The sequence below is a fragment of the Melopsittacus undulatus genome, chromosome Z, assembly GCF_012275295.1.
Source record: "Melopsittacus undulatus isolate bMelUnd1 chromosome Z, bMelUnd1.mat.Z, whole genome shotgun sequence".
Taxonomy (NCBI): Eukaryota; Metazoa; Chordata; class Aves; order Psittaciformes; family Psittaculidae; genus Melopsittacus; species Melopsittacus undulatus.
The window spans coordinates 76,983,642-77,055,730 of NC_047557.1; positions in this window are offsets into that span (position 1 = coordinate 76,983,642).

Here is a 72,089-nt window from a genome sequence, read left to right on the forward strand (position 1 = left end):
TATATGGATCCATGGCACCAAATCCTTGAAGAAGGGGAAAAAATATCAAAGCATTTTGAAATGGATAGATTGGTTTGATACTAATTCTACCATCCTCAGAAATGACAATTTGCCCTGTAAGTACATTCCTTAAGAAGGCTTACTAATGAGTGCAGATACTATTTTACAGAAGAGGAACAGGATCTGAATTGCTTGTTAGAGACAGAAGAGTTGCCATATTGATCCTACTCCCATTAAAGCCAGTAGGAGTTTTGCCATTGATTTAAGTAGGAGCAAGATCTTCAAGTGCAGCAAGAGGAATCCCTTGGAATCAGAAAAGAAACGCATAAAAGTTTTTGAGTGCTAAGGCCAGATATTAAGCTGGAAGGTCTTTCTAACCAAGGGCTCTAAGAGTTTTCATTTTATAACACTTTTGAACTGCAGGCAGCAGTTCTGGTCAGCTGGGGCCAACAGGCTCACAGTCCTTGGGTTCATTCTGACTTAGCTCCAGGGCAGGTCTTTCTTGCTTGAGACTCCACAGTTGTAGAAATTCATCCCAGAGGAGATCCAGTGGATGTCTCAGCAACTGCCATCGGTGCTTGCTCATTTATTTCAGCTGCCCTATTATACTTTTTTTTGCTATTTCCTATTAAATCTTCTGCCTAGTCCATTTTTCTTACAGCTTGGTGGTAAGGCAGTCTGGGTAGCAGCTACTTATTTTGCCCTATTTTCACTACAGTTTGCTTAGCTTTTTTTGTAGGTTGGGTTGAGGGAGGCTTATTCTGATTCAACTGGATAAAGATACGATGCATTAAATGTCTTATGGTAGTTTCAATGCATGTATATATTCTTAATGTCTATAGGATAGATTAGCAAAAGTTAAATTAAGGGGTGATGTAAGCATTTCCATAAATTCAGTTTTGTCTTTCAAGTCCAAACTCTTTTTTTTTACATTTCTCTCTTCACCCTTGCTTTTATTTCTGTCTCAGGACTTCCAATTGTCATCATAATAATATGGCAGAGAACACTCTCAAAATGTTGATAATATTGCAAAAATATTATTCACATGAAGACTTTCAGCTTGTGTTTGGGAAAGCAACTAACTGAGATTGCTCAACGAAGTTACTGCTCTTTTTGATTTGAATAGAATAAATGAATAGAGTTTATATTCCAAAATCAATCCAGTATTGACAGATTTAAGTCAAACAAAATATATGCATTTCAGTCTCATACCCTTCTTTATATCATGTTGATACATTAATAAACTGAAAATTTGCAGGGTGCCTCATTCACTATGCTGGTGCTTTAGATTACGGTGCCATACTTTTACTGATACATGTTTACCTTTTCTAGTATAAACCAGCAGCCATGTCATAGTGTGATGGCAAAAGTTTCTACAGCTAAACTTGACTGTCACTATGCCAGTACCCCCACAACATATATTTTTTATGAATTGAACTGATATAATTTTGTGTATTCATTTGTTTTAAGCAGGAAACTAATTTGGAAACTAATTTCTTCTTTTAAGAAGGTACATTATGTACAGGTCAACAAAAAAGCTGCTGTCAAACTTTGTGAAAGACTAATTCTTAGCCAGTTAGGCTGCATTCATACTAAGAATAGAACGCTAATCATTTCTTCCTGCAGAGACACTTGAGGATTTGGTTCTTAATGAAAATGAACTGAAAAAAAATCTGAGTATCTTACATTTTCTTCTATTAAGTTCACTCAAGGCTGTTTTTCTATGTTTAAATTTTGGCTTGGCTTTCAACAAAGCAAAACAAAGTAAAAAATATTATTATTTATGCCATAATAAAAATTATAAAAGTGATATAAAAATATCTTAATGTTAAAATTACAATAAAATATTTGCAAGTCTGATATAATACACATGAAACAATTCTAAAAGGCACAAACATGACGTTTGACAAGCAGGCCCAGTTTCACCAGTTATTCCCCTTATTTGTCAGTTTCTGATCTGCAACACTGCATTATTTCTTATCATGTCCGTCTACAGCATAAAAGGGAAAGCTGAAAAAGTCAGGAACTTCTCTTAAGAGTAGCTGAGTTAAGTGCTCTCAAAAGCACTTCTTCAGGAGTTGTAGGCAAACAGCATTAGCGTCCTGCTTAGAGGAGGCTTTGTCTTTTCATGATTGGCTACTTTTTTTAAAAGGGAAAAAAAAAAATGAAGGACACAAAGAGTATACAAACCATCAAAACAGTAGTTGATGGAAGGCTTAAAATTTAATATTAGTCCTTTTGAGTTCCTAGATATTTTTTTTGTCCCTTTGTGGAAATGATCACATCAAGAGAAAGAAGAAAATTTCTTCCTTCTTTTGAGACATTAGTGAAGACTCCCAGCATATGAAACCAGGAAAGTTCTTTCATCTTCCCCAGCACTCAACATCCTTTGCCATGAATGAGTATGAAATGTAACTCAAATTCTTGAGGCAGGGCATTTCCATGTCTTGTGTGAAAGTGACCTTTATGACCTGGAATCAGTGTCTCATTCTTCTTCTGGATTTGGACTTGAAAATTTTTACAATGAGGGTGTGTCCCGGATTCAGCAGTAGCAGTCATTTTTTCTCCTTGGTAGCTGGTGCAGTGCTGTGTTTTCGACTTTTGGCCTGGGAACTGTGCTGATAGCATCGATGTTTTTAGTTACTGCTCAAATGTTTGGTCTGTCCAAGGACTTTCTGAGTCTCATGCTCTGTCAGGAAGCTAAGAGGAAGCAGAGACAGGACACCTGATCCAAACTAATCAAAAAGGTATTCCATACCACAGCATGTCATGCCCAGGATGTAACTGAGAGTTACCTGGAAGGGCTAAGGGATTGTGGGGTTGGACGAGGTATTGATTGGTGCTCGGTCAGGGGGGGTGGGGTGAGTTATCGGTCAGTGGGTGGTGAGGTGTTGTATTCTCTTCACTTGTTATTTCCTTTATCATTATTATTATTACTGGTAGTAGCAGTAGTGATCTGTGTTATACCTTAGTCACTAAACTGTTCTTATCCCAACCTGTGGGAGCTACATTCTTTTGATTCTCCTCCCCAACTCTCCGGGAGTTGGGGGAGGAAGGGGAGGAAAGAGAGAACGAGCTGCGTGGCTGGCTTTAAACCACGACAGAGTGGTGAAATACTGTAGCACAGGTTGCCCAGAGAGGCGATTGATGCCCTCTACCTAGTGATATTCAAGACCAGGCTGGATGTAGTTCTGGGCAATCTGATCTAAATGAAGATATCCCTGCAGATTGTAAGGGGTTGGACTAGATGACCTTTGAAGGTTCCTTCCAACACAAACTATTCTATGATTCTATGACTTGTGTGGTCCAAGTAATTTGATCCCTCTCTGCCTCATTTTTCCTATTGAGAAACACATAGGATGAGCCTTCCTTTCTTCTCCCTGACCCACTGTCATTTGTCATAAGACCCTTTTTAGGAACAAGGACTAAGTCCTCCATTTGCCTAGCACAAAAGGGTCCAGGTTTCAAACCTATTATCATGCTATTGATGACATTCATTTCAGGGCAGATTTTTTTTTTATTTATACATAATTACACGACTTTTTCACATAAATACTGCTATTTATGTGTAATAATACTAAGGCTGACTTTGCTAATCATCTTCTGTTCTGCTAATCTAAAGTTTAGGGAAAACAGAGCACATATTGCCTTTATGTCTTAGCTTACAAATGAGCCAATCCAAACTTCTGAAATAATAATAAGCCTTGCTAATAAGCCTGAATGTATAAAATGCTTTCCTATTGAGACACGGTGGGTTGCCGTACAATAAAAATATTATATAAAAAAAGTCAACAAAAATATTTAATGGAAACCACCATCTTAAAACAACAACAACAAAAATAATTCGTATGTCACCCACATTTAAGTCCTAAAACCATTAAAGGGATAAATATACGGAAGCTGGGAGTTGAAGAATGATTATAAGTGTCTCTGAAGTAATTGGACATACTTTCACAAAACAAAACAGTGGCTGGTACCCTCCCAGCCAATGGTCCTGTGTCTGCTGTGGAAAGATCCAATCAGGTGTATCACATTCAACTCTCACTAGTTCTTGGGGATAAGAAGACTGCTGAGCAGCTATAGGCTCTCATAGCCACTAATGCTAAGCTCTGAGCATCCCCACAGGGCACAAAAATATTCAGTTTTCCAGACTTTTGATGAGTGAGCTGTCTCCTCTGCAAAATTAGGCTGGGATCATAATGAGAAGGAACTTTTACTACATGTTAGGGAAGAGTCATGAGACATCTGTGCAGCCAAAGAATATGATGAGGGAGCAGTGAGACAACTCAATTCTTACTGCTTAAAGCTGGGCAAAGCAAAATGAGGAATAAATGCAGTAGAGAACAAAAGAGAAGTAAAGACAAACATAGACGTTGAGGGTAAAATTTTGTCCGATGGTTTAGAATTCTCAGTTTGAAGGACTTGACACGGTTACTGCGCTGCCCCTCACAGATGCTGTCACCAGCCTGAAGGACAAAACATGCCGTTTACATGGCTGGTTTCAGTACTCCTTTTTTAACCAAGAGCCACAAGCTGAAATTACTGAACCATGTCTTATGCTGCAGAGGAAAAAAAACTTCTGTGTGTGAGGAAAGCAGCCTAACACTTACAGAAAGCTCCCAAAGTTGTGATGTCATTGGGCACATAGATTCTAATGATGGGGTAGAATGCAAAGAGAAGCTGTTAAAATTATACACAGTGAGGAGGTATGGCTTGAAAATGGTTAGCTGGTAGAGGATTAATCACAACCATTATAAGGAGATTTAATAATTCGTGGTGGAGCTTAAATGTAATATTTGTGCAAAGGAAGGCACTGGAACTGTAACATGATTAAGTTTCCTGGTATGCTTCAAAAGCTTTCTGATGGGTTCAGTTGTTTCTGCTAGTCTCTGGAAAGCTCCCAGAAACAGGAATGACTTCTTACTCTGAAGTTTGCCTTTTTTACTAAATATTCACCTCATAAATATGATACATCAGCAAATAGAACTGTCTTTCAGGATGTCTGGATGACTAGATATGATTGGGTTATTTTTCTTTTTGCTCAATCACAAAAGCAGAAAAGGGTGATATCAACTGTTGATTTAAATATCTTCTTCCTCCTCTCAGTTTTTCCTCAAAAAGAAGTTTTCTAAGAGCCAGCAGAAGTGGCACAGAATGGCCTAGGGGTGGTTGTAGACACCGTTGGTGAGAAGCATCCTGAGCTGATTGGAAAGAGTTTACCTTACACAGCCCTGTGCTCCTAGGAAAGCTATTAAGAGCTATTTCTGGGGCACAGCATCCTGCAAACCTGAACGTGCACATATACAACACATGGAGATGAGCGAATCTGATAACTGGCCTGGCTTTTGTGCATTTCTTACCCAATATTCTGTAAGCAACAAATTAATTCATAGTCTGCTGAAGAGAATAACATTCAAAACCACAAATAGATGACATCTAACCCTCTCATTAGCATACAGCAGATCTTGTTGGAGGGGTTGTTGTTTGTTATTGTTTTTCTTTAAGTGGAGACTGATGCCATTTGACGTTGAGGTTGTAAAAATACGTAGTTATTGGGAAAAAGAAGGGAGGAATCTTACAAGCCTTAAAACCCAAGGTTCTAATTAAAGTGCATCTAAAATAATCATCAGAGAAGATCTGGATGGTGTTATTTCCTACACCCTTTTGTTAAAACTAGATAAAAGTAAAATAGCATATACTCTAAGTTAATTTGGGATGCTGGGATGGTGAGGAGCTATAATAAGACGTAAGGGAGATCGCATTATTGGTTCTGCTATGGTTTTGAAATATTAAGCAAAAGGTGCCATTTAGAGGGTAGGTACTCTAAGATAAGTGCAGCTTTTTGTCCAAAAGGTACCAATGCAATTTTTTAACATTAGTGTCACTTTTCAGCACCTGTGCTTAGGAACAGCTAATCCAGTTCTGCAAGGTGCGGAGCCTTTCTGCATACTTTGGCTTTCTCCCAGTGTTCCTACAGTTTCTCCTGCACCAAATTGAGTCAACATGGTGCACAATATGACCTTAGGAGACCATGTTTGGACAGCTTCCCTTTCTAGCCAGGGAATGCAGCTGATGGCAGCCAAACCAGGGTGAGGAGGAGGTGAGGAAGGTCTGCTTGCAAGATCCTGCTGCAGAATCTGGTGCTGCCCTCTGGCCATGGCTTGAGGAGGGGCCCTTTTGTTCATCCTTCCATGTCAAGGGAGAAGAGTATCTCCCTTGGAAATCTGCCTTTTTTTTCTTTTTCAGATGTTCCTAGTTAGGGACCTGTACAAGCTGTTGGGTGCCTCATTCTGCATTTGATAACAAGAACACATATTTCTAAGTTTAAGGCAAATTGTTTAAGAAGAGAAAGAGGTCAAAGCTGTTATTACAGTAAGGTCTCTCCCCAGAGAGGCAGCTGATCAAAAACAATAAGCTGAGAAGCGATGGGTTCACTGGGTTTCTAGTTTTGCTTTCCCTGCGCATTCAGGGACTATTTCAGTTTCTTCAGTTTCCTCTCTTTGTTTTTTTTTTTTTTTTAATTCCCATTTCTGTCCTACAGATTTATCTCATGTTTCCCTATCACAAAAAGTAAAAAAAGATAAAATGCTTTCTCAGACTGGGTATGGGATGAAAGAGTGACGAGCTAAGTTTTAATTCTGAAAAAAAAAAAAAAAGAGAATAATTTAGGGAAACAAACCCAAACCAGTAAAGCATGTCCTGAGCTGGCTGAGTTTTTGGGAAATCAAAGAAGAAAAATGCCAGAATTTCTAGTGCTTTAGAGAGGAGCTCGAGTGGCTGCACCACAAATTTTCTTCTGAGGCTGGATTTACTCTTGACAGGAGAAGTGGTGAGGTATTGAGAAGCCTTACCCAAAATGGAGAAGTAAAGTTGGAGGTAGGTGGGAGGAAGAAGATCTCAGGACAGGCTTTATTTATTTGTGCTTTGAAACAGTCTTAAATCATCCATTCTCTCAATTATTTTATTTCAGTGATTATTTTACAGCTTCCTAAAATCTTGGAGGTCTGGTCATATTTAAGGAACAATGCTAAGAGGGGGACTGTGGTTTGAGGTGAGCAAGAAAAAGCACCAGCAGGTGTCTTGTTGCTAGTTTTTCTTTTTCTCGGGAAAGGTTCGGCTGTATGGTCTCAGCTTCTGTTACAAATCTGACAGAAGGAAGCAAAAATATTTTTTGTCTTGTTAAAATGCAGCCAGCCAGTTATTTCCCTTTCCAAAATATTGCTAGATATTATTACTGAATGTTCCAACTTTACACTCCTGACAAACAGGAAATATATGCTGCAATAATAGGATGTCAATCAGAAAGATAACACCAATTTTATGGTTTCTAAATCATCCCCACCACCTGCTGAGCCTTTGATCATCCCAAACAATTAATCTGAGAGATACATGATTAAGAAATAAATATTTCCCAGTGAACTTGTGAGCTACAGTTCATATTAGCAAGCTCTGATGTTGCTTTCAGTGATCACAAATCAACTGTATACAGAAAGGAATAAAAGAAAGGTGCATATAGTCCGCTGATCAACAGAGTTATGTCAATAACTGTGCATTAAAATATATCACTGCATTTTAACTAATATGATGGATTTGCAGGCTTTTTTTCTTTTTTGTCAGAAACTGGTAGTAGAATGGTATTTTTCAGCTGTATTAATTAAAGTACATTTCTGCTGTGTGGAATACTTTGGAATCATTAACTTTAAAATTCTTAATAAAAATGAAAATCCAGAGTTTGTCATTCCCATAAAACAGGAAATCATAACTGTTCTGTCAGAAAAACTGAAAATGTTACTTCAGCATGGTCCAAACTCCTTGTTATCACCTACACATCTTTGTAAAGGTACTTTATGCAACATGAAGTTCAAATTTCTTTCTAACTAGTCAGTCTGAATTCATGCCTGTGTCCTCTGAGGACCATTCCACTCAAGGGAAGAAACATGGTTTTACTCATAATTAAGAAACAAAAGGAAAAGAAAAGAGATAACCCTCACACCCCAAAACCCATAAACACCCAAATCTTTGCATTTATACAAAAGGTCTTGGCCCTTGTACACTGTGGGGCTTGGATGATTCCTGGGGCAGGGAAGTGGCAAGGGCCCCAGTGGAAACCAAGGAGTTGGGGAAATCAAGCAATGTGGGGAGGAATGGGGGGACCACTTGCTTGCCAAAGCCCATCCAGACCTCTGGAGTTTGAATGAATAGAAGCTTCCAGCCCTTTAGAAAGGTCTCTATTACCTTCTCTTTTGATCTGATTTGGAGGTACTGTGAGCAAAGAAGGTACTAAGCTGTCGTGAATGCCTTAAACTGGATCAGTTCAGGCTGCAAGGGCACAGAGAAGAAGCACACCAGGAAAGGAGGTCTGGGACAGTTATTATTTTACAGGTCTTCATCTTCAAGCATCAGCTCTCAGAACATCCCACCACAAAATATAACAATGTTGTAGCAATTAGTGCACTAGAGACCAGAGTCTTTTTGTCCAAATCAATTAAGCAGGAGATATCTTCTGAAGTGTACTCAAGGATCTGAAACATCTCTGCCTCCGAATAACATTTTAGCAGAGATCCTGTATCAATGCCAAAGTCAGTCCTTAAGCCTAATGCTGAGAGCTAATGAGGAGTCTTTTAGCTTTTATTGAAATGAGTGTGTCCTTCAATGCTCAGCAGCTTGCAGAATTCTGTTCTGGAAAGGAAGGAACATATAGCTCACTGGATGGCTGTTTCTGCAATGCCAGATCACAGGAAATATTTCATGCAGGCTCTTTACAATTCATACTTAATCATAATAGCATCCTTTTTCCTGGTTTTTACACTGTGTCGGTCCAGTCTTCTTGTTAAAATATATGTAAGATTTACAGAGAATCTGAAGTTAGGGGTATGAGGCCATTTACAGCACATGTTAGAAGACAGAAGAGTGTGGCTACAAGAATGCAGTATTTTGCAAGCTGCTCCTTCAGTACCTACTCACAAATTAATGTGATCATGCAGCTGGAATGCTGGAAATATATGAAGGCAGATGCACATTTCAGATTCAAGGTCCTAAGTAGGGTCACTCTACGAGTCACCAATGGCTTTGGACTCATTTTAAGCCAAATCTCAAGAAGCAACATGATTTCCAATTCTTTCCCATGTGCTGTATGCTTTGTCCTTCCTCACTTTGCTGGGTACTAAAAGTGCATTAAACTCAGAGAAAAGTTAGTTAACATTTTTTCTAACAAAATAAGAGGAAAGATTTTCCTGTCTTTGAATAATACTGATGATATCTTTCCCTGTATCTTTCAAAGAGCATTAAAACAATGCATGCCCAGGTTTCTAAATACAGTCCCAGATGTCAGGGCTTAGAAGCACAAAATTATTTTTTCCTTTGTACCTGCAATCTTCTCAGGTCTCATTGATTTTGGAATTTTTTTTTTACTATCTTGTTCATTTTTCTTTTGCTATCTAAAGAAAATATTTCTCTCATATCTAAACACTTTTCTGCTTGCTGCTTGCATAGATACTTAATTTAGTGAAAGTGTTGCACATATTTAGGAGATAAAAATTGGTTGTCACATAAATTTCAGAAAACTGCAGAGAGGCTCAAGTATTCTCTTATTAGAGCCTGTTGTCAGGAAAGGTACAGATTCCTGTGCATAATGCAAAGGTCTTGGTACATAAAATTTACTACTATACAGCTAGTGCTACGATATGCTTTCATCAAGGATTAAACACATTGACTTTCTGTTAAGAAGCTTTTAACATAAATTGCAAGTGACTAATGTAATACATGGCAAACAAGCTATTGCTGAAAATGTAGAGGTGGCTTTTAAAATTTTTTTTCTTTGATGCAAACTTTAGCTAGACATTTTCAACCACCACTCATCATGCTTTTATTTGATAACTGGGAGCCAGTTGAGCAGCATATGGACATGCAGGAACTGAAATAGCTTGTCTTCATTATCTGGTAGACCTGTGCAAGTCTGGAGCCCTCAAGAAAAACCACAAGACTATACAAACTGGCAACTGTGGGTTTGTCTGTTCTCTATTGATTCTATTTCTGGAAAAAAAACCATGAACCAATGTGTGAGTCATGTGACTACTGAACTGAGCAAGTACTCACCATCAGATAAAGCTGCTCTGAGACCTTTTGTAGCCTGGTTTTGGTTACTACCTCAAAATTTTTTCTGTTTCTTTCTTAACCATTTGCTTTAATCTTTTTGCTTTGAGGTTAGAAGGTGGAAAACAACCAAATAAGGTTCCTAAAAGAGGTCTTAGAATATGTAAATATTTATAAATTTGGTAACAAAATTTATCATTCTGTAATTTTATTTAAATCTATGTATGAATTTAATCTGTTGTGTCTGGATGGTACAGAGCATTCACATTTCTCTTTAAGCAAAGGTGTGTTTGAGTGACTAGCAAAGGAGAGTGCTTTATAGTTCCAGACACACTGACAAAGGGCAGAATTATGAGGTTAATTTTCAAAGGACCTTTGATTCATTTTAAGTTAATTTCTGCACAAATTATTCCAGTTACTGTTTTTGAATGTCACTGTGCTGCACTCCAATTTGGAAATATTTGTTAGCAAGTAGTTATTTGCACTAAAAAGTGAAATTCTGCTCACATCATGTGCTCTGCTACTAAATCACAGTAGATCCACAATGCCAATTTTCAGTTCAACAAAGTTATTCCAATAAACAGGAATCAAAGATTATTGCCAACAACAATTGCATAACAATAGATCTCTTAATCTAATATACAGCTTCTGTTGAAGGCTTTTATGTGTGTGCCACAACTCCCTGCCTGCGTATTCAAAAGCCTTTCTGAAATTCACCACCTTCTATCTTCTGCCCTCATTATTCTTAGTAAAGCCCTGTTATCCTTCTGGAAACCTCCTGTTTGCATTCATAAAACAGGCACCTGTCTTCAGAACTCCATCCATTCTTTTCTTCTTATTCTTTTCTTTCCTATAGCTTTAACCTGCATTATACTTTTCCCAGTGAAAATGTTTTTGCTCTGATATTTTTCAAGAGCTTTAGACACAAATTCCATGCTTAATATCCCTTTCCTCCTTTCGTCCAACTGTGTCAGGGACACAAATATTTAAATAAATAAGAATGTTAATTTTCAACTCGACTTCCTTCCAGAATTCCTACAAACTCTAACATTTATCTTTCAAAAGAGCTCTCATGAAGGTTCCTGACAACCCCATCAGGTTAAGCTCTGCTCTCCTTCAAACCACCAATAGCTTTTTACATCTGTTGGCATCCTTTAGGTTTCATGACTGCTTCTTCTCACTCAGTCAGAATCACTTTTGGTAGATGTTTTTCTCCACCTTTTTCCTCTCAGTATTATCATTGTGCCAGTTCTCCCCTCCTTCCACAATAAGAGCACTCACTGGAATCTTTGGTGTGAGAGGAAACCACCTCCACTATCTCCACTGAATTCTCCTAATATGCCATATTCTCCCTTTCCATTTAAACCATGTACAAGCAAATTGTTGTATATTCCAGTGTTCTCTTAAAGGAATTATTAATTACCTTTGAAAAATGCATCAACTGCTGTGACAGTCCAGATCAGCAAGTATAAAATTATTCCTTTGCAACACTGCTAGTGGAAGTGATTGATACTAAAGTGTGTTTTCGAGGCACCTGTAGAACGGAAAATTAACAGATATAATATATCCTTAGATCTCTAGTAGATTCTTTCACACAGGTTTTAGTCTTTATGATGATTCCTCAAAATCCTGTGTCTTATACCTGTAGTTCTGCTCTGAGGGTGGTTCAGGACTCTGAACAGACAAAGGTCAAAATCCACTCATGCACAGGAGGTAGAAAGGAGAAAATAAAATATAGAAAGACAAAGACTGTACTGCAAATTTACATGCACTTCAAACACCCCTGATTCTCTGCTACTCAGTTAAAAGAAAAAATATTTTTACCTCTAAAACTTCTCTCTCACATGTACTGTCCTTAAGGCTGTCACTCAGCAGAAGGAAACACATATGTCTCAAGAATACTTTTGTGCTTTTCACAATTTTATCAAGGGAAAATATGTTGCACGTTCTCCTGACTTTCCCAGATTTTTAAATGAAGTTTATTCTAGTTTCTTACAAACTTTCAAAGCTCCCTGTTTTTCCAGCTACAATATAATCAGTTTCTTAAATGAAGGGACTGGGGGGGGGGGGGGGGGGGGGGGGGGGGGGGGGGGGGAGGGGAGTGGTGGGGTGGGGTAAGGAAACAGCTATGGTTGATTGATAGAATAACAGAATTATAGACGGGTGGGAGAAATGTGTGACTTGTCAGGGTATATATCGGTGTGTGTTTCTGTACTCTAGAAATGTATAAAGATAGTAAAGCCACCTACAATTCCACTGCTTTGCAATTTCTTTGGCAATAGCAAAAGGAGTAGAGCACTTCTGTTCATTTAAATAAATTCCTAGGTGCTTCTAGCAATATAATCGTGTCTATTATCACAGAAGTTAGAACAAGTTCAAAATCAAATAGAAAAGCTGACAATCTTTATTCTGTTACCCAGCTCATCTCCAAAATGGTTACTCTTGCAGAAATAAACATTCTTCCACAAAACTAAGTTTGCACATGCAAATATGCAGTTGAATATTTAATTGCCACAGAACCCATATAGGGTTTCTCAGAAATTACATTGCCCAGTTAATGTCTCAGTAGACCCTAAGCATTTCTCTTCCTAACACCAGTCCTGCTAATTGCTGGTTTTGTTTCTGAGTACTCCTTCTGGGTGTAAAGAGATTATAAGGGAAAATACGAACTAAATAAAAGGTTCTTTCTATTAATGAGTGTTATTGTGTTTCCCAGTGTTTCTCTAGCTCTCATTAACATCATGGTTGGTGATGTGCAGTCATGGATTTAAAGTTTATCACAAACTTTTTTTTTTCTCAATACTTTTTCTAAGCCTTGGAGGAGCTAATAAGAACTAAAGAGAGAAACAGCCATAGCCCATGCAGCAGCTGAACAGTAAGACCAAGGTAGTACAGTGGAACTTAAGACTGAAACTGCAAACAGTAAAATGCTTTTGATATTGGGATACACTGAAAATGCTAACAATGATAAGACAGAATGTGGGAAGAGCTGGGTCTCAGTCAAGGCAGGCGTGTGCTCTCTGGAAAGAAGAAAACCAAGATACTGCTTCAACAAAGGAGGGTGCCAAGGGGTCTCTTCCTTCCTTTACTGCAGAAAACTAGATAATTCTGATTATCATTTGGACTTGTCAGGAAATGAGTCGGAGGATGTTTGCTGGTCTTTCCCCTTTTTCCATTGTAAGAGTCATTGTGGACTAAGACCAACCTCTCTACTTTACAGGGTTACAATGTCTAGAACAATGCAAATCCACAGCTCATAACTTCAGTATATTTTAAATGAGTTTCTAAACATGAAAGTATCGTGTGAAAATGAAATTAAAAAATAAAGATGGTAAACAGCTGTATACCTTGAAGATGGACAGAATTAGGAACAAGATTTATTTCTGTGACTAAGCTGGAAACAACCTCAGGATGAAGAATGTTTTAAAAAACTAGCATGAGCTATCTGAAATCAAGCCTGCCTTACAAAAGGCATTTTACACTTAAAGCATACTTCATAATTCATTTACCTTGAAAATGTTGAGTTCAGTTAACACAGTGGTGATTTAGTTTTTTACTTGAATTAAAAGAGCCAGTCCAATTCTGCAAAGAGGTATCAATTAATAGACTTGTGTAACTGCCAGAACAATGCATGTGAAAGGCATGCACTTGTGTGTATGAAGCGTGGCTGGAATTCAAACTTTTATACACCAGGATTGTGCACAAAGATTTCAGTACATTTGTGAATCTCTTAGGCAGTACTTGGCTGCATTTTTTAGATCTTGTTATTCATTTAGGAAGTTTTGCTAGTCAGGGAAGCACCACATCACCTATTTGTGCTAGCCAAGGAGCTGATCCAAGTGCTTTCCTTGTAGAGTGGTTATGTCTGTCATGTAAATCAGAGAAAGAGCCCAGCGTCCCAGCATGGTGCATTGGGCGATCATTGTTTAGGCTATAAACATATTTTGGAATGAAGAAGAAAGCATAAAACAATTAGAGATGGAAGTAGTTTTCAATCTGCTCTAGAAAAAAAAAAGGGGGATCTGGAGCCCACTTTGGCTCCTGTGCTACAGCAGAGCTATGTAGCAAGCCTCAGGCTTTTCTCTTGCTTCAGCTATCTGGCTGATGTGATTTGTAAACTTAGGCATGATCAGTAGGATGATGACTGCCTGAGTCTTATTTTAGATGGACAGTTTTCATGTTCAACATGTTTTTAAATGAAAGCAATTTTTAATCAGCCCTTTAAAAATAGTACTGCAGAGTATTGGCATCTGTCGTGTATTATAAGAGCATATCTGTCAAGCATGAAAAATAACAAATGCTGTCAAATATGTGGCTGTCCACAGGCAATTGCAAAGAAACCTAGACCTTTGTAAGCAGGTATCAGAGAGTTTGATAGCAGGAGGTTTGCATCACCACGTTGTAGTGGCGTTAAACCATTTGCATCAGATCAATACCCTGACAAACCACTGCAAGGTGGAAGAAACTGGGTTATTTCAGTGCATCATGGGAGAGTTTGAACTGAATTGACACCTTGAATTGCTTCACTGTATTCTCTGAGCACCTGGAGTAACCTGGTACTGAACTTGGGGCTTTGGCCACTACTCTGTGAAGTGTTAAAAAAGCTTAGATCGTTTTAATAACAGTACCTAAGAGCCTGATCATCATAATGCTCTATCGAAGTGGTTGGATTATCTCAGCACAGTATCAAAGAGTTTATCAAAAACTTGGGCTCAGACACACCAGCAGTGACAGCAGCTGCTGTGTTTTAAACAAATTCTGACTACAAGTTCATTTCCAGCTTTCTTTTGCCTCAATATTTGTAAGATTTTTTTAACGATATACAAAAATAAATAAATAAATCAATCCATAGTGAGGTGAGTATGGCAGCAATACAATGCTCTAGCAGTCACAGGAGTTAAGCAAAATGCTTTTCAGATGTGACACATTTCAGAAAGTATAAAGTGAGGGATAAGAAACAGAAAGAGTATGTGATCCTCTTTTTATTCTCCTTCCCTCACCCACCTCCACCTCTCTGCCTTTCTATTGCCAGCCTTTTATGTCTATGAAGCACCAAGAACAGGGGAGTGAAGGAGAAATATTTATGTCATAGATGCAATACTTGGAGGAATGCAGGGCCTAATAAGAGCATGGTTGTTTTTTTGTATGAGCTCATGAAAGGTGAGAAATAACGAGGGCAGGAGCACAACAGTGGCAGTCTGAGGTTAGCAAAGTCCAGACAGGAGGATATTCAACCAGCAGAGAGGGAAAACAACAGCTGGCATAAGCCATCATCATATGTCTTGATCTTTGCCCGGGACAGGTGGTGAAAGCAACTCCATGCCCTTCTCTCGGTCCAATGCTTTGGAGCCGGACACTAAAGTATCTGAGCTTGGAATGCTGCTCTAATACACAGTTTCTTAGATCTTTCTGGTTTATTTTTGGAAGTGCACAATTCCCACACTGCCGGAGCCTCTCTGGCTTGCAGCAAGATGTTAAGATGTTAGGGATGGGATGCACTCCACCTCCGGTGGGAGGGTGTCTCCCAGCAGCTGGCTTAGAGCATCGTGGATGTCTTTATGCAGCCTGCTCACTCTGTCAACCTCAGAGGAGAGCAGGGACTGCAGCTGGTGCCAGAGGGGAGGGAGCTCAGAGCTGTGCTGGGAGACAAATGTGGTCTGGGTGGATGAGGTGGGTGGGAGCCTTAGGATTCCTCCTCAGGACAGCTTTATTTATGTCTGTCACCATCCAGCCTTCCTGTGGGTCACACTGACACCCACCTCCACCAGTCAGCGATCAGTGCACACACATCTGTGCATGTCATAAGAAAAGTCACCAGCCTCGCCTAACGAGTCCCCTGAGGCACACATCCAGCCTCTGCTGTTGAGCACTGCATGCCTGGACTTTGTCTTCCTGCTCTGCTGGTTGCAGTTTTGAAGTTGAAGTGCCCGCACTGGGCAAGAGCAGCAGGAGTGAGGTGGGAAATGCACACTTGTATTTGCAAGAACCCATCCCTGAACCCCTCTATAAAAATGTGTGTCAAGTGGGTGGTGATTCATTCTCCCAGTGAATTAGGATCAACTGTTCTCCAAAGGTCACAAAGAGGCAGACTGTCTTGGACACATTGCACACAGGCACCGGCTTGTGCAGGCATGCATGATATCACTTAACAGGAATCACTGTGCTTACAAATGAGGAACAACAGATTTTGGAAACTATAATTATGACTATTGGGCAATGTAGTCTAGCCCATAGCTCAAAAGTTGACACTTACTGACTTTAATAAGGTTGTGCAACCCACCAAGACAAGAAGAAAAAACCCCACTGCAGACCCGTGTGTGGTGGTGCTTCACACGTGAGCAGCAAATGGCAGCCGGGTGCTCAGAGGATTTTTGGACTCCATGTCAGCAGAGAGCATTTTTCATCCCAGTGCAGAGAAAACACTAGGGTGAAAACCCTGTCTGTGCTGCAGCAAGTAGACATTTTAATGCTGCTAACAGTGGGACTGTGCTGTGCGCACAAATTGTTTGCTAGAAGTCGAAGAAACAGGATATGAGTGCAGAGAATGTTACAGTTGGAGGGGGCAGAAAGCCTCACTGCTTTCCCTGCTTGGCTTTGGTAGATTTGTCTTCCCTGGTTTTGACAGAGAAAGAAGCATAATAATGTGAGAAGGATAATACGTTCAAACCCATAAAGTTTAAGTCATAGGTTTAAAAGCCATGTTTTGGATGAAAGCCTCAGCTGCTTTAACATGAATCTAGTAAACGGGAATTTGTTCTTGCTTCCGATGGTTCCAACCAAATATAAGTCCTATTAAAAAGTATGTGTCTGCTTATGATTGTGTTAAAGCATTTCATTTTTTAAGATGAAAATCCAGTGCCTTGAGCCAAACTGTGCTAATATATGTCTAAATATTAAGAGATACATAGATGGATAGATTATATAGAAAAATCTGTTTAGACAGACACAGTAAATCTTTCAGAGATGTCAAGAGCTCATTACTGGTTTTCCATTTTCAGAGATGAAAGAAGAGAGGCACAATGCTTACAATTAAGATAAACAGCAAACTCACAAACAAAATTTAGGTATGCTAAATGACAGTACCTAGATCACTTGCCAGACCACATAAGCTATTAGCAGGAATCACCACTATCTATTTTCACATATTTCTGTTATGATGGATTACTAATCGTTATACTTTATTTTTTAGAAAAAATAATAGAGTTGCCATATAGGAATAAGGTTCTGGCATCAGAAACACAGTGTCTATTCACAGCTTATGAGACCCAGATCTAAAAAGTCTATCAGTTAGTTTCAGTACTTCTGAAATGACCTTCTCTGTGCCTCACAGAAAAGGTATCTGTGCAGCTGAGACCATGAAGGTAAATGCAATTTTTGTCAGCAAAAATACTAGACACAGGTTCTTTGAAGAGAACTTGTTAGCCAAATTACATATAGAGTACATATAGAGTACAGCTGGGTTCATGTTGTGCTTTGTTGGAGGTGGTTGATCACAGCGATGACTAAACTTCCACACTAGATCTGGATCTTGCATGGAGTAGCCTGTGACTCTTTCTATAGCCATGCAGGTAGACATATCAACTATCTGATCATGTGCAGGTCAGAACCAGGTTTTTTTTTCTGAGATTTCCAAATGGTGCTCAGTGTTCAACTGCGTATGGAAGGTATAAATCTTCAAATATGAAAAACAAAACACAAGACGAGGTCAAAGCTATACACTGTTTATATAAAATCAAACCTTATTCACTTTCTGGTATACTTGTTAATCCTAGTTCTACACACTTAAATATGTGTGGATGGAAAAAATGTAGTATCAAACAGCAAATACTTTGAAGAAAATGTGTAAATTACTATAGGAATACTAAATGTTCAAAGTAAAAAATGCAAGTAATGCATTTCACTCCACTTGTGACCTGTCACAAAGAAAGTGGGGAAGGTGACTACCTGCCATTTCTTCTTCCACCCTTCTTGAAGACCCCAGCCATCCTCTGTCTGCACCTCCAATGAAACCACGAAGTCTTCTGCTCCAGTGGACCTCTGTGTGTCTGTTCCTTGCAGCAGACAAAATATTTAATAAGGAGTAAGCCAAGACCCTCAAACTAATTGTACTTGAACCTAAACCTCAAGGTGCACAATGTTAATTCATGGTTACTTCCACTAGACGTTTTCCAATCCCACAACACTGTTCCTGTAGCCAAGACTAACTTCACTCTATTGGTAATGCCTACTGGAGACATCTATGGAGATTAATTTCTCAAGACAGCTGGAGCAAACTGAAGATAGAGTTCTTGTTTCAAAGTGGTTTTGATTGAGGACAGAAATGATAGGTTTGGGTTGCTGTTAACAGAATAGGAACGAGGGCTGTGCTGAGGTGATTTTAGTCACAGTCAAGGGCATGGTTTACGTTGTATAAGAGACTTTCTTAAGTACATTAAGATGGATTTCAGATGATGCAGTACAAGAGTGGTGAGGCAAAAGTTCTCAGTAGATAGAGTCTTGTGCTATTCAGTCTTCTGGAAGATACAGAAAAAAGAAGGAGACAGACCCATTTATTGTTCAGCTGTTGTTTTAGCTTTAGCACTCTTAAGAAACCTGGAGAGGGGCTTTGGACAGGGCTTGTAGGAACAGAACAAAGTGCAATGGCTTTAACCTGATAGTGGGGAAATTGAGATTAGATTTTTGGCAGAAGTTCTTCCCTGTGAGGGTGCTGAGGCCCTGGCACAGGGTGCCCATAGAAGCTGTGGCTGCCCCATCCCTGGCAGTGCTCAAGGCCAGGTTGGATGGGGCTTGGATTGACCTGATGTAGTTGAAGGTGTCCCTGTTCGTGGCAGGGGGTTGGAACTGGGTGAGCTTTAAGACCTCTTCCAATTCAAACCAGTTTGCCATTCCATTATTCTTGCTCTGTATTGAGTTCTGTTTTCCTTTACACTGGGAAAATCTGAATTGACTCCATCAAAGCAAAATAAATCACAGCCATATGAAATAGAGGTGATTTTATAAACAGGAACCAAGATAAGAAACAGTAGTTCTTGAAATAAAAGCAACAAGGTAGCAATCCATATTCCCAGCCACTTCACAAGGAACTAAACCAATTGTTTCACAATGCTTTGCACAAGTGTCAAAATAAAGTTTTCAGAGAAAGATTTTTAAAATCTTTTGAAAGTTCTTTCAAAGTCGAAGCTTCTAAAACTTCTCCTTCCACTTCCCCAAAGGCTTTTTGATGGATTCTGTTGTCACAATGGGGTGTTGTTTTTCCTCTTATTGCAGCAGCAAATCTGGGAGTATTACCTTATAAGAGCTTACTAGGCTAACTACAAGATGACCAGATTGAACTGCATGTCTTTGACTTGCTGTTTTTTCTGCTTTAACTTTAGGAAAACCTTTACCATCCAAATTAAGAGGCAAATGCTCTCGCACAAAGTCATTCCTTCTTTAAGAAGTTTACAAAAATCACAGGTACATATTATCAGATGAGCTGTTAAAAAAAGTATTACTTGACTTACTTGAGAGTGGTATCCTTGCTTACCATTTAGGAACTAAGGTGCTGAAAGGTCTTAGAGGCAAAAAATTAAAGAGGAAATGTGAAACCAGGGAAAAGACAGGTCAAATAGCAGGCAGAGAGCCAAATGTTACCCAGATAACTGTGTTACTTAAAATGAGATAACATTTTACATGTCATGCTTCCTTTCAGTTCATGTTTTGTACCAAGGACTCAGACTAAATGCATTATTAAGCCACTAATATAAAGAAAACAAATTAACCCTTATAGTGTTCTTTCATTGCTGAATAACAGTGACGTTCATGAGAGAGCATCAACAAGAATTCACAGGACTATGTGTACTATTGCCAACATGGAAGAGAATGTTTATCTGCTACTTTTGGTGGTGTACAAATTCAAGCCATATTGTTGATTCAGGCCTTTCTCCAAAGTAAAACACTAGATTCCTTAAATAGTTGGAAGTATTATTTGCTGAAGAAAATAAAGCAATAAAATTAAGGACGGCTACCACATTTAATTGTCTCTGTTGTTTTCAATAGAATGCTAATAAGTAAATGACCTTTAAAAAAGGGGGAATTAAGTGCAACACTTCCATAATTTAAAAAAGAAAAGGACTTTAAAAAGAAAAGGAAGATGTTTTTCAAGACTATAAAAAATATATAGCCATTATATAGCCATGGAAGATCTTTAGATATACAAGGGAAGGGGAGACAATATTATTGTGATTAATGAAACAGTAACTGGGAAAATTAATATTCTTCCCCTCCCACTCTCCACATTGAATTTGCAGCCTGTGCCATTTTCCACACATTTACTTTCTTCCTAATGCAGTTGTTACCTGACTTACTTTTGAAATAAGTTGGTGAAAGATTGAGAAAACTTAGGAGAGTCAGATATATCACACCGAGTCCTTTAAATATGACTTTAATATTGTTTGTATTTTTCTAAATTCTAAGTTAACAGCTAATATTTTAAACAATCTATAGATATTTCTATGGTGTTCATTTAAGAATTAAAGTGAGGCTACCCTCGGAATACCAGTTAATATTTATAATGTTTCTTCTTTTTGACTATGAACTGATATGCTAATGTATAAATAACATTTTTAATATTTTTTTTCCTTCTAGAATAGCTCACAGTGCCCCACAGATTGGCCTTCCTACAACTTGATCAACCCTGCTTATTGTTTCTTATACACTCAGTTACCTGGATAAAGTGGTGGAAAAGTAACAAAAGATTTGGTACAGAATGAGAATAATCACACTTTGAGCTCAATTTATACAAGTCTGAATAAGCTCTCCCAAAATGAACCACACTGTAGAAAACCTATTCTTAGCAATCCAATCTTAAAATTGTTGCGATATTATAATTTTTTAGTCTAATCTACTCACTCTATACTCTTGTATATAGTTTAACAACATCCATACAACACCTACACTTCTGCTGATTCTTTGCATATGTATATGCACTAAAGTCTTTGAACTTAAATTAATGAAAGAGGTGGAGCAAATATGACTTTGGCCTCTTCAGGAACCTGCTTAGTAAGGTTCCATGGGATATAGCCCTAGAGGGCACGGGGGCCCAAGACTTTTGGCTGATATTCAAGGATCACCTGCTACAAGCTCAGGAGTGTTGTGTCCTAACTAGAAGGAAGTGCAGCAGGAGGGGCAGGAGACCTCCTTGGATGGATAAGGAGCTGCTGAGGAAACTTGGCTCTACTAAGGGGAAATTGTGCCTGACCAATTTGGTGGCCTTCTATGATGGGGCTACGGAACTGAAAGATAGGGGCAGAACACTTGATGTCATCTACCTGGATTTGTGTAAAATGTTCAACACTGTCTCCAACCACACCCTTGTCTCTAAATTGGAGAGACATCAATTTGATAGATGGACCACTCAGTGGATAAAGAACTGTCTGGATGGCCACACACAGAGTCAATGGCTCAGTGTCCAGCTGGAGACTGGTAACGAGTGGTGTCCCTCAAGGATCGGTGTTGGGATCGGTCTTGTTCAACATCTTTGTCAGTGACATGGACAGTGTGATTGTGTGCACCCTCAGCAAGTTTGCCAATGACACCAAGTTGTGTGGTTCGGTTGATACACAGGAGGGAAGGAATGCCATCCAGAGGGACCTTGACACGCTTGTAAGGTGGGCTGATGCCAACTTTATGAAGTTTAACCATACCAAATGCAAGGTCTTACGCCTGGGTCGGAGCAATCCCAGGCACAGCTACAGGTTGGGTGGAGAAGAGATTGAGAGCAGCCCTGTGGAGGACTTGGGAGTGTCAGTCAGTGAGAAACTTAACATGAGCCAGCTTCAGTGTGAGCTCGCAGCCCAGAAAGCCAACTGTATTCTGGGCTGTATCAGAAGGAGAGTGACCAGCAGGTCAGAGGAGGTGATCCTGCCCCTCTACTCTGCTCTTGTGAGATCTCACTTGGAGTATTGTGTCCAGATGTGGTGACCTCCACATTAAAAAGGACATGGAGCTGTTGGAACAAGTCCAGAGGAGGGGCATGAGGATGATCAGGGGACTGGAGCACCTCCTGTATGAAGACAGGCTGAGAAAGTTGGGACTGTTCAGCCTGGAGAAGAGTGGGCTGCATGGAGACCTCAGCAGCCTTCCAGTATCTGAAGGGGGCCTATAAAGCTACTGGGAAGGGACTATTCATTAGGGACTGTAGTGATAGGACAATGGGTAATGGGTTAAAGCTTAAACAGGGGAACTTTAGATTGGATGTAAGGAAGAGGTTTTTTACTGTTAGGGTGGTGAGGCACTGAAATGGGTAGCCCAAGGAAGCTGTGAATGCTCCATCCCTGGCAGTGTCGGTGTTCAAGGCCAGGTTGGACAGAGCCTTGGGTGACATGGTTTAGCATGAGGTGTCCCTGTCCATGGCAGAGGCGTTGGAACTAGGTGATCTCAGGGTCCTTTCCAACCCTAACTATTCTATGATTCTATATAAGATCTAAATAATTTATCACAAATGTCAGACCTCTTCCAATGATGCTACTTTTGGTTGTGTTTCTTACAGTTAGGTAAGGAACAGCTTTTGAATAGACTCCTGCAGAGCTCTGATGTAGCAGCCTGCATGCAGGTGAAGCTTAGCCAGATGGGGCTTGATCAGGACTTTTTTGAAACCTCCGGTACTGCAGGCACAACAAAATGAGGTTTGGCTTAATACATGGTGAATATTAACCCACAGAAATTGATGATGAGCTGAAAGCCACATCATCACCCCTTGTTGAACAGATGTGCAGGAGGAAATCAAACACCCATTGGAAAAGTCCTTTAAATAATCCCAAACCAAGGCAAGACTGGCATGTGCTCTGGGACAGAAACCCCAGCCAATGTGCTGGATAATCCTGCCCCTTTTTGTTCCTCCATGGCCCACTGAATCACCATTCAATGGCCAGTGGAGCAGCCCCAGCCCAGCATGATGAACACATTGCTCCCTGCTTCTGCAAATTGCCTATAATATGACAGTCTACCTCTCATGAGAGGTACAGGTTGGAAACCTTGGAGGCTGAGAAATTAATTGATTCTGAGCCTCCCATATGTTGAGTGAGGGCTCTAATCACTGATCTATTGTGTAATGGAGAGCCTTGCATCTCCTGTTCAATTTGTATTTCTCAAACAATTAGTGAATCACTCTTATGTTGTGGTTTTTGCTTGTTTTGTTTGTGTGGGGTTTTTATTGTTTGGTTGTTTTTTAAAAGAAAAGGTGCCATTATATCCCTTTAGGAAAAGATTTTGGACTGCAATAAAGGGAAAATATGAGTGGTAACTTTGATAAAATCTCCTTAATCCCAGGATTGAGCCACTTTGAGGATGCCTCTCTGTCGTCCCCTTTTGCTCTATGCTTAAACATGTATTTTCATTTTTTCTCTGTCTGATGTACTGACTAAGGAGCTATGGCTTCACTCAGAGTGAAGGATTCTGCTAGAGGCACTTAAAAATTGGTTTTACCAAAGAGCTTTTGTTTACCTCTGATTGGTAGAGGTCAGACAGCTGCTTTTGTCTGTGGTTTTGATCCACTGGCAGCACTGAAGGGGGAAAGCGGCCTGTATGTTCGTAGTGAACACAACTGGGTTTATAGCAAATAACTACACCATGCAAACTTTGCAGAAACCCTGGAAATGGGTATTTCACATATAGATCTGAATAACTGTGCTGCTTTAGCTGCAGGTGACAGATTCCTGCTTGCTGCTGCTGAGGACATGCCAGCTATTCACATACGGATGGGAATGCTGTGAACTGTGAGGGTCCAAGTCTGTTCACTTGCCAATGGATTTTGGGGTGTTTGGAGAGATGCCACTTTACTGTGAGTGCTAAGACACCCAAGGGAAAGTCTGTATGCTGTGACTGCACTAGGGTAAATAAGATGCTTTTTCTGCAAGAGGATGTGTGGGAGTTCTAAAATGCAGATGTTTGGGTATCACACCGAAATCTTAAATTCATATATGTATATATGTATATCTGTATATATATGTGTGTGTGTGTATATGTATATATCAGCCACCAACAAAACAGGAAACTAATCCTTCCCCCCCACATTCCTGATTTTGTTTAAATGATATTTTTAGTATTTGAAACATGATTTAAGGTGTTTTCTATCCCATTATCCACCAACATTAAGGGCTTGTTTTACTACAAGCTTCATGATATTCTGTTTGAAAACTGCTGACATCTACTTGTTTTGCTTTCAGACATGTAAACTCTCAAGTTAAATACTGAACCACATGTTCTGAAAAATACCAGAGGAACTCTTCAGCCAGTTTCTGTCTATTTTCTTTTGACATTGATAGCTGAGCTGACAGTGCCTAAAAAACTCTGAACTATGCGACATGGGTAAATTCAAGCAGTTATACTTGTCTGGAGTGATTGTAATAATGAGCTAAATAAGTACTGTACTTGCTTATTATTTTTATTGGGTTTAATTGCTATTCACTTCACTGGAAAACACAGAAGTATTTTCTAATTCTATTTTATATTGTGACTCCCAAACTAAGATTTTATTTGCCAGATTATATGCTTGAGGAAGTTTTCATGGCTGAGCTAGAACTGAATTGCATTTATAATGAAAGTAACAATACACTTGAACCAAAAAAGTTCAGACTGTTTTCCTGAACATGTAGTATTTTATGTATATAACAGGTTTCCAAATGAAGCATCCAAGGCTCTCAGAAATTGAGAAAGAACCATCAGACACTAAACCTTGAGTCTGCTTTTCTGTCTGAATCTACTCTTTCTGAAATTCATGTTTTAAGCACCTAAATCATCTGAGCTCTCACTTGTTTTTCTTAGAATGTTTGTTGCTGGGGGACTTAATGATTTACATAGTGCTTTTAATCCTAATGTCTTTGAGATGGCAATCTTGGTGTTCCATGTAGTGACCAACATTCCTCTCTCTCACAGGGACCACAAGTATTTCAAGATACTCAATTTAGAAAATCTTGAGTAAACCTGGAGGGAACTTTGGGGCCAGCCTGATCTATACTGGAAATCAGTAGATCTGAATTCTATTCTCAGACTCCCTACCAATTTGCTGAGCTGCTTGAGCAAATTATTAGCCATCTATTTATTTATAATATCCTTTCATGGTTTTTGGGTTTTTTTCAGTGCTATTCCAGACAATATAAATTTTATGTTGTAATGAGTCCTAAAAATAGGATCATTTTTTACTTGACCTTCCATGTGATGGCTTAATACAAATAATAACTATCGGTAATGATTAATTAGGCTTTTAAATACAAGTATATTTGCTATAAATTTGCAAACTGGAATGGTAAGATTTTCCCATCCCTACATGCTTCTGAATAGAAGATGACAGTTTTTTACAGTCCCAATGGTATTCTTTCTGAAAAGGTGGCTGAATGGTTGAAATGGTTGAATGGTTGAAAGGTTGATGGTCCATGGTTGAAAATCTGGCTTTGAGTACTCTTCCCAGCATCCTAAATATGTGATATGTTTATATGCAGTGTTGTTTTGTGTGTTATAAGATCTTGGTCAGGAAATCTGAATATGAGGCACATCTTTGAAGATTTGTGAGAAGTCTGAGTAGCAATTACATATAATATTTCCATTTTCTGCAGGTCTCTAAAAATAAAGTTTAAATCATGGAAGAAAGGTAAAAAACATAAGACTACTACTCTTCTAAGGATTCTTGCATTTTTGTGTCTTATCCAAAAGACAGATTCACAACAAAGAATTAGGAGGAGTGAATACTAAATTTTCAGAATTCTTTCAGAATTAATTTATCCCAATCTGAAATATGATTTATGAATCGGATAATATTTCTTGCATTAGTAACAGGGTTAAAAGGTCTGAAGCAGGACTAATTTAAGTGGCAATTTATGATGTCCTGACACAAACCAGAATGAAGTCCCTCAAGAAAAAATGTGGAAAATATGAGGTACAAAAGCAGTATAAAACACATCAAGAACTCCACAAACATAAAAGGACTTTTTGCAATAAAACACTGTTGTCTTCTCAACCAGATAAACTAAAAGCACATTCAGAGTTTTTGTCTGGATAAACTTCTTTCACTCCTGATACTGTTTCTTTACGATCTAGGAAGTGTCAGCACGGCAACTACAGATAAACATCTTGGTATACTAGGTACTTTCGTGAGAAAAAGTTTGCTGGCATCTTGAAATCAGTAATCCTAGCCTTGATTATATAGAAATATGCATAACAGAAAGCAGAATGTGGTACCTGATGTGTTTTGGTGTTGAGATCATTGGTTTCATAGTTCTACCTATAGATCAGTCTTTAACATGGACACATGAGCACATCATATTTTCCCTCTGGTGGTTTGAAAGTTTCACTCTTCTCTAAGCCAAATGCTGACAAAAAAAGTATATAAAAAAGGAAGGAAAAAAGAAAAAGAGAACTTGAGATCTACCATTATAAAACTCTCACATTACACACAGTAATTGCATGTTGTGATATGGTTTCGTGCTAATTGTGATGATACTGGGTAAAGAAAATCAATCTCAAAGTTTTCTCAAGTCACAGCCAGAACCAGTTATTGGATGACAACTGCATATTGTAGTTGATTTAGGCTGTCAAAGACAGATTTAAAAGATGATGAACATAATATTTAACTTATTCCTGTGTCTATGCAGCTGACATAGTTCATCCATGAAGTACATGGACTACAAGCTCAAGCATTGGGTGCACTCTGTACCCTCTCATGATAGAGTTCTACTACCCTCCTTTTAAAAATACCACAGGGAGTTGGAGTAAAGAAAAATTCCTTTCCTTCCCATCCTTTGCCATGTTGAGAAAATAATTTTCTTTGCCTCAATGATTTATTATAGATTTCATTACACATTAAAATATGACTTTAATGCAAACTTTAAGCAAGCCCTTTACACTTACAAAGCTCAGCTGTTAACAGCAGGTGTGGGAAGCTAAGGTCTCAGCAGCTTTCTGCATTGCCCTTTACATGAGACGAACTATAATAACAAACGAAGAACTGATCCCAGCGGCCGGAGTGCAGACATGCATAATGTGTGCATGAAAGGAGAATATAGTTAAAAACTTTGGCGGCAGTGAGTTACCGGAATAACTGGTGCTTCCAGGAATGAGAGCATTCCTAATAAATCTGCGAACATAGGGTTTACCACAACAACAGCAGATTTTCTTACATTCATGTTACAGACAGCAAGAAGATGCTTTTTATAGAACTTCCATAAATCCCATTGTTGGAACAGGACCTCTAAACAGCAAGAGAGTACTCTGAAACATCGCCTTGGAAAGGCTGCTGAAGGAATATTTGTGTGTTTAGGGGACATTGGGCTTTCACTTGCTAAATGTAATTTTGTTAAAGGATTCAAGAAGAGAAAAAATATAGTCTTTAATGACATGGCCATGTGCTTGATACCTTCCAAAGGCAACAGTACCTGCAAAGAATCTTAATTTCCTCCTAGCTATGCTTTTTTTCCTGATTGTAGTAAAAACATGCAATCCAAACAGGAGAGGTTTGTTTTGTTTTGTTTTGTTTCTTTTTCACTGCTCATTTACCAGTTTTTATAATTTGTGGATTAATGCTAAGTCTAGCATGCAAAAGTATCTTTCCACAGGATGTAATCTGCTTAAAGACTGAATGGTTTTGGCTTATGGCAAGGGTTGAAAAGATAGAGCTGCCTTCCTCAGGCTCTCACATCTGGCTTGTACTCGTGGAAAAAAAAAAAACAAACGAAGAAAAAAAATCCCAGAAGACTAGCTGCCTTATTTCGTTACTAAATATTGCACACTTAGAAGCCACCTCACCTTAGGACTTTACAAATATGCAAGATTGCCTTTGAGAGCTACACATGTGAGCCATTTATGCTGAGAATCAAAACACAAGTTTCACAGTGACTACTTAAAATGCCACCTCTTTCTATAAACCATGGCTATATCCTGGTTCTGTAATGGATAAACGCTCACGATGCGGCTGGATTCAGTTGAATTTGGAGACAAACCAAGTGATCATCTGACTCCATGTTTCTGGAAAAGATATGCCATCACCTATGATATAAGAATATTCAGTGCTATCGAAAGCCTTCACTGAAGCATTGGTGGCTTCATCGGAGTTTCAGCTCAGGCTGTGGATATGTTTACCTTCTTCATTTTATGCAGAGAGGCAAACACATGATAACCTTGGAGTAGCTTGTCCATGCAAACCATAAATAGTGGTGGAAACGTCAGCTCCTGAAGCTAGGGCAGATCCATCAGAGCTGTCACCAGGTCCCTCTCCACCTCTCGTGTGCAGAGAGACACAAAGGTGCCAGGATAGACCTGCAGTCAGGCGTCTGCCCCCAAACAGCCATGCTGAGTGCGTTCTTCTTTCTATAACCAAATTATACAGCAGTGATGAATAAGCATTTATCACCGCACTGCTCCAATGGTGCCACTGAGTCAGCCTGAGACCACAAACAGTACACCCCTGTTTTAATGGCCAACACCAGACATAAAATTTATGCTCCTCTGGCTGCCTGTGGTTGCTGTTCTAGCTGCTGAATAAACAGCTCTATCTTCAAAAGATCTGGTTGACCTGCTGATTTGAAACTGCTTCCCAGCAGCAGTTAACCGTGGACCCCCAGCTGAGATCAAAGATGGCCCTGTTTGCATGCAAAAGAGACCTTTTGAAGAAGCAGAAGCACAAGCATCTCTGCTGGGGATGTGCAGCCTGAAAGCATCCAGGCTTCCCATCTCTGGTGACAAATAATTAGGGACTGATCCAGCACCCTGCAAGATCGTGGCTGGGGGGGTAACTGCAGAAAGTGCTGCCCTTCCACTTTGGTATTGCTTGCAATCTTTTTTTAGGAAGAGGCAGAACTCACCGATCTTTCAGTCATAATCATTTACTGTGCTCTCTTCAACAGAGCTATCTGATGATCTCATTTTATTTTGTTTTCCATGAATGCCACAGATGCCAGGTCTACTCCATCATCTCACTAATCATCCTATCTTCTGTAGACCCCAAACCCTTTTTGAACTTGGCTCTTGGGAAAACTGTAGACTGCAGTTTTGGGAAAACTCCAGAAATAAATCCAGAGCTGCAGTACCATGGATGTGTTAAACTCAGCTCTTTTTAAGAATTTTTTTCATTTTAACACACATGTAGTTTTCCCTTGCGCAGAGCCTGCATTAATACAGCTCTCCTCTAATGGGGTGAATCTTTATTGAGTTGGGTTAATTCAGATTTTTATTTATCTGGACATGTTTCTGTGACGCACAGGAGGAACAGGAATTAAATGTCTTGGTTTTGTTGAACATTTTTGTGAAAGACATTAATTGAAATTTTGCAGTTTTAAGAACTAGCTGGCAAACATAGAAAAATACCTCAAAATAGTAGGAAATGTAAAAGAAGTATAGCCCTTGAGCAAGGCAAAAGTAACTTGTAGAAACAGACAAGCAAACAAAACACTGTTCTGCCTCTGCTTTGGCTGGAGATTGCAGACAACCAGGATGATATCTGGGATGTGAACACAAGTTTTCCATTTGGTTGAAAATATCCAGGGCAAAATGGTATGTTTGTGTGTGTGTGTGTTTATACAGGAAAATCTTTTATATTTTGTGACAATTAACTCTGTCCACTTTATGATATCCTTGGATACTGGAATTAATTAATAACGGAAACACTTAAAATTATGTAGATTTTAATCTCAGTGTTTATCATGACTGACTTTGGGACAGTTACCTCAGTAAACCTCATGTCTGAATATTTGATGAAAATGACCTCTGAAGAAATTATATATTTTATAGTCTACCTCCAGACTGAGATTGTCAAATATAAATAAACATCACTGCATACAATATGCCCACTACCCACTTCTAAGCTTGCCACCAAACCACTGGCCTGATTTACTTTCAAGTGCTGTGTTTACTTTTATTTCATGGTCTTTTTATTTATGGAATGCTATAAATATACTCATTTAGACATGAATTAAAAAAAAACACTCAATGAATGACTTTTTTGAAATTTCTGCATTATTTCATGAATCTATAGAAATAGAAGTACAGAAGCCCTAAAATGCACCATGAATGAAAGTATTCTCTTATGAATGTTCATGCAGGTCAGAAGGCCACTAATGGTCTTCTGTGATTGCCTCCTCTGATTGTGGGAAGTGTTGGACTAATGCTAGCAGAAGAATTCTGAAAAAGAGACATTGACATTTCCTCTAAGACCTAGGGGCAGATGGACTACACCTTGCGAAATGTATAGTTGTTTTTTTTTATGGGACTGAGGGAGTTCCTTTATTAAAGTAAAGAGGACAGATTCTGGAAATATAGATTAAGTGGCTTTAAAAATTTATTCTCATCATCTTTCTGTAGCCCTCCTTTCTAAGCATTGGAAAGTTTTTCTGGTAGAGCTTTTTTCTGGAGCCCAAACCTCCTTGGAACATGGGTCAATTTTTCACAAGTAGAAAAACCTTCAGTGAAGACTGCTGGATAGAAGAAAATGATCTACCTACATAGGGTGGAAATGCAAACAGATAGAAATATAACATGCATTCTGAAAATTGTGAGCAACTAAGATTGCTATGCTACTCAGTTTCTTTTCCAGATAAGAGATTGCTTGGTTCTCATATAGTAAAGATGTCCACAGGCTGAGTTTTTAATTAATATGCATCTAGACCATAAGGACCGCATGCATGGCTCACAACCTGTCTGGCTTTTACTGACATCTTTTGGTATCCTGTTTGCAAAAGTGCCTGGTGCACATCTCAAGAGCTACCACATTTGCCTGCTTTCTGTTCTTGAGGTATGTCACCTTTAGCAACAAAGGCCTTAAAATGCAAAAAAAAAAAAAATTAATAACACTAACTGAAAAACATAACATGACCCAGCACAATGAATTGGTGTTTTGTCATTGAATGAGTAGGAAAGAAAAGTAAATACATATAAGAACATAATCATGGGTCAAGCAGTAAACTGAAAGCTTCTCAGAACAGGTGCTCATAGTGAAAAGTATTAGGCAATTTATAATGGAAAGTATTAGTCAACCTTTATCATATGAGCCACTGCTAGTTCCTCTTAGAATAAGAGCTTATTCTATCATACTTACCCTCTTCACTTAGAAAGGCTTCAGCTGGCAATGTGCCCTGAAACTCAGGTCACTTGAGCTCTGTTGGACCAACAAAGGAATTAATTTCACAGCTGAGGACACTCCACTGAAAGTGCTCTTTCTTTGCTTCCCTCAGACAACTTGCTACACTTTCCTTACTGAAAACACTACAGTTGGATGGGATCAGTGGAAAGTTGAAAAGGGATGTCTTTATAGAAGGGCAGCCAAAATCTTCACTCATCTAAAGGATAGACAACTGAGGTGCCTCTCTCTGAGGAAATTTTGCTGGCAGTTCTGCCATCAGTCTCATTTTTATAAAATCCAACTATTTAGGTGCTGCATTTTCACTGTTGGTAAGGCAGGCACTGCTTAGTGTTCATCTCACTCCACAGGAACAAATAAATAAACAAGCAACAGCGAGTGTTGCATTTCTGCTTGACATTATTCTGTCAGGAAACTGAGGCCCTGAAGCAATGAGTTGAAGAGTAGGTTAGAGAATTTTCCTTGGTGAGTGTTCACAGAGTAAGCAGAAGCTGGCAGCATCCAGGAATACTGGGAAGACAGCACAATTCTGTGCTCAGGTTTGTACAGCTTAAGACCATTTTGAGCCTGGGCAGCTAAAATTCAACTTGTCTAGTGTGAAGTTAGTTTCAATGGCATTTTTAGATATTTATTTGTATTTTCTCTACAATCTTATTAATGCACTGACAGTCCAGGTGCCTAAATACTGTAAAACTTGGGCAGTACTTTAAGAGGACTCCAGTAGTCTGACAGACAATGAAGCTGATCACTGCAGAGCCATCTTGTTTAATCTACCATCTCAAATGAATGGAACTACTTAATCAGACTTCTTCAGTTTAACTTTCTGTGGGTCAAAGGCTGTGGGAGTGACACACAATTTGCTGAATGTAAGGTAAAATCTTACTCCTTCAGTGCAGTGGAGAAATCACAGGGGAGTATGAGAAGCTGTATTTAGATGTTACTTCTGCAGGTCACCTTCTTAAGATGATTATTATGAGATGGTTCAGCTTCTTACAATTATTTTCTCCTCATCCTTATTTTTCATAATAAATGTAAGTTATGAAGATGACAGCTTTTGTTAAGCTACTGAGACTATGGCACAACACGTGAAGAGATAGGAGCCCAAAAATGCTATTCCCAAGGCTCAGATTTATGTAATAGGAATGTGATGTATTTTATTTATTTATTTATTTAATAATAATGAATGAATTTGGGAACGTTATGGATGGATGCTGCAAGGTCTTGTGTGGTTGACTTATTGGAACTGTCTGCATTAGGAGTATAAATAATGGGTAAATATATGTAAAATTCTGTTTGAAGTTTGAAACTGTATAACACAAACAAGCCGAGTGCAACTAAACAGTTAGGCAATAGGTCATCTTTCCACAGTTACAGTGTGGTTCCTGGCGAAAAACCAACAATATCAAAAACCTCAGCTATCTGAGGCAGGGTGATCTATTCAGTGATGACTGACTATTGGTATCCTCCACTCTATACGTACTTTACAACAGTAGCTAAACATTTCCCACTGTTCAATATATTTTTTTTCATGGTTGCTGAGGAATGGAGGGATTATAGTTTTATAGATGGCAGTTTATATAGAGGAGCCCTCTGTATAGCCCTCTAGCTATAGGATAAAGTAAAATAGTCTATTCCAATGCTACCTAAATTTGGAGTCACCTAAACATTTTAAGTGGTTTAGCTTTATTTGTGGCTCACTCTTTTGTTGTCAGTAGGAGCTGGCCTCAGACAAAGCTGAATTTATGAGTTCCAGCTGTTTGTTCCTAGTGTTCAAACGTGTCTTTTCCTATGGAGAGCTTTCATAATGAAGCACTGACCCACCATCATTGCAGTCTGTCATTTATAACATCATTTCCAATGTTCAATAAGCTGTAGATAAAATATTTTGTGTGATAAATTTAATCACAGTCAGACTGTAACCAAACATTATAGATAGCATGCAGAAGTTTATTCAAGTAACTGGAAGCAAGAATGCCCCTTGCCAAGACAGTTTCATTCATCCGTCTAAACAATCTGAATCATTTCATCATGACAAACAATCCCAAGTTGCTCTTATCTGCATACTTAAAGTCTAGTTAGACTTGGTAACTTGTGGATATCTGTCAGCATATACTGCACAACTGCAGTCTCAAACATTATAAAGTATGATGATGATGATGTGTTCTATTGAAAAAAAAATCAAATTGCAGGTTTTGCTTGAGCTACCATGTTTTTCTGTGAATAACAGTAACAATTACAAGAAAGATATAATAAATGCAATGGTCATGTTAATTTTGACAAGTGCTATAGATAATTAAACAATGCTACCTCTGTCTTCACACATGCTAATAAGTGCAAATATTTCTTTAACGTTTTTCTGGGAAATACTACAAATACTGAGGAAATGTGGACTTGAACATGTCAGTGTCACAGTAGTATGTGGAGGCCACCTGGTGCTAGGCAGACCTGCCTGGAAATCTGTGTTTCCAATAGGCAAAAAGAGCTGTTTCTTTTTGAAATATCACACAAAAACAACTTTTATTAATTTGACCAATGAAACAATGTCACTGAAATAAAATAGCTTCCCAGACACTGCAGCTGCTCAATAAAGTTTGCTGTTCTTTTTCACTTGTGCTAAAAGTGGATACCCACCACACAGGATCTGGGGTTACCAGTCAGACTGACAAGAGAACCAGGGACAAGCTGATGAACAAATGCTCCTTAGGTTCCCTGCAGCTGCATATAAAAATCAAAGCTGCATGAGGACTTCCCAAAGTCAAAAAGAATATATGATTTAAGACCAAGAATAGCATGATGGTTCTGTTTCCATCATCTTGAAATGCAAGAATCTCCTCTTTGCTCTATAGCTTTAGGCATCCAAAGACAGACAAAAGGCTGGGCTGAAGGTGTTTTCCCACAGCTTCATACAGTTGTTGTATCAGACAATCTCAGTATACCTAAAAGCAGGCATTACCAGTTGTGTTCTTTTCTTCAGGTAACCTTAGAGATTCACCTCTTCCAAGGTAAAAATAATGGGTACTCAGAATTCTTTTTTTTTTTCCTTTTCATATATCTGTAAGATCCACCAGCAAATTTCCATGTTCATTTCTAAAAAGTTTTTACCTGCATCTGATACTGGCTACAAATGCAATCAACTAAGCAGTAGCTGTCTTACTACTATTTTAACCTGATTTTGCCTATTAAAAGTTCTGACAAAGGAAAAAAGCAGAAAACCAAACAAATAAAACACCCAAACAAATCCTGACAATGTTTAAAATTACTTTCTGTGAATTTTTTTTTCCAAATGAAGAAAAATTTCATCCTGATATACTCAAGCATTCAGGATACCCACAGCATCAAAACAAACAAACCAACAAAAACCAACAAAAAAAACCCAAACAACAACAAAAAGATAAAGAAAACAACAAAAAAAGGGTCCAACAAAAATAATGACGTGTTCAATATACGTGGCCAGAACTGTTGTAATTTGTGAAGGGTAAGCCGTGCTGGTCAACATTGCTCTTCTCATGGCTGGCCACGACAGGAGAAATTGCCTATCCAGTGCTGAGCAAGCTCACTCATTTTACTGTTCTCTCCCAAATTATGCTACAGGAGGACAGATGCAATTTTGATTTCTTCAAAGCTCAGAAGTTAGGGTAGCCTCTTGGTTCCTCAAAAATCCATTTGTGAAGCTGAGCAACAGCACAACTACACTGAACATTTTACTAATAGCATGCAAATATGGCATTTCAGGTGCTTTCAAAAGTATGCTATGCTTTTTTCTGGCCAAGTTCCCGCACTCAATTGCTGAGCATGATAAACTGCTTTATAAAAAAAGATCTTCAGTTAAATAACATAGAGTGAGATGAAGCTTATGAAAGCATTTGGAGGAGGATTAGAATGACATGAAAAAATTTGAGGCAGATCAGTTCTGACATTTTCTAGCCAGCGCTTGTTGTGTAATGAAGCACTCTTGGAACTGACACAATGCAATAAGCATTTCTAATCAATAAATAAAATAAATACAGGGATTACAAATATATATTGGAGCAGTGCGTTTCCTCCTAAATCCTTCACACTTTTGACATTATATCTTCATTTCAAGTGTAACTCAAGTGTATTTAAAGCAATGAGCAGGATGAAAACTTTTTATAGCTGCACATTGTGCAGTGTGTTAGAAACAATGCTTCACAATGTTCTTCTAAATTTGCTTCTCTTTTCTGAAATTCATTATGTCCTATACTTCACATATTCTGTATACATATGGGCAATAGTGTTAAACTGCTTTCTCCTCTAGTATTCTGCCAGATACCACAGAGAAGCTCAAATTCAATCACATTTAATCAAGAAGTCCATACTGGCCAAAAGTCCATCAGAAGAAAGGTTTAGTTTTGTCAAAGCAAAATGTACCCCGTCTTGTCTTACACAACTCTTAAAAGCATGAAGACCATTAAAGCATTGTAGCTGTGGTAACGATGAGATCTTCGCTGGCTGAGCACATACTCCCAGGAGGCTCTGTTAAAAATGCCTCCTGAACCTGACCTCCATGATGGAAGTGGAACTTTCAAGGAGCTATGATGGAAGTGAAAAACTTTTTGAAAGAGAAGTTCAGATTGGAAGAAACTGTACAATACCTCAAGTTAGTTTGTACATCCGGAGAAAATTTTAAAAAAGCCAATGATCACAACAGAAGGAATATGACTCCAAGATAACAAAGCAAATGATAAAACAGAAGGATTGACTTATGATTAATCTCTGTCACAGGACAAATAATTACACTGAAATCCCAAAGCTAAGAGCAGAGCAAAGGTGGAGTTAAGAGACCAAAGACTGCTATTTTATCCCTGCATTGGATGTTTTCAGCTTCCTGAAAATGCCTGTCACCACTGAGCAGGGTCCCAGAAAACACACACAGTTTTAGACAGTCATTTTCTCATCTCAAATGATTTTCTGATTTCATTACTCAAGAAAGATTAAAACGCTTCCCCTTTTTTCTCTCTATTCAATGAATATTCATTGTGGGAAATTATTTATTTAGAAATTTATTCAGAAATCACAGACTTAATGGCCTATCTCCTTTAGGGTTGCTCTAATGAACCTAAACAAGATCCTTTGGAAATCACCATAGGCCAGCTGCAAAAGGGTAAGTTCATGTAAGATTAAGGGCTGTGAGCAGCTGGAAGTGTCTTACTCTCCCCATCTATTGCGGTAGTGGCTTTTGTAATACCATGCAGAATGGCTTAAAAGAATGTAACAAAAATGTAGGAGTGAAAAACTGCAGCATTTTTAAGCACATGCATATTAAGTGGTTGTGTTACTCCCATGGAAATGGGTTGAAGGTGGCTCAACAACCTGCTTTCTGGCACTTCCTGACTCTGACTCTCTGGCCTTTATGCACAACTCCACAGATATTTTAATGTCATGCTTATGTGCTACACAAACATAAGTTTGTAGAAGTCCACTCACTGAAGAGATGTGAAGTAACATGATGACATTTGTGGTCCATATAGGCATGGACAGACTACTGCCATGAGAAAATAAGTGATAGTTTGATGCTAGACTCAGGGTTCCTCAGTCAACTCAGACGTGATGCACAGTGAATAGGTGAGCAAGTTCATGCACCTTCTGAGCCACCTCACACTGAACAATATAATTGCCAGAGAAATGTTTAGAGTACTTAAATAATGTTTCTAGGAGCATATTTCCTAACCTTTCTTCGTAAAATTAATGCACTTTCCTAAAAATACAGCTTTATAGGCCTGAAGCTCAAACAAGGAGGAGTATAAGTAATAAATGTCAAAACCATTTACAAATGACCTAAGTCAGCCTTTCTTTACAACTAATGGTGCTACTTCGAGTTCCTCTGCTTCCTAGCAAGCTTCAGGAAAAGACAGCTAAACACACACCCTTTTCCAGAGCACATTATGGATATGGCAGTTTTCCACAGGGGTTGCCTGCACACAGGCTGCATGGTAACATATTTGTATATTTTCATAAACCACTTCATTACCAGTGACCACTCTCCACACTACAAGAAATAGCTGTGTTCCATGTTTTAAGTACTCTCAAACCTGAAGTGACATGGTTTAAAGTTGTACATTCATTATTTAATGACGTTGAAAGGCCATCTAAAACCTAGTCAGCTTTACAGAAGCATATCAATTACCACTGCTTACTACAATTTGCAGTAATTATAGTTCCTTTAGTGAGAATGTTCTTAATTGCAGACTGAAAGAACTGAAAGAACAATCCAACAAAAAGTACAGTTTCTGCAATTGTTCTTGTTAAGCCAGAGGAAAGAAACTGGTGGGGAGGAAATTAGTTTAGATAACTTATCCTGCAGCGTATTCAAAGCAGCTGGCATAAGGGAATCCTTATGCTCTTCTTGGTGTAAATCAGGAGCACCCCCTCCTATAAATAGAGTTACACTGGTATAAAACCAATATATATGAGAATAAGAGTGAGATTCATTGTTTTTTGAATCAGGAAACCATTAATCAGCTTTGCTGTACGACGTGTTGTCCAGCTTTGCAGTAAATGGGACTATCCCCCTCATCATTCAAAGCAAGGTTGATCACAGGTATGCAGAGACTTTTTTTCCTCAAAGTAATCCTCTGTGGCCAAATTCAATGGGAGACCAGTACTCAGGTAGAACTGAAGTCTTAGAAATAGAATTATAAAATAGTTTGGGTTGGAAGGAACCTTCAAAAGGTCACCTAGTTCCAAACCACTGCAATAAGCAGGGAATCTGAAGGAAATCCTTGATCAATGTCAAATTTCATCCATCTCAGACACATGCTGGGTGACTTCTGGGGCATATGCAGGATGGAAATTAATGCTGCTTCCCTCTTGGTGAAACTTACAGGAAGAACCCCAGACATCTGTTCAGGATAGGACAGAAAATGCCTTTCTGAGCTTAATTTGAAAAGTGCAGGTGCAGGTTTTAAAGAAATATCTTCGACCATTTGATTGGTGGAGCAGATGAGAGCAGTGGGACCTTGGGCAGATGGAGACTGCAAGAAAGAATCCAAAAGGAAGAGCACAAGCAAAGAAGTGAGTCAAATTGGTGCCTTGTATGAACTGAGTGGACACCATGTACTGAAAGTAAAGGTATTCCCTGCTAAACTTTAGAGCTGGAAAAGATGTGTACCCCATCCCATTGGTTAGACAAGGCAGGACAGCAAGCCTCCTTTAAACTTTTATCACTTAAAGAGCTGTATTACATGCTGTACAATACCAGTACAATATACTTTTCCAAGACTTCAAAGATTCCTGTGGGAATTTTAGAAACAATTTGTTGCTGATTATGTTACTCCATGCAGAAAAAGATGATTAAACCTGATATGACACTAACAGTGGAAAGAAGGTTTCTAATCCAGCTGTGAAATAACCATGTGACAGCACAAGAACACCTTAGAATTGGATAAATGTTCAGGTCTCTGTCAGAAGTGAAGCTGGAGCACAGAAACACAAATGCAGGAGATACTGGCCTTGTTACTCTAAATTATTTTATCCCTACCTTTTGAATTGCTTGTGTGCAATTTTCAGCAATCCTAAAAGGAAAAACTAAGGCTGAGGTGAAAAAAAAAAGGAAAAATAAATCTTGGTATTGTTGAATGGGTGGTTTTGATAAGAGTTGGCAGCAATTTAAAACAAGATGCATCTTCCAGAAGAAAAGACAATTTTACTCAGGGAAAATATACGTGATACATGAATAAGACCTTTGACTAGTAACGGGCAAATCTACTGAATGTAAATGCTTATTACATGCATTTTCAAACCTTTGGAGATCTCCCTCAATTTCCATCCTCCTTCTCAGAGGCAGTAAGGGGATTTTCAGGTGGAATTTCTTTTTTTTGCTGCTGTTTCTACACCCACAGCATCCCTGATTACAGGTGATTATGCCAGAGTGCATAGAACATTGAAAAGGCTGTTGAGATGATTCAGGAGGCACAAAAGATATATATCCATACCCGTGTATACGCCATAGCCATATATACAAAATGGGTAGAGAATGTTTCCGGATTTCTCCCTGACCTCCTGCTATGAGGGGTTTCTGGGACATGGACAAAGCTCTTCCTGCTACATTAAAAAGGGAAAATGAAAATTGAAAGGATTTCTGTCTTAAAAAACAATGTGTCAGGGACCCACTGGATTCTTAGACAAAGGAGACAGTTCATTCTGGTGAATTCTACACCTTTCAGATGGTTCATCTTTTCCCCACAGAGGCATCATCCTTCATTGATATAAGTTAAAAGTTATTTGAAGGCACCCATTAAGTTGCTTCAGACTATATGTATATAAGAAGCAAAGGATCAGGCTGTCTCCACTGCAGGTAGTGTCAATCCTGTTCTTCAGCAAGGGAGACCTCGTTTTGCATGCAGCCCAAGGTTGCCTGAGCCCGAAGCTAAGCAGCGACTGTGTAGCTGCAGTAGCACAGTCCTAGCCTGAGCAAATACATCCTGCCTCCTCAGCAAGGCTTATTAGCCTGGGCTGCCTGCCTGCTAACTGCAGCTACAAAACTCCTGGTTTGAGGCCAGTTTGCATCTGGCTGACTCGGAGAACAGGAAGAGCCAAAGTGCGTCTGCTCACAAAATATCTCATATTTTCTGTCAATTCAACAGAGGCACAGCTAAGCATGATGGTAGAAGAGCTGACCCTGTGGGCATGGAAAGAAAAGAATACAAGGAAATATGCAAGTATCCTGGAGAAAGCTGTCTTTCAGTGGATGCTGCAAACTTGATTAACCCTTCCATTACGTGATTGCTGTACTACACCCCCCTTTTCCTTCTTCCATATCTGGGAGTATTCGTTAAACTCATACAGCACTCCCACTAAATGCCAAGTTGCTGCAAGTCGAACAGCTCTGGCACTTACACCCACACACACCTGCTTCCTGACCGACAGATACATGATGTGTAACTTACACCATTGTAAACTCATGACAGAATTCAGCAGTGTTTTCTAGTTATTTATTAGTTTTTAAAGTATTCTAGGGTCAATAGAAATACATGTGCTCCCCCCCCCCCCCCCCCCCCCCCCCCCGGCCTAGCTCCATTTAAGCCCTCTTCACTGTCTGTGGGAGACAAAAGGGCTGGATTTGCAGAATCTAGCAAGGGTGACAAGGCAGACACTACTGCTGCGGTTTAATGATGGGAGATGTAGCATTCTTAGTTCCATACATACACACAAGGCTGGAAAGCAACACTGGTGTTTCCATCTACGTCTTTACAAAGGGGGAACTAGACTGGGCAATTCAGATATGTCCGAAAAATGTTGACAGGTTTAAAATGTCTGCTCACAAAATATCTCATATTTTCTATCTGTCAATTCAACAGAGTTGAACAATAGTTGTATTGTTCACAGAGTACACACAGTTGTAACAGAATACGCAGAGTTGTAACAATATAGAGGAATGAGTGTGAAGAAGTGCAGCATAAGGAGCATCTCCTGGGTTTGGCCTAAAGCAGAGCACAGTATGGGATAAGTCTGGAAGAAAACCTAGAACTTGCTGTGAAAAGATGGGAAAAGTAGAATCTTACAATGTCAAACCCAAGTGTTTGGTTTTTTTGTAGTGTACATATAGCAAAAAACATTTTTGTTTTGTTTCTCTGTGTGTTATCTTGCTTACAGTTTTCCATTCATATGAGCATAATGTTTCTGGAACAGATCAGTGCAATCTATTTAAAATAATTTTCCAATTAAACTTTATCCTAGAGATGGGGGTTATGACTATATTTAAAGAAAAGGATTTGATATTCATCAGTGCATAAAATATAGTAGTTCCCTATTTTAAACTCCATTGATAAACTTCACCTTTCAGCCTCTATTGAACAACCATGAAAATAAATATTTATCTTTAATTTTAGATTTTTCATAATTAAAAGTAAATTCTATATATATGCATTCGCTGTTACACAAATATACATTTACCTGTGACTACGTGAGCCGAGAGCAGGTCATCACAGATTGTACACAGGCTTTTACTGTTTCACCAATTTTGTTTCTGAGAGACATTTAATTGTCTCTTACTCTTATTCTGAATGGGGAAGAGTTATTGTGGTCATCAATGTGACTGAGAGTCACCTTTTTTTTTTTTTTTTTTCAGTGAGAGGCAGAAATGCTGCCTCAGAACAAATAAATCCTGATAAACAGAAAGGTCAAATCCTTAGGCATGCCTCAGTCAGCCACAGATCATTGAGAGGAAATACAAGATGCTCTTCACTCTCTTCACAAATCTGATTACAGCCAAGGGAGGGAGACTGGCCTCTGAGGCAGAGAAACCTCAGGATTTCTTTGGTTTGTAGTAGCTGTGTGAACACTTAAATGTTGCTCTCTGCTTGAACTGTATGAATATGGGATATTTCAGACATGGCTTCTTTCTTCAATATATTGTTATTACAGTTCATACGTGGTACGGTAGAGTAGGAAGGATGGATCTGCTTTTACCAGCTTAACGTCTTAATGGTTTTCCACCTGGTTGCACTTACCCCCAGGCTGATCATGCTTACTTCTGGTCCCTTCTTTGCTTTGTGTAAACATCAAAATTGTGTCTTTAACCTTGATGTTAACTAAACATATACACAAAAGCTGCCTTTAGCCCAGGAAGTCTCTCTAGGTTTTCCTCTGCAGTTCTTATATGGGCCATTGAGCACCCAGTACAATCACAATCCACCTTGGGAGGACACCTTCCCTCTCTTCACTTCCTGGAGAAAGATATAGGGCTCCTCAACACTAAAATTATCCTTTGCAAATATCCTTTGAGAATGTTGATGCCAATCAGGCAAATACAAGGGGCAACTTGAACAGCTATTCTGACTGAGAATTTTGGAAAAAAGAGTATTTAAACTGGGAAGCTATTTATTCTATTTAATGCAAGGATCTTTCAAGAAAATAGTGATTCAGCTCCTTAGCCTTTGAAAAGGGAATACTGGCGGACTAAAATTAAATACAAAAATAAATACACAGATTGGATAGGAAAAAAAGATTTTTATAAACTCTAAGAATATAATAACATGGTTCATAAAAAAAATATGTAAGGCCACAGTGACTATTTGCATAAGCCCACGTGATGAATAATGTCTGGTTGTACTACAGTTGCACGCTATAATCCTACTATATCTTACACTGAGTTGACTAAAAAGAGGTATGAATGTGTTGGTATGGCCCTGAACTAGGAAAACACAGCTTAAGTTTTGTTGCATATAAGCACTCTGCGAATGTGGTAGCCTGGCTCTTGGCCCATGTTAAACTTGAGCAAACCTGGTTGGGCCTCACGTGCATCTGCCTGGAGTGCACACTGCAAAATTAAACCATTCCCTGTTCAGCAGTTTTTTTCAGCGCACACAGACAACCCTCAAACATCATCATTTCTTTTTTCTGGAAAGACCTGTCACTGAAGATGAGCTTTTGAAGTGAAGTTCAAGTTCCTTACTCTTCTTGCACCTGGGCAATAGCGGAGTTGAAGGTGATGGTAAAAAATAACAACCAGTAGCAGTGGAATCAGTTTACAGACCTATGACCATTATGAAATATATTTATGACCAGGTACTTACATTGGGATTAGAATCATAGAATAACTTGGGTTGGAAAAGACCCTCAAAGATTATCTAGTCCAACCTGTCCTGGCAATGAGAAGGGACATCTTCAATCAGATCAGGTTGCTCAGAAACATATTCAGTCTGGCTTTGAATATCTCCAGGCATGATGCACTCACCCCTTCTCTGGACAACCTGTGCCAGTGTTTTACCATCCTCATTGTAAAGAATTTCTTCAACTACATTGAAACTCTTGTGCAGGATGTAGGATGTCAACAACCAACAGGCTGCAGAAACCTTACTACATGAAGCAGACTTGGAATCTATTGGTAGTGCATGTTTAGAGGTTGTTTAATAAATTATAAAGAACACTGTTTTAAAGAAATTACAAATTACCTCTCCTGCTGTTACAATTTCAGTTCAATTATACTTGGCATGACAAACTTTCCAAGCGTTTTCAGTGTGCAAAAACACATGGACCCTTTGGATAACTTTCAGGAATAGGTTTCCATTGAGGACAGGACTATGCAATTTTTTTTGGAGTTTGGTTCCTAAAGAACATTAATATTGCCTTACTCCAGGACAAATATGTTCACTGTTGCCTCCATACTGGTAAAAACTTAGGCCTGATGTTCCACATTAACCTTCTTCTATCCTGCAACTTGATCCACTATAACACAAGTCCTATCCTATTGCTAAAAAGGAGAAACAGGCAGAATCTTTTTAAATTTTTTGGCTATTTCTGGTGGTTCTAGCTTCAGCTCTGTTGTCTGTCAGAGATCACACAACCTAATTGTCCACACCAATGTGCCAGGCACATTTGCCAGAGGAGAAATACACAAAACGTATTCTCACAATGTTAATGGTCTTTTTTTTCCTTATTTTTCAAGCTGTTTTTTTTTTTTTTTTTTGCCCAACATTGTCTTATTACCATATGCTCTGATATTTCTGTCTGATGAAAGGCTATTTTGTTCTGTACTGTTGTCTACTCAGAAATATCTATTTTACAGTTAGGTATGGTGTGTCTACTCAGTTACTCCAATACGATGATTTTCAGTAGGCCTCTGACTCTGTCAGAAGAGCAGAGACAAAAAGCTTATTTAACAAAGCGTTTCTTGATCTAAGGTGCTTTCCATCTGTGAGTAGATGAAACATACATAGTCCTGCTGTGGTGGACTGGAGTTACAGGGGCCACAGTGGGGATAGGGGAGAGAAGGCTTCCCTGCAGCAGGAAAAATGTCTCATAATTACAAACCTGCCTTCCCTCTCAGATGCTGGCAGAGTTAATACCATGCCACAATGAAGTGAGAAGAAACAGCAGCTAAGACACATGCTTAAGAAATACATGGGAAGTGGCAAGAAAAAGAAAGGGAAAAGAAAGATTTCTAAGATGCCATCGAAATAAATTATATTCATTACACTTGTGCAAATATCTGTAGACAAATCTGTGTATGATACAATACATCATATTGTCGTGCAAATCTTGGATTCTTCATCCATGTATTATTTTGGGGCAACAAGAGGATAATGATTAAAAATTATTAGTAAAAACTGAGACATGTTTATCCCGTAGAATAGGAAAATTGTCCTGCAGAACAGGAAGAAAATAGTAAAATTCTCTAAACTAATATGCAGTGTAAAATCAGAGCAGATCAGACCATCTAGAATTTAAGTCACAATGAAATAATTATATCATCCTTTTTCGCAAACAAGCAACCTAGACAGAATAAGTTGCTTAAACTACTCTCTAGTCAGACAATGAATCAGTGGCACAGCAAGAATGTAGCTCTGTAGTCTTGAGATCCATGTATGTACTCTGGTAATTGGATCAAACACCAGGAAAAACATCCAGAAAATGAAACAGGAGTAAGTTAGGTCTTAACTCCTTGCATGTTTTTCAGCTGAATAAATCTCAAGTGCACTCCTTAAAATTAGCCTTTTAATTTTGTTGTTAGTCGTAGCATTTTCATTCTTTCCCACTCATGCTGAGCATCTCTGCTTTGCTCAGAATACACCAGTCAAATGCATCTTTAGGCAAAACAAAATGAGAACAATCCTATACACCTTTTAAGCCAGCCAAAACATAGAGTGAACAACAGAAAACATTCCAAGATCCATTTGTACTGGAGACTTCTTGTTTCACATCTGGGATCGCGCTTAGCCCAGGCAGCTTTGCAGCAGTTCTAGTTCACTTTCTCTGCACCTCAAAAACATCGCAAGGGTTCCTCTCTCCCCAAAATCTCTGCAGTCTCTGAGAGCTTGCAGAAAGGAAATCCATCCAAACTAAAAAGTATACAATGGAGATCCTCTTTGGGGTGGTTTTCCTGGTTGTGTTCTTTTTTTTTTTTTTTTTTTTTTTAAGAAGAAAAATCTATTGCCAGCACAAGCATTTCTCTCACTCACACAACTGCCACACAACCTGGCAGTCCTCTCATTTTCATTTTTCATATTAAGATTATTTTGAATCTGAAGCGATGGAAAAGCACCTTTACACTAGAGTTTTGACACTCCATGAAATTGAACCCCGGCAGCAGGTCATTCATTCACTGTGTAAAACCAGCCTTTATAGGATGTGCTGCCAAGCGCTCTGCTTTTAAACGACCTTACAGATCTCTATTCCTTAACCAGCTCTGGAGGGGCTATCCAAACCCATGACATTCTGAAGGAAAATGACTTTCTGAAAAACAGTGTCTTCCCTCCCCACCCCCTTCCTTTCTGCAACCTTTTCCATCTGTATAGGAAAAATGTTTTCATTTTAGAAACAGAGAGGAAACTGTGGAAAAAAAAAAAACATACTTTTTTTACCACTCTCTGTCTAGACACAGACCAAATTGAAGATAATAGATAATCATTTAGGAGTTGACATAGACTTAGCAATTTGGTAGCCTGAGAAGCATGTGTGTTTGCACTGTGACTTAGGACAAGCCTTGTACATTTTGCTGACTGCTACAACCAATTCTTTGTTTAAGGATGATAAAGCACGAGCTCAATCCATACATGAACAAGTACAGGGTCATAAAAGCAGAATGAAAGTAGTTGATCCCCATTCAGTAGGCACTTCACAAATTACACACTGGCCAGCTCTAGGAAAGGCAGTTTGATGACCTACCCCTTGACCTGATTTCATGAATCTGAAAAGACAAAAAAAGGAAGAAAAGGGTGGAGGCTGTTATTACAAAACCTCACAAGGCCAAGAGCCAGATGCACAGAGAAGAGTTAGGTAGCACAGCACTGAGTGCTGTAGCACCTTCCCACGTGGGTCTAGCCACCTCGTGGAATTTGCAATATCCAATTAAAAGCCTAGGATATAAAATCAGTTTGGCTTTTTTTTTTTTTTTATGTCTTATAAGGGCAGCAAAAGCAGAAGGTCATAGTGCCTTTGTTGGCCAGTTGACTCAGGATGTGGAAAACCTCATTTCAGTTTCCTGCACTGTCTAAACCACATCTTCTTTTCCACCCCCAGAAAACCCTCCCTCGTCAACAACATGGTTTTTTAACCACTGGGAAATAGGCTAAGAAGTTAGGGGAACCATCTCCTCTGACTGGTGGAATTCAGACTAGAAGGTGAAATATGAGAATAAGTAAATATGAGGCTTGTTTGGGTAGAGAAACAGGGAAAAAATGAGCAATGAGGTCCTTGCCTCTTTTATCCCCTCTACGTTTGCAGATATGCAAGGAAGTAAAGCTCACTTGCTCTGATGGGATTTTATTGACAAGAACACAGGTGTGCAAATACTTTAGATGCCTTTAGAGTCAAACACTGCTAAGTAAGAGTTCTGAGGATTTAAAATTAAGATAGAAATTAGAAAACTGAGCACTACATCCAGCTCTGGGACCCCAACACAAGAGGGATGTGGAGCTGTTGGAGTGAGTCCAGAGAAGGCCACGGAGATGTTGTGAGGGTTGGAACAGCTCTGATCTGGAGACAGGCTGAGAGAGCTGGGCTGGTTCAGCCTGGAGAAAGGAAGGCTCTGGGAGACCTTAGATCAGCTCCTACTGTCTAAAGGGGTTACGAAAAAGCTGGAGAGGGTCTTTGGACAAGAGCCTGTAAGGACAGGACAAGGGGGAATGGCTTTAACCTGACAGAGGGGAGACTGAGATGAGCTCTTAGGCAGAAGTTCTTCCATGTGAGGGTGCTGAGGCCCTGGCACAGGTTGTCCAGAGAAGCTGTGGCTGCCCCATTCCTGCCAGTGCTCAAGACCAGACTGGACAGGGCTTGGAGCAACCTGGTCTAGTGGAAGGCATCCCTGCCTGTAGCAGGGGAGTTGGAACTGGATAAGACTTAAGGTCCCTTCCAATCCAAACCATTCCATCATTCTATGATGAAATTGTTTATATTCAGACATTTTGTTCCCTTCACACATATCTCTTCACAAACTGAGAAGCCAAGTAAAAGGGAAAACATTCTAGCTCTAGAGTCCTAGACATTGTGGCAGGTTTTTAACTTATTTGGCTCCTGCAGAGAACGATAAACAAAACCTTTTGCAATAGATTCAGTAGGTACACCCTTCTTTCTCCTAATTTCTGATTCTGACTTTCTTCAAATGGTGTGGTGGGGCGGAAGGGGAATTTTTTGGAAGCATCCACCAGCAGGGCAGCTCTGGGCAGAATCATTATTGCTTCCTTGTGTCTCAGAGTCCGTGAAGCAGAAGTGGAGCTGTCTCTACAAACATTAGCTAACCACAACTGTTTTTTTTCTCAGCATAATTAGCTATATTGATCTGCTTTTCAAGATAATTATAGAGCTAATAAACATGGTAGTTGGGTGTAAAACAAAAGACTTGCTATTACAGAAGTTTCCTTCTAATTGCATTTCTATGACTAAGGTGTCTCTCTCATTTTACATCTTTTATGTTTCTTCCTTCATCTTCTTTCATCCACCATTTTCTGTTACTCTTCCATCTGTCCAAGACAGTCAAATGCTCTTTAGCCCTCTGTTTGTGGAAAAGTCTTGATTAAGAGGTGAGCCTCACAATAAACTTTAGAGATGATTACGTTCAGTCTTGTCATGACTGCTTAATTAAGGCTTTCAAATTTTTACTGTTAGATCTAGACAACCATTTCTGAAAATGATTTGCTGACTTAATGGCTGCTGAGCAGATGCCATCACAAAACAGTAAGGCTTATTTCCTGGCCTGTTCACTGAAGGTGACTTTCATCTTGCTTCATTTGAGCTCTAACCAATAACTTTATTTTCAGAACAGTTGGGGGTGGAAGTGACCTCTGGAGGTGTTCTACTCCAGTCTTCCAGGCCCAGGACTTTGTCCAGATGATTTTTGCATATCCTCAAAGGCTGAGACTCCACAACCTCTCTGGGCAGCTTCTGGCAGTGTTTGACAACATTCACAGTATTTTTTTTTTTTTATGTTGAAATAGAATACCTTGTATTTTGATTTGTGACCATTACCTCTTACCCTGTTACTGCTTATCACTAAGAATCTGCCTCATCTTCTTTATACCTTCATCAGGTATTTATATACACTAACAAGTTCTCCATTACCCTTCTCCAAGCTGAGCAGTCCCAGCTCTCTCAGACTCTCCTTGCATGTCAGATGCTCCATCCAGCCTTTTAATTATCTTTGTGGCCCTGTACTGGACTCTGTTCAAGAAGACCATATTTTTCTTGTACTGGGGAACACAGAACTGGACCCAGCATTCCAGATTTGTCTCGCAAGTTCTCAGTAAACAGAAAAGGTCACTTCCCTTGACCTGTTTTCAATGCTCTGCCTAATGTACTCCAGGAGGCTGTTGGCCTTCTCTGCTGCAATGGCACATTGTGGGCTCATGATCAGCTTGATGTTCATTAGGACGCTTAAGGCTCTTCTGCAGGGCTGCTTTCCAGCCAGTTAACACCCAATATGCCTGAAGCTCTTTCTTCCCAGATGGAGGACTTTGAATTTCCTTTTGTTGAACTTCCTGAGATCCCTCAACCCATCCAGGTTTCTCTAAATGACAACACACCCAATGAATGACAGCCACTCCCCCCAGTTTTGTACAGACTGCTAACTTGCAGAAGGTGCACTCAGTCCCATCAGTGAAATGTTACAGGTCCAACACCAACATCTGGGGCACATCACTGACAGCTGTTCTTCCACTGGACTTTGTGCTTTGAGCCCATTTGTTTAGTCATTTAGAACTGTTATTTAGACAGTTCCCAGTCCACTATTTAATTTGTATTTCATAAATTCTTCAATGAAGGTGTTGCAGAAGACAGTGTCAAAATCCTCACTGAAGTTCAACAGTATTCTCTGCTCTCACCACATTTTTGAAGCCAGTCATCTTGCTGTAGAAAGCTATCGGATTGGTATTCATATGCCTGAATGTGACTCACTAGCCTCTTCAGCTGAAAAACAAAGTTCTCCTTGTGTTCAAGAAAGAAGGGAAGATCCGAGAAGTCAGAAAATGACTACTTCTGGAAGCAGACTGACTGGAATAAGACAGTTGGACTAGAGTGAGTGAAGGCTAAGACAGAGCCACAGCATCCTCAAATCACGGTGGGAAGTTCAGGAGCACATTAACAGAACCACTCATACTGAGAGGCTAACATCTCAGGAATGACAGTGTGTCCTTATTCATGTCCACAGAGCAGTTACCATCCATCAGCAAATGTCACAGATAAACTATGTCTAAAACAATCCAGAATTCTGCTTCAGGCAGGCACTTGTGGCATTGGCATGCTGTGGACCCAATGGCTGGATACAGTGCCAAAATATCAATGTCGTTTCAATAATCAGCAGCATTTCAATTATCAATGGCATTTCATCAGTGAGCTTTGAATTGTAAGTTTCTTATTTGAAAGTGATGATGGGTAGTGGAAATTTTAGATTGTCTTTAGCAAAAGGATGAAAGGCGTGGCATCTTAGATCTGACTAGTCACCTCCAGAGCCCCTTTAGGTTAACTAATCTGTTACTGTTTAGGCCAAGATCACCAAGTTCAATTGGCTCAAGAATTGTTTTGTATTTGTTTTCTGTTACCAGCAAAATAAAAGTATAACTCAGTGTTAGAAATACTGAATAAAATCCAGAGAAGATAACTGATTAGAAGGTTTACATTTTTGAATTATTTTGAGTCTTGATTTTGCATAATCTGTAGCAGTTGTCCGACTTCATTTTAGCACAGCATACTTCTGAGAGCTACTCGCTGTTCCTGAGATTCAGAGCAGCTTTGTGACCAAAGATTCTCAGTCTTCTTTAAATGTATTCTTTAAGATGCTAATGTGATGAGGTTGTCTTTTGTGCTGATGAGATAATGCAGGCACACAGAACTAAGTGCAAAGGAGGAAAGATTACTGGGAATTGACATTGCTGTTTACATGAATAAAAAAGATGTGTTTAACAGTTTTTATTTTAGATCAGGGTACTGATCCCTCCAAAATGTTGATGTCTGATAAAGAGGTTGGATCTATTTCCTATTACATTTTGTTGACTGGAACAAGAGCTTTCATAGTTTGCTATAATCAAAGGTTTTTCCAAAACTGAAAGTGCAGGATTTTGCCTTAAAATCCGTGCTGCAAATCAGCCATGTCCTATCTCTTGTAATGGCTGAAGGAAAGAAAAGCCTTCCACAATCCACCAGCCTAAAACCCTGCGGTTCAGAGACCAGGAGTGAAAATTCTGCTATTCTTTTTAAACCATTTCTTTACACCTTGGAGAAAGAGGCTTTTACACGTGATCAATAGCTCTCTATTTAGCATGGCTACCCAATATTGTTTTCACCATGGCCTTTAGTGCACTGTTTACATGGTGATAGTGAATTTTATAGGCTGAAGCAGTGAAACACTGAGTATAGAATTTCTGTGAAGCCAACCATCAGCTTAGTCTGGTGGAGCACTTCTAATGCCTTTAAAACCTTAAGCCTTGCCTTCATAGTCTGGAAGTAAAACCTTGATAAAAGCAGAGGAGTTTGTATTTTTCACATAGTTAGCATTGTAACCCTAATCTGACAAAAAAGAATGGATGAGCAAAATCAAACAAATGGTGTTAAATGTTGCCAAACTGGATCTAATCAGGATTTTAATTGAGGTGAGTAAGTGAAAGAGGAAAGTGCCTGTTTTGTCAGGTCTGGCGAAGGGAGCTCAAGCAATGGGGCTGCAATGCTCCTAACACCTGCACTGAGGCACTTCCTTTCTGCAGAGAGACGGTATGCTGTTTACTTGCAGTGGAAAATAACAAACTTCCTGCAGCATTTTCACAAATTATTAATCACTGTTGTTAACATGAGCGCCCCCATCTGTATTTCCTATCGTTTTCTTTTCCTCAATTGTTTACTAGAAGTAGAAAGCTCCAATATCAGTGTGAACTTAGCAAATCTGGACTTTTGCAGATTTTTGGTACCAACTGTCTGCTTTGTATTAAATAAAAGTATGCTTTAAAAGTAGATTGAAATAAGGGCTATGCTAACACCATCTTGCTTCCTATTCATGTAGAGACAAAAGAGAATCTTTCCTTTAGTAATTCTTTTTCCATTTTTACACAATGTTCATTCATTCTATGCTCCACCAGATGTGCTATGTTTCATTTCCAACCAGTTTCCCATCTGTCCAGAAGGCTGGAGTTTGAAGGATCTCATTACTGTGGGGAAGGACTACTTCTTATTCTGCCCATTTTGAGTAAAAGGTAAGAACAGGTGAAATTCGGGAAAAAAAAGTGGAAATAAAAAAACCCAACAAAACAAAACCAACCTCTTTGAAACATTTAAAAAGTGAATGTAGAGGATTGTGAGCAATATTATAGGGAGACCTCAAACAATATATGAAATTAGGTGTTTGGTCTGAATTCAATGAAAGATAATGAAGGGTTTTGATATGATAATCCCACTTAAATGATTGGGGGGGGGGGGGGTTGTATGTGTGTGTGAGCTGTGAGGGGAGGAGGGGTGTTACAATAAACTAGCCAGCCAGTTCTGCTCTCAGTAAAGTGTCAGATCGGCTGTTTTGCTAAAGATAAATTTTTCATGTTCCAAATATTCTGAGAGAAAATAAACTATACTAATAGCAAGATGCATAGTGATTTGCACATTATCCAAGCCATTGAGTTATTCCTGACTGCCCCTATTCTAGTTCTTGATTTGCAGGCCAGCTACGCTCTGCAGCTGGAGCAAATTATATCAACAGAAGTGCTGATGTGACCACAAGTTGACAAAAGGACATGATTTCTAGTAGCAGAAAAGCAACTAGATTTTATGAAATTGTATCTAATAATGTTGTTTTACTCATGGATCTTGCATCTGATGTCTACTTTTTATCCAGTCCTTTCAGCAGCCCTTTGTTAGCAGTCACTCAGAAGAGGAAATAAAATGTAGCCATTGAAATAAAAATTGCTCTACGCTTTTTAATAGCTCAGCTGCAAGCTCTATTGTTTTATTTAATGGATTGTATAACTGAAGTCTTTCCTCATGACTATACTCATTTGGCTTCCTAGTTTCCAAACTAAACTACAGTATCTTGGGGTTCCAAAGTAAAGGAGGAAGAGAGATGAAAGGATAAAAGGGGTTTTATATGTGCAGAGTGCAAACTGCTGGAAGTAATGTGGATCAGGAGTCAGAACAGCAAGGAAGAGTCAAGAATTCCTGCACTGTATTGCCATTTCTGACATTGGCTTGCTCTGTGCCCTTGGTTACGAAGCTCAGCTGCACCAGATCTCAATTTACCAATCTGCAAATGGGTGTAAGAATATGTACCCAATCCAAAGACATGTAGTGTGTGAGTATTTGCACTTCAGGAGCTTTGTGTAAAGTTGAGTTACTGCCAAGTGAAGTATTGTTCCATTAACTTTCTGCCCCACATGGGAAAAGTTCTCTCATCACCCTGTGTTTGTCCAACTAAGCCAACAGTGTCACGCAGTTAAAGAAACAGGTTGCAAAAGTAAAATAATGAGTACAGAAAGCATCGTATTACTGTTCTCTAGCCACTTCTCCATAGGTACAGGAGACCTAAACTGCTCTTACAGGTCTCTCACTGCCCTGTTGTGCAACATTTCCCACACCAGTTTTATTCCTATGACTGCTTCCTGGGGAATGTCATTCCCAGTTTGTAAATAGGCCAGCACCATGGGTCTCAGTACCAAGTGAGACAGCAATATGATAGCAATATCAAGAATAATGTCATAATAGGGGTAAATGTAATGAAAAAAAAACTTATTTTCTGTGACTGCATTTGCAGTAAACACAGTCTAAAAATTTGAAGAGCTCCTGAAAGCCAAAAGGTTTCTGCAGCACTGCTGGGAAAAGTGAAATCCCTGTGTTAGTGGTAAAATATGCAATCAGTCTTGACAGAGAACTGAGAATGGCAAACATTCAACCAAGAATTTTAAAGTCGTTTTCAGCCAAATAACCCAAAGCAGTTTACAAGTTGATTGACAGGTAATATGAACTTCCAGTGGTGATGAAATAATAAAACCAGAGAGAATCAATCATCACTTCCAATATCTTCTGTATTGTCTTCAAATATCTCAAACTCGAAAGAATCTGGGGTTATCTCTGTGGCCTTTTGAGACTGTTTTTCAAAGTGTGTCTTGTACATGCTCTTTAAAGAATTTTGGGAAACCTTTCTTTCTGCCGTTGTCCCAGATGTACTTGTGCCTTGTAGGCATGTTCAGTGAAATGGAAAAAAAGGTCTTATTAAATCATCAAGTGCTAAGAAGGCTTTCAGCTGTGGAAGATACGCAATGTACATTGCAGTTGGAACAAATCATACAGTACAACCTGTTAAGGATGTAATTGAGATGCATGTAATCATTAACCTTGGAACAGACTGGGAATCAGTTAATGAATCAAATCAATACCCTCTCCACTGATCCATAATAATTTCAAAGAAATGAAAAATTTAACAGTTGCTGTATGTGAGGTTATCATGGACTGCAATTAGCTAGCCTCCGGGAGATTATGTTACCTAGTTACCAGAGGGTAAGTATAATTTCCGTAGATCTTTTGGAAAGATTGTTATAATGACAGGTGCCAGACAATAAAATGGGTCAGAAAGATTTTAGGTGCTAGCTGTAGCTAGGTCAGCCTTCTGTCCCTCTAAGCAGCACATCCTTCTCCTGACATTTTGCTCTCTCAGTTAGTGCTGCGGCCTGATGAAGGCATTTCAATAGACTCTCAGCTGAGTGTATCTCTGACAAAAACTAACGAAATGTTATCTTTGCTTTATGTGCTGCTACCTGTCTGGAGCTTACTGTTCTGTGCTTCCTCCAAGGTGCAAATGAAGGCTATGCTATATGCTTAAAACTGTACAATATCTGCAAAGAAAATTTAGCTTTTAAATTTCTGGGTATGTGAAAAGCTAAACTGGTCAAGGAAATAAATACAAATGAGAAAAAAGGTTCAAAAATACATGTGGAATATACGTGCCTAGATGGCAAATGTTAACGAGCCTATTTTATAATACTAAATAGGGTAGAGGAAGGAAAAAACTGTTGTTTGCCTCCACAGCATGTACTCAGTGATACCCGTGCACAGTAGGATAGTTAGTTAGCTACCACATGCAAAGCAGAAAGCAGATGGTATGGTTGATATAGATCACAGGAACGTGAGTATCTGTGAGTGTGCATGTCTTTGTATGTTCGTGTGTAAATCAGCAAGGAGTTTGACATTGACATACTCCATCAAGTCTAGTTTATAAGGAACAAGTAGTGCAACATTCTGTGCATCTGGCAACATAACTAGCTCTGTCAATCTGTGGATACTGCTGACATTGTACTATTAGCGTCACTTCCATCTGTTTTGTTTATATAGGGCTTGATTTACTTTCACCATGTGAATCAGTAGTGGGTAGAAACGTCCAAAAGTCTCTGGTTTCGATTAAACCTGCAGTGTATCATGTTGCACAATATTATCAGAAAGGGGAGCATTGCAATCTGCAAGGATTGTTACCTGTTTCTTCAATAGGAAATACCAGTGTACATTATAGAAATACAGAGGCATGTAAATAGATCATAAAGGACTATTTCACCAAGGCAAATTCAGTCCATGTTCATTTTCCTGTCTTCAGGGGTAAGAAAATTATGTTTGAAACAAGAGGCTGTTCTGATAATTCCTAGTCAGGTTAGTTTACCCTGTGTTGAATGCTTTTTTCTCTTCCACCTCCTTGGTGCTACTCGCTTTAAATTAAATCACTGCAGTGTTCTCTCTGCTGGATATTGCTGTCCAGAACCATAGCTGGAAAATATGTATCTCCTTTTCTTTGTCTTCTCTGTTACTGTAAGTGCAAACAGATAATAGGAGTGTTCCAGTTTAGACACAACTTCTACAGTAGGAGTTCACTGAACCCACCACTGACTTTAGCTGCTTCTAAGGAAAATCAAATGTACTGTTTAGCAGCATAAATGGGGACAGAAAATCAAAATGTGTTATACAACTGAAATCATAAGGCAGATAAGATGAACATATTATATTAATCAAACCAGCATTTGAGCAGGTTAGATAATCTTCACTATGATTCATATGATCTTTTCTGTCCAGGCATAGTGAGGTCTACACTTTAAAACCTCATCTAAAGAAACAATCACAATCCTTTTTAAGAGAAGTAGTCAATTACTTACTTGGAGGGCAGGCAGAGAGACATCTGTTGAACAAAACTATGATTTCTGTGGTACCCTTGATTAAACAGTATTCTGTTGAATCCCATATTCAGAATTATGTAATGCACCCTATTAGAACTGCAGCCATGTAACAATTTGTTTGCTCGAAAGCCTGCAATAAGGTTTGCTCCTGATGTTGGCAAGATGGATTTGAATGTAGCTGTTATGAAACCCCACATTTCCTAGTGGTATTTGGTACAATTGCTGCCCTTTGTTCTTGTGGGGACTTTCGTTTACCAGATGCCTGCTCAAAATACAGTATGGAAGATAGGAAAGAGTCTTGGAAGTTCCTGGGATGTGTGGAAGAGAACTTCCACAGTTGGTGAGGGAGCTTACTATGGAAGACACATGCTGGACATACTGTTTGTGAACAGAGAAGGACTTCTGGGAGATGTGATGGCTGGAGAGCATCATTGGTATAGCAATCATGAAATGATAGAGTTTTTGGAAAAACTGAGTCCTGATGGATTGGATGGGTGTTATTATTTGCTGGGCAAAAAAACTGGCTGGATGGCCAGAGCTCTGGAGAATGCAGCTAAATCCAGTTGGCAGCCACCCACAGGTGATGCTCCCAACACTCACTATCAGGGCCAGTTCTCCTTAATGCTTTTATTAATGATTTGCACAAGGGTTTTGAAGGAACCCTCAGTAAATTTGCAGATCACACCAAGTTGGGTGGGAGTGTTGATGTTCTGGAGGGCAGGAAAGCTGCACAGAGGGATTTGGACAGTCTGGATTGTTGGGCTCTGGCCAGTGGGATGAGGTTCAACAAAGCAAAGTGCTGAGTGCTGCAGCTGGGCCACAGCAACCTCCTGCAAAATTCTGGGTTTGGGAAATAGTGGTTGGAAAGCTGCTCATGAGAAAAGACCTGGGGTGCTGACTGACAGAGCTGAACATGAGCAGCTTATGCCCAGGCAGCCAAGAAGGGCAACAGCATCCTGGCCTGTATCAGCACCAGTGTGGCAGCAGGGCCAGGGCTGTACTAGGCACTGGTGAGGCCACACCTTGAATCCTGTGTTCAGTTCTGGGTCCCTCACTACAAGAGAGACATGGAGGTGCTGGAGTGATTCCAGAGAAGGGCAATGAAGCTGGTGAAGGTCCTGGAGCACAAGTGTGATGAGGAACAGCTGAGGGACCTGGGGGGTTTAGTCTGGAGAAGAGAAGGCTCAGGGGGACCTTATTGCTCTCTACAACTGCCTGATAGCAAGATAGAGCCAGGAGGTGGCTGGTCTCTGCTCCCAAAGATAGGAGAAGAGGAACTGGCCTCAAGTGTACCCAGGAAGGTTTAGACTGATATTAGGAACAATGGTTTCATGGAAAGGCTTGTGAAGCATTTGAACAGGCTACTGAAGGAAGCAGTGAAATCACTACTACTATTTAAAAGATGTGTAGATGTGGCACTTAGGGACATGGGTTACTGATGAACTTGGCATTGTGAACTTGAGTTAACAGTTGGACTTTATAACCTTAAAGGTCTTTTCCAACCTAAGCAACATTTTGATTCTATGATTCTGCGGTAGCAAGTTGTGATTTGGTAACAGGTCCCTATGTGCAGACCTGATTTTCTGCAACTCCCAAGTTTAGTAAATGTCATTTATTTGCTCAGACTTATTCTGCAATGCAGAACAGGGAGCAGGTAAAAATAATTTAAAGAAGCTAGAGTATCATCTATTCTGACAAAATAGAAATTAGTGCCTTGAGTCCTGTTTGCTTGATCCCCAAGGTTATCAAGAGAAACCAGAGGTTTCCAAGCCATGGCAATAAAGCCTTTTTGTTTACTGACTGTGCACTTAGCAGAATAATCTTCTGTCAGAGCAACCCGATGTCCTTTCTCCTGCAGGCAAGCCATGATGTCATCCAGACCAGCTAGTCAGCTAAGTCAGCACAAGACATACCTTTACCCCGACAGTCAATACTGAAGACATGCTCTGCTGTCATAGTTCAACCAACCAATCTTTAGGCAAAGATCATGGCCTTCCCTCTTTGTCCTTAGAGGATGGAAGCAACTTTTTTTCTGTTGAAGGAAGTTTCTAGATCTTCAAGCTTCAAACACAGCTTTCCCCAAAGAATAGCATCATATATTTTGCTAAGAATTCAGAATGAGTTATGATTCTGTCTTGTGGCTTAAAATGACACTGTGAAAATTATCAAAATGGAAAAAGAAGAAAAACCTATCTTAAACCAAAGGTACTCAATAACTCTGCTGAAGTCCTATTCCAAATACCAGCATATGTTCAGCCTGAGGTCTTTCAAGACTATGACCAATTTGAGATTTGGTACTCAAGGGCAAACTATTGACCCAAACTGGAAAATACATGTTAAGTGCAGGAAGCCTGAATAGCATACACTTAGATATCTAAACAAGATTTTAAATCTTCAAAATATTTAATTTTCTTATTCCTATGTTTGAAGGCACCCAGAGCTCCTACTGTCTCAGTTTCAGGTAGTGCAATGTGGTGTGACAAAACTGGGACAACATTTCCTTCTGGCTGTCAGGTAGCACACCAGGTAAGATCCTGATTTCCTTGTGTTTCTTCACTTAGTCATTATTTCACTTCAGCTTTTACAGAAATTGTTCAGAAGAAAAGACAGCCACTGCTCTGACTGTCATGGCATAACAATGTTTGTGTATGTTCTCTCCATCACTCCACCATTAGTTATAATAGTGTGGAGAGAGAAAGCAGGTACTCCATGGTCTTTCCTTCATAGGCTTGCCACTGATACCTAATAGTCTGGAGATAAATCTTCCTTTTCACTATTTGAAAATTAAACTTGCATCTTTTTTTCAAAGGTCATCAAGGGGGTAGAGCATGAAGAAGGGAAAAGTATGAAGGAAATACAACTTGCAGGGGCCCCTCTCTATTGGCATCAATCCTTTCCCTTTTCAGAGGTAAAACACATAACTGTACAAAACCTAATTGCAGCTTTCAGGAACCTCATCTGCACATGTGCCTGTGCAAGGTAACATTTTGTAAGTATTTTCTTATGTACCTTCTACATATCTCACATATAGCTTTAGGTTTTGAGAAAGTGGGTAGTTGGTTGTATCTGTTTCTGCCATTTCCAACATGATACCTCAAGAAAGTATTTAACAAATGTTTTTCCACATAAATGAAAAAAAAGTTCAAACACCTATAGAACCCTTAGACACTGTACATTGGTAACACAAAGACATCCTCCTTGTAGTCAAATGCAATCTTTACAGTGAAACAATAGGCATGTAAGGAGGAAGAAGGATGTATAGTTTAAGGCAGTCACCCTGGCATGAAGGTCATGGTTTGGGGCTTTGTTCCTGAGCCTTCTGTTTGTTGTTTTTCTGCATGTGGAAATATACAGCAACTCTCATGCACTACTTTGCTTTGGCAGCTCTGGAAGAACTCTGAAAACATGGTCAGTAGTGACCTGTTGAGGCAAATGATACTCCTGCATTGCCACCAGTAAAAGGTGGATTATGTCATCTCTGACCTATGGCTGAAGCTGTGAACTTATGCCTAATGACCTTCTGACATCAAGAGGTCTGATTGTTGCGCTTTAGGCTGATCATGAGTGAGACGACTACACCACCCTTATTCTATTTCCTAACTATATGTCATGTAAAGTCCTTATTCTATTTCCTAACTATATGTCATGTAAAGTCCTTATTCTATTTCCTAACTATATGTCATGTAAAGTATATTTAAACAGGACTTTCTTGAAGCGTACTTAGTGGACAAGACAGGTTTGGTATATGACTGTTATATGAAACCAGGTCCTAGACTTCTTTGGGCAGAAGCTGCCGGTAATGGAGAAAAAGTAAAATACTGCTTCTGGGATTTTTTCTGTCCACTTTCTGAATAACTAGCAGATTTGATGGTCCCTGGAAATGGAGCTCATTTGTTATTTTGCTGTGTTTTGTTTGCATGGTGTTTCATTGAGTTGTAAGACAGGAATCCAGCTTACCTCAGCCACAAACAAATTGGCTCCTCAACAAGAATCTTCATATGGGGCATATTATGTGAGTCCTTTATCTTTTGGATGCAGTATCATCACCACTTCAGAGCTGTTCAGGTTTTTTTTTTTCTAGAGGGGACAGCAGATAACTCAGTAAAACTCAACAGAAGTATAAATTTCATTAATCAGAGATATAGAGGATTATAACTCCATTGAAAAGCAGATTGTAGCTTAACTGAGGCACCCAGGACTGCAGGCTCTTAGAGTTTATGAAAACATCAATAAATTCTGCCTTGCAATTCTACACGTTTCATATTTAAAAAGGAAAAATTAATATTCAGCCTACATTTTTAAGTAATAAATGATTAGTAAAATTATTTGAGGCCCACAGGTAAAAGGCAATATAGAAACCCAGCAAAGTATTTTTATTGTATCATTACTGGTTTATTATGTATTATAGCCAAAACAAGCACTCATAATCTGAAGCTAACATAGAGTTATTATTTTTCATAATTGAATAATGATGAGGCAGAGCATATGGCCAAAAAAGGCAAAGAAAACAGTTTTTGTTAAAACAGAGCTCTGTAGATGCACAATATTGAGTTTGTTGTAAAAAGAGATGTGTTTCCTTGTGGTTTCTAAAGCACAAACTCCAGGATTGTATTTATTCGTCTGTTATTTACTCCTACTACAAACCACAGCATATTATTAACCTGCCTCCACTCCTGCATAAGGGTATGCCATTGCTGTTGTCTATCCTCCACAGATGGTTAGTGCAGAGATGAAACATTCAACAAATGTTTCTGCTTTCTTCTGAAAATGAGGGAAAAAGAAGGCAGATATCTCCTGCAACAATTATGGGAGCAAGGTGTGCAGCTCAGGACCTAGGTCTCCAATATGAACACCCTAATTTGTAGACTACAAGCTACAGCAGGCCATTGTAGCTCCATGGCACACCATCGTAACATGAGGTACAATGTACCTTTTCAAAAAGTGAAAAACTCAGCATGAATATTGTGTGCCATGATTATCAAGATTCTCCTTCAGAAGGCAGCAGATGTGTTGCTTCATAAGCTAACTCCAGTCTCCCAGGTTCCTGCTGAACTTTCTCATCTGACACTTTTTGAAAGCAAGGGGAAGCACCCCTACTTTTTCTGTGGTTTCTTGCTGAGTTAAGAAAGTCATAGTACGTTTTAGCCCTAAAAAAGAGACATTTTGTTTGTATTACAGTCTTGATATGGTTAGACAGCTATTTATACCTGAAAGATGGGAGGCATTGCATCTACTCAGAAGGTCTTAATTATGTGGATGGAGATATAAAAGGTAGCTGCATGAACTTTATACTTTGATATTTTCAGAGATGACAATGGCAGCTCCATGCAGGATTTATTAGGTACTGTGCTCTTGCTGAAGCATCTAGAAGAGATTTCGTCACTGGCAGAGTTACAGTGAAATTTGCCTATGTGTAATGGTACGTTTGAAATTGGCCCATGTATGTATATTTCCATTCAAGGAGAAAGACGTGCTTGTTACCTGTAACTGGAACGGATTCTGTCAAAGCTTTTAAAGATCCCAAAAGACCACACATAGATAAATATGGCAAAATATGTACCAGTTCTAGAAATAAATTGATCACTTTCAAAGCATGGGCAGTTTGCAGGGCACCCATTAATGGAGAAAACAGTTACAGCCAACATTCAGGAATGTCTGGCTGCCACACCTGAGTAGTCTGAGCCTCAGGTGTGGTGGCATTTTGATCTTCAGTGAGCCCATTAGTCCTGTAGACAAGTAGGAAGCAAACTTACTCATCTGTCAAGGGATGCTTAAGACATTGAAGCTGCTCATGTTAAAGCACACATAAGTGGGGTTGAGGGTCTTAAAATTAAAACAAATAAATACTTGAAAGACTGACCTAAGGTGTATCTGGAGACTGCTGATGTTATCCTAATGTATAACAAAGGTACCTACTGACATAGGCCCAAGAGCATTCTGCTTCCATCTAAAACACTTATATATGTTTGAGGAATGAGTAGTAAGATCTAGATACATAGGACTGTACTGTAGTTGTACCTTTTTCCGTGTTTTTGTGGCATGCTTGTCAGCAACATGAATTGTCTGTGCAGAGACTGCACTTTTTACATCATGGCAGCTGTCATAAATACACCACCTTGGATCTCCAGTCACATCATAATTGTTTGAAACAACAAAGCTCCCTGCAGCAAAGTAATTAGAGACTCTGGAAGATGGCTCTCAGGTAGCATGTACACCAGTTACAACACACTCTGGGCTTTACTTAATACGCTAGAGTTACTTCGATTTTTCCTGTGGATTATAGCACAAGATCCATATTGAGAAAAGTTTTAACTCCAGGACAAAATGGTCAGCAGGTGACAAGATTTCCCCTTGAGTTTCCAACATTTCAACGATTGAGTTGAAAGGATACAAAGAAACCTGTGAACTCAGACACAATAGAAGTATCTAAACAATAAGTGCTTCTATGGTCCAAAAAGGAAAAAAAAAAAAGTGCTTTTTTAGTGAGTTTAGTCACCTTAGGTGACTGAGAGGGAAAAAAAAAAAAAAAAGGAGGAGGAGGAAGATCCCCTCTTCAGGCTGTTCTGTTTATCCTTTCAGGTTTTCTTAAAATCTAGATTAACTTAAATGTAAGGATACTTTACCTTTCCCTGTAGGTATAGTTCATTACTTCACACAATATATATTTTCCAACAGCAGTTTAAAAGCCTCTCTGTGAGCATTAATGGACAGACTTCCCTGAGAACTTTGTACTTTTAAAAGTCTAATTTGTGTCATCTCTGAAACATTAAATACATAATTTCAAAATATGTTAAAAATGCTTCCTTTGTGGAAAATGAAGAAATATTTCTTATTTTTTTCCAACTTTTTTTTTTTAAATAAAACCAATTTTATCAAATATCTGTAAAAGTTTTAAACTTCATGACACACTCACAAGTTTTGGATTGTCTTGTTCATGGATGTCTGCAATATTTAATTCCAGGGACTCTCAACTTAAAAATTCTTCTGAGAAAAAAATTTGTGGGTATGTGTAAACTAAATAAAACAGGAGTTCTGTTTAATTGTGTAAATGTACTGGCTGATTAAAGCCAGGAGGGTGTTTTGGTAATTTTAGGGCATATTTTCCACTAAAAAGCCCCAAGCAAACAAACAAACAAAAATGCTGGATAACTCAAATTTTAACTGTTTAATGTAGCATAGCCAGTGTACTTTATCTATAACTGACTTTCTTAGGCTTTCGGTTCCCCACAGTGTGAGAAAGAATATGATAACCCAGCTGTATTCAAGCAAAGCAATGACCATCCTGGCTATTTCTAATGTACCTATTTTGACAAGTACACCAGTTACTTCTTAATCTCTTGATTCATTTAATTAAAGTGCTTCGTAATTTGGAACTGATACTCACTGCTCTGTTCAATTGTTAAATCGTGTGAATTGTCACATCCATAGATCTCATTCACTGACATAGCAACCAAGAGAGTCTTTTATTCTTAATGACTACAATTTAAAGCATTATTTCCCCTTTTGATCATGTCTCTGGATTTTTACTGAGGTTTGGGTTTTGAAAAAACACTCTAGAGATTCCCCTATAAATATACTAAGATACCTTGAAATTCTCATTTTGAATTAAAACGTCTTGACTTTGAAGTTTGGTTAAAACATGAGCATTAAATGTCTATGTATTAAGCTGAGGTGCCATTGAATTTCCATCTGAGCTCCTAAATTGCTTGACAGTTTCTTGATCTACCATTAGGGATCTAAGGTGTGATCGACAATGAGAACTGGCTGGATTATCCTGACAGCCCCTTCAGTCAAAGTCTCCCATTTCTGAGAGCATCTGTGATGTTCCTAATGTTCTTTATAAAATTGACAAAAATTTAGAGATAGGAACATGGCTCATTAGAAGAATAATGACTCTCAAAAGAAATACTGGTCATTTAACAAATCCATGGTTTCTCCAGTGGGACCATGCTCTGTCAGCCTCAGCTAGCCTGAAGCTTTCGACTACAGGCAAGACAAACAGCTCCCTCTGTTCTATATCACTCAACTGACAGTCCTCCCCTTTGTTTTAGACCAAACTTTAACATGCTTGCAACGTGTGTGTCATATGAGTGTGAGTTACTTCTCATCTACACCCACTCATACTTCCTTCCTAATAGCAAGTTGTTCCAAAATATCTCATCAGCAGCCCCTTTCCTCCTGCTCCAAGAAAAAAAAAAGAAAAAAAAATTGAATCCATGGTCCATTTCTTCTTTTTACCCAGTGAACTAAACTTGTTTGTTTTGCCCTTACAAGGCGAGATCTCCTTCCTGTTTGTGAATGAAACATTCATCAGCACCATGTAATGTGACTTCATTCAGTAGCAGCAGCTGCAGAAGTAACTGAGAGTTTTGGACATTTAGGGGAGGACTGTACAAATATTTTCCTTTTGAAGTTTAGGAAAAGGAAAAGAAAAATCTTTTTTTTCCTGCTGAGAATGTTTTAGTTTTGGCATGGTTTATTATTTTTTTTTTTTACTTCAGATTTCTGCATCAAATTAAAAAAAAAAAAAAAATTGTTTGGGTTGAACAAAACACACAATTTGACCAAAAGAAGATGTCATCTGTTTTTGAATTAAAATTCACTTAAAATAAAATTTAGCTGGTTTTACCTAAGTTCAAAGCAAAACCCCAATATATTTCATTTTCAAAAAATGCAGGTTTTTCCAAATTCTGTTCTTTCTCTTTTTCATTCTTTGAATTAAAAAGCCAATTACATCTGCTGCAATACCACCCCAGTACTTCCTGATATGATTGCATGGTGCTATATAGTATTACATAGAGTCAACTTGGAAACAAAATAGTTTTACACATTTTTAACTTACATAATTGCTGGACTAGATGACCTCAGAAGGTCCTTTCCAACCCAAACTGTCCTATGATAATTATCTAATTCAAAGAAGGCACTGGAAAATATCTTTTATTATTCCATATTTTTATCCCAAGATTTCTTAATTTCAAACTCATCCTATAAGTACATTTCTATTTTCTGCCTCTGCTTGCTTTGCTCTTTTAGCATTTTTCTTTCCAATTTCTACTTTTATTTCTAAATTGAATAAACTTACTATTCCTGCATTAAATGACATATTCTTCCATAACATTCTTCGTATGGTTTGCACTATGCCAATATATCTGCCTTGGCTGCCCAGACTAAAGAGTTACAGTAGTGAAGTGTACACAGGGGTCTAATCCCATGGTTAATCCTAGGAATTCAGTGTAATTCAAATATCTAAATTAATGAGATTTTGTGTTTAAGTTGTTTGGATAGGAGCAACCTGAACTGCTTTGTTTGTACAAGTCTCATCTGGTTTATTGACTTGAGCATAGAAACTGTGATTGACAATTTTCACTATTGGGTCATTGCTGTTAACATTGTCATTTAGTACAAGACTAAAGTTAAGACAATGCTTTTGCACTTCAGGAGTTAGCTCATTATGTATAGACATGGCTGGGGACAGGAGTTTCTTTCCAGAAGTTTTTCACATGGTCAGTTTTATAAAACGATCGTGCTGTACTGTGGCCTGTGATATGAAGTTTCCTGACAGCCATACCCTGAATCACTAAAATGTGCTCTCTTTCTATAGGGTTTCAGATGGGGCTTCTACTGCTCTTTCAATGCTGAGTCAGGTGGAGATATTCTCCACTAATTCTCCAAACCAGTAACAGCTCTCTGAATTTGGTGGTGAGAACTGGGATCACCATTATACTGTCTGATTTGTTGGTTTACTCCTTTAAAAGTGAGTTGCCTTCAATGGGCAAAAGTAGAAAGCATATTCTGAAATCTCATTTTGGGAAAAGTCAGCTAATTTAGCCTGTCTTATAACCATACCAGTCACATTGTAGATCTCACACCCATTCCTGTTGTCCTTATCCAGAGCACCTTTCCTCATACTGATTTTACCTGAATAAAATAGCTTTAATATCGTCCAAATAATACAATGAAACTTACTTGCCGGGGGAAAAGAATCACTCTATTTAAACCATTTTCACACTCTTACAGATTTTGTATATTTTCTCTTTTCTGTATTTTTGTGAAGACTCCCATTAATGATTTCAAATTTCCTATATTCATTGGACAAGCAATAGCTCAATAAATTACTCAAAAAAAGAACTGACTTTCAGGATTAAACCATCATCAAGTTTCTGTATTCTGAGTATTTCTTCGGATCAGGTTGCAACCAGTACAGTGAAGAAGTATACTTAAAGCATTCAAGACAATTTTCTCCAATTTATGTTTAAAATAATGTAAAAAAATATAGAACCATGTAATAGTTAGGGTTGGAAAGGATCTTAAGAACATCTAGTTCCAACCCCCCTGCCATGAGCAGGAACACCTCACACTAAACAATGTCACTCAAGGCCCTGTCCAACCTGGCCTTGAACACTGCCAGGGATGGAGCATTCACAACTTCCCTGAGCAACTCATTCCAGTGCCTCACCACCCTAACAGTAAAGAACTTATTCCTTATATCCAATCTAAGCTTCCCCTGTTTAAGTCTGAACCTGTTACCCCTTGTCCTATCACTACAGCCCCTAGCAGAGTTCCTCTCCAGCATCCTTATCTATAAATCTATGTATCTATAGATTATATATATATGCATCTATAATTCTACATTAAATATAAAACCTCAGCACAGATTCAGATACTCAGCACTCTCACAACCAGTGCAGTATAGCAGCAGAGCTACTGAGATGCAGGCTCTCAGTTTCAGTTCACTACAGTTTCTCTCCCAGAGAAACTGTTTTTTTTCAGCAGGCTCAAAAGCATCTTCTGCTCTGATTGACTTTTTCCTCAGATGTATTCATCACATAATTGTAATCAGGAGGAGCCATTGTCTGTTGTTCTACTGAAGTAGAACATTTATAGCACCGCAATTAAGAAGGCTTCATTGCTAATACACTGGGCATTTGCCTTTTCTGCAGATTTAATGGCACTTTGCTGTGTAATTGAGTTCAAAAAGGATGTAGAACACCTTTCAAAAAAACTTACTGCTTTTCTTAGAGCACTTTGAATATCTGCAGGCTTTGATGCAAGAGGACAGACACCTACATTCCTATGATGAAATTTTATGTCAAGTTCCTAATACAACATTCCTTTATACTGCATTGTATTTCAATAGCCTTTTGCAGTCACCCTGGCAAAAGCACATTCTCCCATTTCCCCATGCCACTTACTTTCAAAGCACAAAAATCATGGCTTTTTCAGTTGAATTTTAGTTTTCCAGTTTTACAAGAATCACTGACATTTGGAAAACACTTTGAATCTCAGATAACATTAAAGAGCAGAAAACTGGCAAACAGAAACAGTGAAAGGAAGAGAAAAATGGATTGTTCACAATGAAGTAGTTAATCCTGAGCTTTTTTTGTACCTTGTAATTCTGTAACTCTCATTTCTAAAAAGGTTGCTTTAATCTCTAAGAAAGTAACACTTATTGGTAATATATTTAAAATTAACCTCTGAATGACATTTGTGACATTTTTAATGGTTTCCCCATAGCATTTTAAACAGGAAACATGTTGCTTGCCTGAAAACATATTTATTTCAACAAATTACCAGTTTCCTTCCTCCCTGAAATGTTTAATTGTATGATGTTACAAATACTCCTAGTTGCACAATGTCATTACATAGGCAGGGATCCACTTCAGGTTTCCTTATACTGAAAGTCTGGAGGTAGCTGGATGCCTAACTCTTGGTTGCATTGAACAACACTGCCAGTGGTTTCAGTCCCCTGACAAAACCCACAGTGTGGCAAAAGTGGCAATTGGATAAGCTAGCCCCTGCTTATTACTCTGTATTTCCTGCACAGCAATATATGCAGTGCAAATCTGTGTAATAGCTACATAAACCTCCTGATGCATGCTTTCCTTCAAAGTATGGATGCCCTCAGAGAAGAGGACCCATCTGAGCCTAGGCTATTCAGGCATATTGACTGCTTGATATTTGTCACTCCTACATAGCTGCATCACTTCTGGTGCTAAACTAATTTGTGAAGATAGAGGTATGGTGGGAAATGACACCCACTGGTAGCAGCAAGTGGTAAAATTTGAAAGAGCTCTCGTTTACTCACTTTACAGTGTGATGTACTGGGGTTATGTTAACTTATTGATATATTTTATTTGTCTCTTCTATTTTTAGAGGTTAGTTTCTTTCCTCTGCTGCTATGTAACTCCTTAGCTCCTTCCAGATGATCTTTGTTCCTGTGACAAGCAAGTCAGGGTAAAAAAAAGGCAGCTGGCATGAGTGCTGGTTGCCTCCCACCTTCCTCAGCCTGAAGTCAAGTTTATTCTAGGTCACCAAGGGAGCTGCAAGGAAATGTTTGTGAGCAAAGATCAGCAGGACTTTTGTGACATTAGCTCATATTGCCACCTTTCCCTCCTGAGTTGTAAGTGGCCCTGAATTTACCAAGAAGAATGATCTGGCCTGCCTTGCAAAAATAAGACTCAGAATTTATTGCAGGTGTTGCTTGATTTCAGCTTTAAATGCTGTATCCACAGAAAATAAACAAGAAGAAAAAATATGTAAGCAATCTGTTATTTTGTACTATATATTTATTATTATTTTAATTATGTGGCTGTTACTTTAGTGACATATCCTTGTCTGGTGTATTCTGGGTTTTTGCTACTGATGGGAAACTTGTTGAGTTTGTCAGCACTGTGCACAGGGACTGAAAAGATTGGGAATACACATAGAAAGGGCTAGACTTAGGAAGAAATTTTTGGGAAGATACTGAGCAGCACACTGGGGTATAGGGAGAAAAAGTAGAAGAAAGGCTGGTTGTACCACAAAGTAAACTACAGTTTTAGGGATGTGCTTGTGTGACAGCAATGGTGGTGAATCCACCACAGTTCCTAACTCTACAATCATCTTGTGTTATATACCTCTGCATTCTGTTTCCAAAGCTCCTAGTTATATGACCTTCTGAAACTGCAGTTACCTCATGACTGAGTGTGGATAATCCTGATGTGGTTTTAAATCGGCACTAACAAAACACCAAATTAAAATCTTGAACCACTTGAGTTGTTGATGAAAAAGCTCAGATTCACTTTTTTACACAATGATTTGTTTCTTGAGCAAGTACAGTCATTCCATTAGTTTAATAGTATCCTGACTCTTTTAAGAATTTATAAGCTTTATTATTTGTTTATTTCCTTCTTCCCTCAGTTAAAAACTGGCAAAAAGCATGTAAAAATTTCTAGTCAACCCTTCTAAGGCTAGCCTTAGAACATTTTTCATCAATGCTAGAAATTCAGTTTAAGACAGTGACACTGACAGGTGACTCTCAGTGCTGACAGAAGAAAACTTTGAAAACAAGAAGAAAAGGAGCCACTTACAAAACTTATTCTTCTTTTCTTTTTTTTTTTTTTTGATGTAAACAAGAGAGGTCATGTCTTTCTAGCCAATATAGGCATTCATTCCAGTTATGATCTCAACAGTGAAAAGGTCATGGGGAAATACGTATGGGCAAGAATACTCTGTTGCCAGGGGAATGGGAATAGTTGAGTTTATACTTGATCTTCTGCTGCCCATCATACTTCATACTCTTTGTCTGTGTCATGCCACATTACACCAACATGACAGAGTAAGCTGTCTGAGCACCTTGACCCAGCTATTGCTGTCCTGTTATGCTCCCCCACCCATTCACTAACAAAGAGTTCCCAGAGGAGCCATAAACAAGAATCTTCTCAGACAGTTCTTCTTGAGGCTATTTATAGACTAAATTGTTACAAAAATAGCTCTGGAGCTGACACATATTTTTCTTCTCTACCATAGGAGATGACCTGTTCCTGCAGTGCTCCCTGTGGGCTGATGCTTCCTGAACTGCTTCCGTACAGTGCAGTTCCTGGACTCAAATGCAAGTTTTACTGTAATGAACACAAAAGTTCATATTCTACCCTCAACAAGCATCTCTGGGGCTGTTCCAACAGCTGGTCTCTGCACCTGACAGGCATGTGCTGCTATCTGCTGAAACAGTCAATAGCTATTCTCTCTCTTAGAAAGACAATTAGAAGGACAACACGTTATAAGGATGTTTGTAACACTAGCCTGTGACTTTTCTATTTACTTCTATAGCAAATCTAAATATTTAAAGATTTCCCAACTTCTCCTTGCATTCAAAGGTTGTTTATGGAGTCCACTTCTGAATGGGCACTAAGGGGCTATAAAGAAAAGTCTTCAATGCGAAAAAAAGTTACTTCAGGAGATAGACCAAGATAATTTTTTTGTTCAGAGAAGACATGAATTCAGGTGAGTGCAAGTGCTGCTTTATGTTTTGCTGCCTGTACTTGGATTGTCCTTCCTGAGTGATACTATCTGAAACAAATATGGGATGTTATACTGTCTTCCATGTGTTAAATCTCATGGTAGATAAGCAACCCCTTCTTTGCAATGTTTTTACCAGGCATCTAAAAAACAGTGAAACAGAATATTTGTAACAGAACATTTCCAGTGGAAAGCATGTTAACACCAGAACTTCCTTTCTTTTGATGAATGGGAACCCACATACCCCAACTTCAGATCATACTGATTTGCTCAGATCTTACTTAGCTGCTATGAACAACTCAGAGGGAATTTTTAACGGTCTGAGATAGTGAATTAATTTGAGATACGATATGATTTTTATTTTTTTTTTTACTCTCTTAGACACAGAGAATTATAGAAGTGCTGCTACAACGGGCTTCTGAAGATCATCCAGCCTCCCACTTGAATGGGACTATTGCCAGCACTAGATCAGGTCAGCGATAGATTTGTTTAGCTGAGTCTTGAAAATTTCCAAGGACAAAGATTTCTCAGGCTCTTTTGTTGACTTTTGCTAACCTGAGATTACCTCCTGATGAAGAATTTTTCCTAATGTTTAAAATTGAGTCTCTAACCCACAATCTGTGGCCATTGCCCTCTCTTAGGTTTCCTAGAAGAGTCTATCTCTGCTGCCCTTCTATTGGCTCTTCACATAGTCATTGACTGTTATGTGACTGTCCCTTTGCCTCCTCCTCCCCAGACCAAGTTTTCATGGTCTTTTGCCTTTTAGCGTAATTAGTTTGGTTGTTTGGGGGACTTTTAGCTCTGCATACCTGACTACTTATTCTGTAGGAATGGATCTGCTTACTGACAGGTCTAATTATGTACCTGTATGAAGGCTGTTAACACCAGGGCATATGGACAGGGGTAGAGAGCTATATTCAGGTCTAGGAGAGCTTGTCTTATGTCAGTGAAATTCCAGTAAGAATCAGCTTGGCATTTGTGTCCACAAGAAGCAAATTTCAGACTTCAAGGTACATTATTGTTTTCTAATACAGGTTAAAGGGAAGACTAAGCAAATTCAGATTTTTTTCAGAATTTGGTATTCAGCAGAATGCCATGTTCTCTTTGAGCCTCAAATTAATGTTACATGCAGACTGTACCAGTTCTTGGTATTTTTTCATTCCTCTCTTTCTGTTCCTTTTCACAACAGTAAACTTTAGTAACCAGAAAATGGGGTTCATTATAATGTGAAATACTTTAAAAGAATTCTAACAGAAAGGTTTTCTATATTTACGGTTCTATCAAAAAATGTGGCTGAAAATAGAAGTGGTTTCACCTCATCAGGGAATAATCTGCCAAGTGCTATTGCTATAGGAAATCGAAGTCACGTTGGATTATCACCTGGAACTATCAAAGCTAAATTATCTTCGCATTTATAGCAAAAAAAAGAAAGATTAAATTATCATGTTTATGAAATATGTTTAGAATCACATTAATTCTGTTCAATCCTTTCACAACACATTGAAAAGAAAAAGGTATTACTCAGTGGAGGAATTTATCATAACTCAAAAGGAGCTAAAACTGAAGAAAATCAGAAAAGTTCATGTAATGGGTTCAGCAGTAGCTCATGCTCTGCCAGGGAGGAGGGAGAGATAGGGCGCTTGGTCTGGGCTAGTCGGGGAGGTATTCCATATCACAGCACGTCCTGCTTGGGGAGGGGACTGGAAGCTGGTCGGAAGGGGAGGGGTTAGCACTCTTCCGGGCTGGGCTCAGGGAGGGAACTGTAAGCTGGCCGGGAGGGGAGGGGTTATCTCTCTCTTCTGGGCTGGGCTCATGTTGGCGGGTGGTATCGTATTCTCTCTCCCTGTTTATTTCCTATAATATTGATTTGTTATTGGTAGCAGTAGTGATTTGTGTTATACCTTAATTGCTGGACTGATTTTACCTCAATCCGTGGGAGTTGTATTCCTCCAGTTCTCCTCCCCATCCCTCTGGTAGTGGGAAGGTGGGAGGGGGGGGGGAAACAAAGGAGTGTGTGGTACACTGCGGGAGACTGAGGTGGGGTTTTAAACCACGACAGTTCATATTCACAACTCAAAGACCAAAGAAGGAAGACTACAGTGAGAAGAGAGTGGAATTAGCATTTCAGTACAATTAATTATGCAAAACATGAATGTAATTTTGGGGTATGCTTGGGCTCAAGTTTCTAAATTTACAGCTAATTTCACCATCAGATGAAGTTTTGCAAGATGATAACCAGTTTGGAAAAGTCTTACGTTCACTGTACATAAAAGATCAACTCTGCCCTTTTAAAAGGCCTCTGTTAATCACAAATAATTTAGTTACATTTGATTCTTTTTTAATATGTAATTTTATACATAATTTTATACAAATTTTACGCACAATTTGCCTAAATATTGTTTAACCAATATACATTTTCAACCTGCTGGGAGATCTTAATCAACCAGAAATTATGTATAAAATAGAAATAGCATCTCATATACATTTTTATATGTATTTATGTGTGTGTGCATATGTGTATGTACACAGAATTTTATTTAATA